Source organism: Primulina eburnea, chromosome 3, assembly GCF_022965805.1.
Source record: "Primulina eburnea isolate SZY01 chromosome 3, ASM2296580v1, whole genome shotgun sequence".
NCBI lineage: Eukaryota > Viridiplantae > Streptophyta > Magnoliopsida > Lamiales > Gesneriaceae > Primulina > Primulina eburnea.
This window is the reverse complement of record NC_133103.1, coordinates 47,681,750-47,753,838: the sequence shown is the minus strand read 5'-3', so window position 1 is coordinate 47,753,838 and position 72,089 is coordinate 47,681,750. Positions and strand designations below refer to the sequence as shown.

Sequence of the window (72,089 nt, the reverse complement as noted above, 5' to 3'; positions counted from 1 at the left end):
TCTAATTTTTTTTTTATAAATGTCATTAATAAAATATTTGTTCCATTGAATAAATATTCAAAAAAATAATCGTGAAGTAATAAAAATAAATTGAATAATAAATGATACGTAACCTTTGGTAGAATATTAATCTGATCGAGAATTTACCTCAAAGTAATTTCTTCAGCATCTTTAATTTGATGTGTCATCCATAATTCTTCTAGACTTCTTTCTTTGAAGTTGTTACCTAACCGGTAGTAGAATGATTAACATAAAGATATTTACAAACTTGAATAGTAAAAAGAAATAATATCAATATTATAGTTTTGTTAAAAAAAAAATCGAAAATAATAATACCATATATTTATTGTTTCTTTTTCTATGCAAGATGGATTTGTGAACATTGTTCTTGTTGTTGTTGTTGTTGTTGATTTGAACTGAAACTTTCCTATTATCAGTTATAAGGAGAAGTAGTGAGTAATGCTAATGAATAATTTTTGTAAATATTGATTGTAAAATTTTTAAAAAATTTACCTTCAAATATATGTCTTTTCAAGTTACAGAAAGCTATAACCGGTTTATCCATCTCTATCTCTTGTAAAAATAGTCCTTCATTAATAGCAAAATCATCCCATAAAGTAATTGTTATAGTATCTAGCCTTTAAGAAGAGGGAAAAATAGTTAAAATCATTAAAAATATATTTATCCAATCATATATCGTAAATTTTAATACTAAAATAAGGCTTTGAAAAATATTAGTTTGCTTTTTATTTTTTATAAAGACATAAAGATAGAATAAATACTGACGAAAGATTTATAAGTACTATCTCTATTCTATATCCGATGATGTTCATATCTTTTTTTGTGAAATTTATTAAGTTGCCGAACTTCCTTCAGAACACCAATTATATCTGCAAAATTTTTACAACATTTGATAATTTCATTACATAAATCTAGAAAGTTTTTATTGGTCGCATAAATCGATACCTATATCTTCATTAGTATGTGATTCTCTGCTTGTATCATTAAACATTGTAAGTTCAGAAGTCACATTGGAACAAGTGAATTGAGTTTGTAGTTCGTCAATTGTCGTCTTCGTTTGGATAATCAATTCTATCCGTTTGTTGATATTCGGATAGTTGTTGTTGACTTCTTGAATAATTGGATTGGAGATGATGTAAGTTTTGTTTATCTTCAACTGATCTTGAAAAAAATCTATTGTGTTCGAAAACATTATTTCATGTATTTTTGTTCCCTTCAATGAAAACGGAATATGTTTATTTAATTATTATAACAACAATTTAAATATAGATGAATATGGATAAGAAGAAAGTACCTCTTCGTCCACAAAGATCAGTTTTCTTATAGGCTTCGAATTTGATTTGGCGGGTATTTGGCTTCCCTGTCGTACTACTTTAACCTTTATGGAAGCATTTTTTTGACTTGGTTGCAACGAGATGATAGGACATATGTGCAAGGTGTGTCCATTCGAACTATATGATTTTGTACTCTCTAATTGACATGACACAAAAAATTTTGAGAATGAAATATATTAAACAACAATAATTTAAATAAATAATAAGTATATTGGAAATAATAGAAATTGATAGATATTGGTCTACCACATTGTGATTAAAATATAATATTTTGGCATGGTACACAAATCGAACGGGTTCTTAATTCAAAATGTTTGGAAAATGAAATAAATACAATTATTTAAAAGCAATGGAACCTTGGGTTACAAAAGTCGATGCTTTGATTTCTCCATGTTTTTAGTTCAATTCATCGAGTATATTCAACACAAATACGTTTAATAGAACGCACGAAGATTAAAGATCAATACCTGTCAATTTTTTATTTAAGAAGTTTCAACTTTGAATGAATATCCAGCCTACCTCCAAATCCCCAGCCTTCTCCGAATTTCGAAACGCGGTTATGCAAACTTGTAGAGAAAATTTCTGTGTATTTTTGTTGAATACATTTGAAAGTATTACACTATATATATAATTATTAATATAATGATAGAGTCTTAATAGAATCCTTCTTATCTTGTGTTAAATAAATCCTTCTTATCTAGAGTTCTTCTTATCTTGTGTTAAAAAGAATCCATCTTATTTAGAGTTCTACCGAAATAATAACTCAATTATTAAAGATAATATAATTTTATTTAAAATTACTTAATAAATTATTATAATCATGTTAAAATAAGTTTATGTTTTTCATAACCTTTCATACTTATTTTAAAATATAATTATAATTGGAGCATGTGAAATTTTATTATTATACAAATTACCTATGTTGTCCTACTTCAGTCGGTCATTTATTAAGTTTTAAGTAGATATATTATAGCTATGACGTATCAAATTTAATTTTTATTTTCAACAAATATGTTGATATTTGTGGGAAAAATTATTTTCATTTTATCTATGACCAAATAAAAAATATAATAATAATAATAATCAAAGTATTTTGGCATTTTTTTTAAAAAAAAATATGTTACCCTTGTTTTTTATTTTCAACAAATATGTAGATTTTCGTCGAAAAAAATATGCTCACTTTATCTATAATTAAATAAAAAATTTATAATAATAAAAATCAAAGTACTCATAGAAAAAAATATGTTCTCAAATTTGATGTTTATCCAACAAACACGTATTTTTACAATTTTGACCTTATCATAATAATTGATTTTACTAAAACATCCTTACTAAATTACTCAAGTGTGTACAAAACAAGGACAAAGTTGACAATACACAATGAAAAACTTTGACCCTGGTTCACACTTTTATAATATGTATAGATTAAAACATTATCAATCTAAACAAACTTAAAATTTAAATAATATTTAAATAGATTATCCATCTTTTTTTGAAATATTTGGGGTACATTAGCCAAACCCCTGAATAATACTTTCCAAATATAATGATCTTGCTATGTAGAGAAAGCTACAAATTTCTTATTTTCTTCTTCCATCTGAATCTGATAAAATCCGGACATGCAATCAAATCTAGAGAACATTTTTGTGTTACGTATACAACTAATTAAATGACATCTACTAGATATAAAATACTCATCAAACTCCAGAATTTTATTAGTTTGTTGATAATTAATTACTAACTCGGGTTTGTTCATTTTGATTTAACCATAAGTTCTTAATAGAAAACATGGAATGTTGTATGACGAGATCAAACCAAGGTCCAAATATTCGTTGATAATAACCTACATATCCTTTTGATGAATTATGTTTATCGAGATAGATTGCATATGATGTAAAGCTATCTTTAATTATTCTATTTCTTCTAGTTGGAGATTTTTCAAGCTCTCAATTATAGCATTGTTTCCTCAAGTCGTCTAGAATATTCTTTTTGGGTGTAGAAGTTTTTCCTTCATCACCACGTTTACTGCGAAATTGGATTGAAAACTTTCTGTAAAATTTCTCTCTTAGTCTCTGGACTATGACATTGTGATCACATGGTATTACGAACACTAATCGTATAGTACCGTTTCCTTGTATATATGATTTAAACATTTGTAGGAAATTATTTCCTAAAAATATATCTACTTATATGTCATGAATTAAATCGGCGATGTTTTTATCTTGTACTAAGATGTTTGTCATGCACCTCCGACTAAGATTTCTACTTTCTTAATCCATTTGCATGAAAATCTCGTCTGGCTATTTGAGGAAATTTGTAGAACCCGTAAATTGGATTGCGTATAAGCCATGCATAATTCTAGCATTTAAAGTAAAATGATTTTATGGTATGAGTATCTAAATTCTTTTCTTTAAATTTGTAGTAGCCCGAATTCCAAATTGGGTAATTAACGGAGTATTGTGATTAAGAAGGTTTAATGTGTAATTTTGACCGAGTCATGATCGGACGGACCGAAGATGGTTCGGAAGCACCGAAGAGTTCGTAAGGTCCGAAGTGAGTTCGGTGGATCCGATCATTAGGTGTCAAGAGTTGATCGACACGTGGGAGTTCGGAAGTTCCGAAGTGTAGGTTCGGTGGATCCGATCATGAGGTGTCAAGAGCAGCTGGACACGTGCATGTTCGGACGGTCCGAAGTGTATGATCGGAGGATCCGATCATGAGCTGTCAAGAGCCAATGGACACGTAGCGTTCGGACGTTCCGAAGTGGTGTTCGGAGGATCCGAACATGGCCTATAAATAGTGCTCGGATTTCTCATTTGTGACTTGCCATTCCTTGAGTTAAGTCTCCTCTTTGAGAGTTTTGGAAGGATTCTAGGGCTAGTTGTTGTTCGAGCGATAGCCAAGAGCTGCCGGGATTGGTAGCATAGCAGCGCCGGAGTTTCGAGGCAATCGACATCAAAGGGCTGTCGACGGACGAAGGTAAACCCTAAACCTTTGGTAGTACTAGGGAGTACTGGTTTTGCTAGCCGAGCATGGTAGTATTGTTCATTGGGTATGCTTTTGATGAATAGGCTTGGATTAGACCTGTTGTCTGGTTGTTCCAGTGGATTAGGATTGCTGTGATAGAGGTACGAAAGTACTATCCGAGATATCCTGGTTGAGTATACATTCATATATGTGTTGCATGATTATGTGGTGCATTGATATATGTCATATGATGCATGCTATTATGTCACGTTTATTACTGCACGTTGCATTTCATGTTGAGCCGTATCTCCTTCGAGATAGCCTTTGCTGTTGAGCTGTATCTCTTTCGAGATAAGCTATATCTTGGGGCCGCTCAGCCCTGTCTTGTGGACGCATGGACACCGAGAGTACACAGTGGCCGACGGGTCGGGAGGGCTTCGGTGGTCCGGGACATTTTAGGTCCACGTCTGTCTTGTAGTGGATGCAGTGACCCAGAGGTTGGACCGCGCGGCACTATCCACTTGGCGCCTCTAGACTGAGCATTGTTGAGATCCTTTTGTGACTCCTGTTTCTTGACTACCCCGGTATCATGATCATAGCATGTGCATTTCATATAGGTCTGTATACTCATACTTTTGTACTGGGCGTTCTTATCGCTCACGTCCTCGGTTTTGTTTATTCTTGGACACCCCATTCCCTCGGGGCAGGTCTCAGGTTGGATGGTTCCGGAGGAGCAGGAGGAGGACGTTGAGTAGCCGGTTGGTTTAGTTTCGGTATCATTTGATTCGATATGGTTGTACCAGATATTCTTTACCTTATTTTGAGTTGTTCTAGAGTTCGTTTGGGTTGTATAACTATAATTTGTTAGTTGTTTCCGCTGTTATCTCTGATTATTGTCTATTAGGTAATTGCATGCTTAGTTTTTGATTAGTAGGTGATTCTGGAACGGGTCACTACAAATTTATTTATTTTACGCAGTAGTTTAATTGTTATCTTTTCAGTAAAATAAGTGAGGCCGGACTGGAGATGGAGTATTGAAATAAGTTAATAAAGACTTATTTTATTTAAGAAGTGGTAATGTAGCATGTTAGTAAATATAATTTAAAAAGTTGGCATTCATGCAAATTATTAAATCTCTTTGGTATGTCATTAAATTATTTTAAAGCATAAAATGCATGTTTATTCCATCAATTGATGTTTAATTATTTTTATGTATTTTATGCATAATTCATGCATGGTAGAATTTAATTCATGAAATTTTAAAAGTTCACGCATTAGGATTTCTAGGTGCATTTCACGTTCGAACGAGGATCGGAGACCGGGGAATTTTCAGGAAAATTATTTTATTACACGATTTATTTTTATAAATTAAGCGAGAGCGTTTTTAAGTGTATTTTAAAAAAATGGGAATTTTTGGGTATTTTTACCTGCATGATTTTTATTTTTATCGGTACGCTAATTTTATCGAATCGGAAGACTTTTTAATGGTTCGGCTAATATTTTCAAAATATTTTCAACTCGAAATATTTTACGGGAGTGTGTTCGGGTTTAATGGACCTTTTTTTGAGCTTATTGGACTTAATTAGCTTTTTAAACTTTTAATTATCAGATTTAGGCCAATTATCTATTTAATTATTTAATTACTACCTAAACATTTATTAAACCTAAACCTAAGCTCCCTAAGCAGCCGACACCCCCTCCTCAAGTTCTTCTCTCGGTTTCAGCAGCTTAGCAGCTGGTTCCCTCGGCCGTAGCGTTTTCTTGAAAGAAATTTTGTCCCCGACGCTCGTTCTTCGATCTCATCGCGTTCATATCGTCAAAGGCACGTCATGTACTTTTACTTTTGCATCATTCACGCTATATGTATGCTGATATGTGTTTTAATTGCATGAGGTTTTCTCGATCCAGCATGAACCATGGAGAGTTTCGGTTTTTGTTCAAGATTCTTGCATTCTTTTCTTCCAACTCACGTTTTATTGATTGGTTTTGGTAAGGGGCTTTCAACTCACACTACCAGTGGGCTGTATACGACCATGTTGGAGGAATTTAGGTGCTAGAGCCACGGGTTAGTCACGTTGAATGGTTATAGGCTGAAGAGGGGTCTCGGCGGAGGCTTGTAGCGAGGGAGGTGGATTGTTTTTGGGTAATGCTCGTGTACGAGAATTTGGGGAGGCTAAGGGGCTGGTTTGGCAAGTCCAGGGGTGAGTCCTCGGGATGGTCACGGTCCAGTAGTGGGCTGGTGCAGGTTGGGTTCAGTCTAGAGAGGGCTAAGTCCGAGTTGGCTAGGTACGACACTAGAGTTTGAGGCGTTCGTCAAGAGCGGGTTTTGTACAGCAGCATCTCACGTTGGTCTAGCTTGGTTTAGAAGGTCCCTTAGAGCCTTAAGAATGATATTAAAATGTTAGACAGGTGGGGAGATTAGAGGGGACCGAAAGGTAAGGGAGTGGAGGTCATGTGTGGCAAGGTGAATATAGGATGGGAGGGGCCGAGAGTTTTGTTCTTTGTGGGATATTTCAGCCGAAGATCTTTGGGTGGTATTAGAGTATTAGGGGCTTTTTAGTGTTTTTAAGATATGAAAATAAGTTGGGAAAAATTTGGTTAAGTTTCGAGTCGGTTCGGGTTAAAACCGGGACTCCGGTCCAAGTTTTAAAACGAATCAATTAAGTTTGGTTTTTTGGGCACGAATTGATGTCTAGGAATACTTATATAAATGTTTTGAGACATTTTAAGTAGTTTGGTAAGCTTCGGATCAATTTTAGAAGTCCAGGGGTAAAACGGTAATTTTTGGGTTTCCATGGGAAAAATGGTCATTTTGCACCCGGGGTGAGAATTTGGTCCTAGCAGCGCCCTGAGCACAAATCTTGATATTTTTAAATGTTCATGCATCACATTTACGATTTTTTTTAAACTATTATAATAATTATCGTGCATGTTTGGTTTAAAGGAATTAAGGAAGAGCACTCCGTCTCCAGCGCGCCGCGTCAGTATTTCGTTTGTTTTCTGTCAAAACAAACCCATGCATGTTTATATCTCCTTTGACTCTTCAATCAAGTCATATAGATATTTTTAAATTATCGCAAGTAAATGATTTTAATGCAGGAGATTGAAAATTTTCAGATTTGATGATGCCATTTAATTATATTACGTGCATAGAAATTTAAAATTTTCATTTTTGAGATTTATGCGATATTGTTTGTGGCCGTAGCACTATCATGGGAGACTTTGTAAATCCGGTCGCCAGTTACCGGTCAGTTTCAGTTTGTACCACCCAGTATACTGTGGCATTTTGTCTGATCAGACGAGCATATTTAAATCCGATCGCCAGTTATCGGTCCGGTCGCCAGTCACCGGTCATTTTGCAGTTTATATTAGTGCAGTGGCCACTTGCAGATACCATAATCTCACCAGAAAATTATTACTTGATATTTATGACAGGGCTCGATGGAGCAACCATTTTTACTACGATGTTCAGTTTAGTTATGCACGTATTATAATTGTTTATGGCGAAGTATTTTCACTTTATGACTCATGATACGACATCTTATCCCATGCAAATTTTACTATATTATTTACTTGTTATTTACGATATATGCATGCTGAGTCTTTAGACTCACTAGACTTGATTGTTGTAGGTACTGATGATGTCAGGACCGAGGGCGGGGACCAGTGAGCCAGCTCGAGTCGGCAGTAGTCGAACCCGAGGATCAGCACTTACGATTTTTATGCTCAAACATTTTATCTCTTGTTGAATTATTTTAAATTGTTACTTTGCAAACATTAAATTCTTCCGCTGCTATTTTTAAACATTAAACATTATTTAACAGTTTATTTTATGAATTTGATTCTCCGTTTAGTTTAAAAGAAATTTTTTAATTTTTCCGCAAATTTTCAAGCACGAATTTTCGGACCTTTACAAAATTCTTCTTTCAATTATTTTGCAAAAGTTCTTTTTTTTTGCTGTACAGATTCCAGCTCTCGAATCGATATAAACAGACAAATATTTTGCTTTATATTTTTCATATTGTTAGGAGCCCATCGGGTGATGCCGTCTCTTTTTTATCTGGCTAGCCAACCTGCAAGTTTCAACAGGAAACAATAGAATATAATGTGTTAGGATAAAAAACGGGGCTCAGACAAACTGATTTTGGCCTCTCCAAGTACGCAGTAAACCAAGGCAAAGACCACAAAGGTTTCTCTTCTTGTAACGTGAACAAACGAGAGAGAAACACACAGAATAGCACAAAGCAAAGAGAACACTGAATACACTCAGTCACCAAAGGAAGAAACACACGAAGCAACCTTTTATTCTCTCAAGTCTCACGTTCTCTCCTCTCTCGTATCGGCAGCTCACAAATGTTGGGGAGAAAGAAAACGTTAGTCGGCTACTGCAAGAAAGAATGAAAGGAGGAGTTCAATTCTTTTAAGCCCTATAGCCCATATATAAATAAGGGTGGAAGGGGAAGGGCCATAGTAACGGGCCAGAGAAATATTGGGCCAAACCCAATATTTCTCCACCTTTTCGCCCAACACCAGTTCAACTGGCCAGGAGAGTCACCTACAGCCATTATCATTGCCCCACTTGCAGAAAACACAAAGTTAGTACAAGCACCAATACGTAGCAAACACTAAGTAAGCTACACTACAAAACAGAAACAGAACACATCAATCAAAAATATCAAAGTTTAAAATTTTTAGACAAGATATAAATTTTTCAGCTGATAAACATTTAGTTCCCATATCGGCAGGATTAAATTGAGAAGGGATTTTTTCAAGATATACTATGCCTTTTGCAACCACATCACGAATGTAGTGCAATCTAACATCAATATGTTTAGTTCTATCATGAAAATCAGGATTCTTACATAGTTGTATACCAGACTGACTATCAGAAAATACTACAACTTCACCTTCAAGAAAACCAATTCAGAAATAAGACCTTTCAACCAAATAGCTTCTTTTAAAGCTTCAGTGACAGCAACATACTCAGATTCAGTGGTTGAAAGAACAACAATGTGTTGTAATTGAGATTTCCAGCTAATACAAGCACCACACAATGTAAACATATAAGAAGTTGTTGATTTTCTATTGTCCCTATCATTTGCATAGTTAGAATCCACATATCCAACCAATTTAACACCAAAATCAGATTTTGAAAATTTTAAACCATGCTTCACAGAACCATTCAGATATCTCAAAAGCCATTTGACAACTTGCAAATGGTAAACACTAGGATTAGACATATACCGACTCAAACAACTCACATAATAAGAAATATCAGGCCTCGTGCTAACCATAAAATACATGATAGAACCTATAGCATTTGAAAATGGCACATTCTTCATGTTTTTAACGTCAAAATCAGTTTTAGGAGATTGCTCTTTACTTAGAACAAAATGACCAGCTAAGGGCACATTGACTGGTTTTGCATTCGACATGGAGAATTTACTCAAGACTTTCTTAACATATGTATCCTGATTCAACAAAACGACATAACGTTTTCTATCCCTATAAATGTTCATGCCAAGAATACGTTAAGCATCTCCTAGGAATTTCATATCAAATTTAGCACTCAAGCAATTTTTGATATGATCAATAGTTTTCATACAAGGACTAATCAATAGCATATCATCCACATTTATAAGCAAGAAAACGATAACTTTAGCATTGTGTTTGAAATACAAGCAATGATCATAATTACTTCTAGTAAAATCCATAGAGAGCATGCATTTATCAAACTTTTTGTTCCATTGCCTAGGAGATTGCTTCAATCCATACAAAGATTTCTTTAGCAAACAAACATGATCAGGATACTTAGAGTCAACAAAACCATCATGTTGCCTCATAAAAAAATTTTCATCAAGTTCACCATGTAAAAAAACATTTTTAACATCTAATTGTTTCAAATCCCAATCAAATTGAGCAACAAGTGGAAGCATAATTTGCACAGTAGTAAACTTTACAACATGAGCAAATATTTCAGTATAATATATCCCTTCCTTTTGAGTGAAGCCCTTAGCCACTAACATAGCTTTAAATCTAACAGATTCACATTCATTCTTGATCTAAATAACTATTTACAGTCCACAACAGAACAATTTTCAAGTTTAGGTACAAGAACCCAAGTGTTGTTAACATGCAGTGAATTAATTTCTTCATTCATCGCATTTATCTATTGCATAGAGTTTTAAGATTTTAAAGCTTCTTAATATGACTTTGGTTCAACATTATCAATTGACTCAAACACACTAAATGCATGAGAAGTCATATGAAAATTATCAAAATGTTGTGGCTGCCTAATATTTCTTTTAGATCTATCCATAGCCAATTGATAATCATTCAAATCCTTAAGATCAGTTTCAGGAATATTTTCAGCAATTTCTTCATGCACATCAGCATCAACTTGATTATCAAAAACAGATTCAGACATATTTTCAGGTAAAATATTCACATCAGGAACATTTTGCACATTTTCAGAATCATGACTTGGACCAAGTAAATACTCCACCTTGTTTGGAGCAGTGGCAGGTTCAAGAGTAGGTAAAGGAACAGATAAACAGGGAAATTCGGACTCATTGAAAACAACATCCCTACTGATTAACACTTTAAAACCAGGTTGGTCCCTTACCCATAATCTATAACCCTTAACCATATCAGAATAGCCAAGAAAAACACATTTCACAGACCTAGGTTCGAGTTTGTCATTTTTCTGATGCACAAAAGCAGAACAACCAAAAAATTTCAAGTTTGAAAAATTAATTTGCGTACCAGACCACACAGATTCTGGACACTTACCATTCAAAGGCACAGAAGGAGACCTATTTATCAAATAAGCAGCTTCACCCCAAAACTTTTTTGAAAGACCAGAACTTGCAAGCATACACCTCACATTTTCAAGTAAAGTTCTATTCATACGCTCAGCGACAACATTTTGTTGAGGCGTATAAGGCACTATCCTATGTCTTCGAATAGCAGATTCAACACACAAATTGTCAAAAAATCGATTACAAAATTCAAGACCATTATAAGTTCTTAGAATTTTAATTTTCGTACCTGTTTGATTTTCAATCAAGTTTTTCCGATTTTTAAACTTCTCAAACACATCAGATTTGTTTTTCATTAAAAACACCCAAAATTTTCTTGAAAAATCATCAATAACAGATAGAAAATACTGATTTCCACCATGCGTTGGCGCACCAGCAGGACCTCACACATCAGCATGCAAATACTCAAGTATTTCAGAAGTGACAGAGTGTGTGGGAATAGGGGAATTTGGAAACTTAACTCTGGACTGTTTACCAAGAACACAATAATCACAAAATGGCATACAAGACAATTTATCCCAACAAAATAACCATCTTTGTGCAAAATTTCAAGACCTTTAGAACTCATGTGACCTAATCTTTTGTGCCACAAATCAGTTTTGTCACTTAAGAGAACATTTACAGAATTTTGCACACAAGGTTCAGATTCAGCATGACAAAAATACAAGTTTATCTTTTTGGCAGCTTTGAAAACCACTAAAGACCCTTTCATAATTTTCATAACCACATTTCCCCATCTACCTTGTAAACCATCATCTTCCAATGCGGTACAGGAAATCAAATTATGACATAAATTGGGAACATGCCTCACATCTTTCAAAGCTAACACATAACCAGAATCAAATTTCAGTGATACATCTCCAAGACCAGCAACTTGACACAATTTTTCATTTGTCATAGAAACAGACCCATGCTTCACTTCTTTATAACTAGAAAACATCTTTTCTAAATGGGGACACGTGGAAAGTGCACGCATAATCAACTAGCCATTCATTCTCACACAAAGAACTTAAATGCACAGAATTCACCATAGACACATACCTCAGTCACCATAAAAATATCACCCATGATTTCACTACCAGAAGCCATATTTGCATGGTCATCATGCTGATTTTTAAATATTTGATTTTGCTTAGGCCTAGAACACTCTTTAATATAATGACCAGTTTCACCACAATTATAGCATTTCTATTCTTGGGCTTCGACTTAGACCTTGATTTACTCTTACCTCTATTTTTAACGAACGCTTGGTTATGGTTGTTTGAAGGTTTTAATTACATTCCTTCTTAATGATATGATTTGACTATCTGTGATTTCGAGGACGAAATCGTATCTTAGGGGGGGAGAAATGTAATGCCCGAGATTTTGATTCTATTAATATGCGATTATTGAATTTAAATAGATATAATTATAGACGGGCTATTACGAGACCAGATTGGCCAAAACTTATGAAGGGTGCAAGTTTTAGACATAACTGCTGGCGCCCGAGCGGTAGGAAATGACCGCCCGAGCGCCAGTGTTTAACAAGAAAAGTGCTCGGACAGAAAGTATGGCGCCCGAGCGGTAGAATATTACCGCCCGAGAGCCAGTGGATATCAAATGTAAGTCTCGGACAGAGGGTTCCGCGCTCGAGCGATGATGATCGACCGCCGCTTAAGAATTGTGAAAAGAAGCCACGTTTCTTGTACATGCAATGAGATATATATATATATATATATATATATAAATCGTTTCCTTCAGAATAAACAAGAAGGAATCGAGAAAAGCTTCAGAGAAACTTCGTGAAAAATCCTTACGCCTTTATATTTTGATCCGTCCGTCTGATTTGTAATCTGACTTCAGTACTGTGTTCTTATCAACGCAGGCTACAACTGGACGTAAGTTTTATGAAGTTTTGAAAATACGATGTTGTAGGAATTTGATAGGATTTATATATGATGTTCTTGACATGTTAGACATCATAGAATCGAAGTCAGACTGAAAAACAGATTGATTATGGAATTGTTATGAATTTTCACGGTATATTGATTTATACCGGACAGATTTGAATTGTGACTGGACTATAGATCATATTAAATATGGGTTATGGATTGTAACTGTTATCTGGTGATGTTGTATTGACGGGGATACTGAGATGGTACCATTATGCCGTTGATTTTGAATTAAATCCAGATTAATCATATTCAGTGTTGAAGTGAGAATGGAACATTGATATTATGATTATCAATATGTCATTTCAGATTTACAGAGACCGTCTTGAGTTCAGAACTGATATTGCTTCAGACCGGGACTACAAACGGAAGGTATAAGTCAATGTGGTATTGGGAGATCGACTTGAGTCGGTTTAGACTTGAGTTTTCCTAAATCACATACTTTACTTTATTGCATTGATATTTGCATTGATTTGATTGATGTACTTGTTCTCTTAATGTATAGATAGCAGGTATTAGACGAGTAATCTTGTGACAGAAGTACCTGATAGTGGCGGGATCGCCACGGGCACATTGCACGATGTCACAAGATAGTGTATTGGCGATAGTGCCAAAGTCTGTCACCGGATGATTGGCTATCGATGTGGATAGAAATGTAGATTCTTCTATTACTGGTGATCGGTACCGTATCGATGTGGATAGAATTGTAACTCTTCTATTACTGGTGATCGATATCATATCGATGTGGATAGAATTGGAGTTTCTTCTATTACTGGTGATCGATACTATACCGATGTGGATAGAACTGGAGTATTTTATATTACTGTTGGTCGATAAGGAATGGCCACATCTGGAAATCGGGATCCCTAGACTAGGATTGAGTCTAGTCTGAATGGTAAAGTTATGAGCATTGTCGACAATCTGTGATTGATTATGTTTCAGATTTTGATACATATTGTTGTTACATGTTATATGCTTTATTTTTGTTTATATGATTGCATGTTTCGTTGATTTATACTGGGATTATATTCTCACCGGAATTATCCGGCTGTTGTTTTGTCTGTATGTGTACATGACAACAGGTGGGACAGGTTCAGGGTCACGAAGATGAAGAGAGAGATCGTGATTAGAGTGAAGGCTCCGGACTTGGATTAAAGATAGGGTTGGACACTTGACATTAGATGTTAAACCTTAGTTAAATAAATGTATGTGGTACATGACTTGTACTTTTATATACTGAGATGTATATATATTTTTATGTCACTACGTTCCGCATTATTTAAAAAAAAAATAGATCATGTTTATTATAATTGATTAATTAGTCCCAATGATTATTAAGAATATGATTAGTGCCCGGATCCCCACACCTGATCTCTACCATACTTAATAGCAGATTTAACATCACTGTAAGAATCAGGTATGTCATTTAAAAGAACAATATGGGTGTAATCATCAATATTCTTATCTCCTGTTTGCTTAATATCTTGAACTGATTTGGTAAACACGTCAAGGTATTCATCAATGTCCTTGTTTAAATCAAGTTTGAACCGGAAAAATTTCTCAAACAATTTACTGGGCAACGAAGTTTCAGTATAAAGTTCTCCTAATTTTTCCCAAAGTTCTTTAGCCGATTTCAGTTTACCAACTTTTCTTAACACAGAGTTAGACAAGTTCAAAATTATAGACGAATAAGCAAACTCATCCATTTCAGCCCTTTTTTCAGGAGTTTCAACAGCAGAATATGACAAGTCTATCGCTTTGAAAACTCTTTGTTGTACCAAAATACCTTTCATTTTCTGCTGACATATTGAAAGATCTGTTTTTCCATTAAAAGGTTCGAGATGATATCCAGTCATAGACATTTTCAAAAAACATGACAGTTACAAAAAAAACAAAATTTCACACAGAAAAATTTAAATCACACAAGATCAAAACGAACACAGCGGAAGCAATTTTTTAGCCACAAAAATGAAAACACAACATTGAACAACAATCATATAAAACCTAGCGTTCTACCATCAGCAAATCTAGGGGTGTCAAAATGCGACACTACCCGTCAACCCGACACAACCCAACACGAAAAAAATCAGGTTCGGGTTGGGGTTTTTCGGGTTCGTGTTGGGTTCGGGTTGGGTGGATTCGGGTTAGTGCCATGTTAGGCGGGTTCGGGTTGGGTCGGGTTGGGTCACGGGTTGACCTGCGAACTTTTTGTTTTGTAAAATATTACCTATATTTTTATATATTGTATGTTTGAAAAAAATTTATTGTATATTTATATGATAAATTTTCATCATTTAATATTTATTTTGCATATTTTATTTTTTTAACAATTTTTTATTTTATTTAGTAAATATACTTTTAATTTTCTACGATTAAACTTTCAAATTTAAATCGAAAATTTTGTTATTATGTGTTTAAATTAAAATATTATTATTAGTTTTATTTTTTTGAATTTTTTTCATTAAATTTTTAAAAAAAATTAAAAAAAATCGGGTTAGACGTGTTGAGTCGGGTTATAGGGGTTCGTGTTCGGGTTGAGGGTTTTCGGGTTGGGTTCGGGTTGAAAAAAAAATAAAAAAATTTCGCGGGTTGACCCGAAACCCGACCCAACCCACCCGATTGACACCCCTAAGCAAATCCCAGCACATAAATCCGCGACAAGCGGTTACGCTACAAAAACAGTAAAAAGAGGTTCCAGCCAATATATCAGAGTGAAACCCTAAGTAAGAGTTTCAGATTCCGACGAACCGAAGGCGACGGCACGTCGGACAGCAAGGCGGGCAGTAACCAATGGCTCAGATACCACTGTTAGGAGCCCATCGGGTGATGCCGTCTCTTCTTTATCTAGCTAGCCAACCTGCAAGTTTCAACACAACAGGAAACAATAGAATATAATGTGTTAGGATAAAAAATGGGGCTCAGACAAACTGATTTTGGTCTGTCTAAGTACGTAATAAACCAAGGCGAAGACCACAAAAGTTTCCCTTCCTGTAACGTGAACAAACGAGAGAGAAACACACAGAATAGCACAAAGAAAAGAGAACACCGAAGACACTCAATCACCGAAGGAAGAAACACACGAAGCAACCTTTTATTTTCTCTCAAGTCTCACGTTCTCTCCTCTCTCGTATCGGCAGCTCACAAATGTTGGGGAGAAAGAAAACGTTAATCGACTACTGCAAGAAAGAATGAAAGGAGGAGTTCAATTCTTTTAAGCCCTATAGCCCATATATAAATAAGGTTGGAAGGGGAAGGGCCAGAGAAATATTGGGCCAAATCCAACACATAAAATTCATACTGAGATGTATATCGAGAATGGACTCATGGTCATTTAATTCTCCAAATCATTTATTCTGCCATGATTTTCATTCCATTGTCTAGAGGTTTTCAAGGTTTGCAATTCTCGAGAAATTCTAGTATAAGAACCAATTGATCTGGTTCTTTTTTTGGAATTTATTTGATATGAACTTCAGATTCACCAATGTTTATAATCTCTTGGTAAGTTACTATCAAAAGTTGTTTCAAATATTTTATGGTATTACAAAGAAATTGCTTTCTTTGTCTTGTAATATCAAATACTATTGCAATTTCATTCATCCTTCTCGACATCTAATATTTTCTATTGTTTAATTTTTTGTTATAGGTTGGATTTCCTGGACATGTGTTTTTCCACATCTATAACTTGTGATCCTATGACTTTGGAAAATTAGTTTTTTTTGTTTCTCGTCTAAGACTTGGATTCTTATTTAGAATTGGTTTGTCTTATATATTTGTTTCATGTATTAAAGAAAATTTGATTCTTTCTGAATAAATTTTCTGAGCAAATTTTTTGAATATTTATGGAACTTCTATAAACAAATTTTTAATAAACAAATATGAATGATGTATATTGTATAGAACATATGAAATTTAACAGGTAATAGAATATAATCTATTTCATTCTTTCATCAGTATTTTTCCTTGAAGTTTTGATGCAACATCAAGGCTCGATTGAAGTCTCGATCTGCCACGTTGTAGGCAATTCTTGGATAATTTACTCTTACAATTTTTCTTAAACATAGATTTCCTAAGGTGGTTTCCCAGTACTGGGTTTTTAAGATTACATATTCGTTTATTGCATATAGAAATATCATGGTTAAATATATTCATTCTTTAAATAGGTTAGCCATTTTTCCGACTATCTCGCTAAGAGATTCTCTGAGTATGACTGACTCTTTGGTTTCAGCCAAAGTCAGATCCCATGCGATTCTGACCGATCCAATCAAAATCATTTCTAATAGTTTAGTGAATCATTCTTTGTTGAGATCAAGTGTTCTTGCTGCGATTCTCATAGCCGATATCCAATTATATATGAGATCTCTATTTTTGAAGTCTAGTACATCAATGTTAAGCATAACCCTATAAAAATGCGCAAAAGAATTTGTTTTCTTCTTGACCTTGTTCTTGCTGGGTGTAATTCTTCACCAGTCTGAAAATCTGTTCTCTCATATTTTTTATTGCGGGATCCACACTTTTTTCCCTTGGTGGTTCATGAGGAGACACTCAGCCAATTAGAGGTTATTCATTTCCTACTATTGTTTTCATTTTTAGATTTTTATGACCAATGAAATCCGGATATCTCCACACTGGTATGATATTGTCCACTTTGGGTTTTAACCCTCATGGTTTTGTTTTTGGAACCACCCAAAAGGCCTAATACCAATGGAGATATCATTCCATCTTATAAACTCATGATCTTTCTCTAGATCTTCTAATGTGGGACTTTGGTTGCATCCCAACAATCCTCCCCTCAAACGAAGTTCCACTATTATTCTCATAGTTCGAGCCTCCCCTCAAGCCTTATTCGCCCTCCAATCGAGGTTACTCCACTTCACTGCGTTGTAGCGCACGCCTTACATGAATACCTCTGCACTTTCATAGCCATCTTGAATATTAGATGCCTCCCCTTGGTCCTTGGCTTTAACTCCTGGTCTGTGGAGATCAGGACAGTCCCTTCTGAAATGCCCTTGTTTATGGCAAAGAAAACACTTTAGTTTCCTTGGCTTTGACCTGGATCTGCTTCTCGTTCTCACCCTCAAGTCCCTCTTATCTGACCTGCCCCTTATGTGGAGGCTATCACCAATGTCTTTTGAGTCTTTCTCCAACATGTTATGGGATTCTTTTGCTTTCAGTGCCTTTTGAACCTCCTCGAAGACTAGTGATTCTTTGGCATACTTCATGGTATCCACGAATACTGAGAATGTTTTGGGTAATGAGTTCAGAACCAAGATAGCCTTGTCTTCATCCTCAACCTCTATTCCAATATTCTCCAAATCCAGGATGAGTTTGTTAAACTCATCCAGATTTTCTCCAATTGTCTTTGACTCGCTCATCTTGAAGCCAAATAACTCCCCTTTAAGGTATATGCGATCTTGAAGAGATTTGGTCATGTAGAGAGATTCCAACTTCGTCCAAATACCAGCAGCCGTTTTCTCCGATGAGACTTCTCGGAGGACTTTGTCACTCAAATGCAGCGTTAGAGTACTGAAGGCCAATTCCAATATTTCCATCTTCCTCTCTTCCGATAGTGATTCAGAGAGTTTTGAATTGCCCTCCAGGGCCTTGGCAACCTTCTGTTGTACTAAGATGGCATGCATTCTCCTGCGCCATAGTGCAAAATCCCCTTTGCCATCGAAACGATCCAATTCTACTTTACCAGCCATCGTCGTTTGATTTCTCTTCTAAGAACCTGGCTCTGATACCACTTGTTTGGACCAATGGAATCCGGATATCTCCACACTGGTATGATATTGTCCACTTTGGGTTTTAACCCTCATGGTTTTGTTTTTGGAACCACCCAAAAGGCCTCATACCAATGGAGATATCATTCCATCTTATAAACCCATGATCTTTCTCTAGATCTTCCAATGTGGGACTTTGGTTGCATCCCAACATAGATGTACGTCCCCGAGGTTTGCAAAACTCGGCAAGGTCGTAAAGATCTTATATACCAATCTTTTCTATGATTGTCATCAGACTATTCTCTTTTATTAGATAATTTTGATAAGATTGATAATTTTTTCTTCATCGATTAAATGTTTCTCTACTACTTTGGCATTTTCCCTTTGATGTAATAAGGCCACGACACCAAATGATGGTAATAATTTTTGTTTTTGAGATCTTTTTACTAGAACTTGGTTGTTATTACAGAATTTGGATTTTTGTTTGAATATCTTTTAAAGTTTCAGAATTTCTTCTTGTTTCTCAACGATTTCTTCAATTTTTCGTGGTACATAGTATAATTGACTGACATAGTTTTGTATCGTCTTTTGAATTTCTCTGAGATTCCAGAAAATTTAGAAGAATTTTGAACTACTTCTAGGAATCTAGTATTTTGAATCATACGTGAGTTCTTTGACTCTTTCTTACTTTTTCATGATACCTAAACTGAGTTAGATTTTCTTGCTTTAAATATTCCAAACTATTGGAATAAAAACTGATAATTGTGTATCTCGAACGTATGTTCAAATTCATAAGTTGATAAAAATATCCTCATCAAACATTTAATCACACAATAATAATAATAATCTTATATGTTTGAACTAATTTACTTTGACTCTAATACCATTTCTGATCGAGAATAAAATCAAAGATGTTTTTTTATTTATTTATCAATTTTGTCAAGCAAACTAATTTTTTATGTCTTAAAGAATGAATCCCAACTTGAAATTTTGATGCAAGATTTTTCTCCAATTTAACCTTTGATTTAACAAACAAAAAATAAAAAGAGAAACCACACCTCCTAATTTATTTATTTATTTTAATATTTATCTGAAAAACCCAAGATAAATATATTGAATAATATTTTCTGTTCTTACCGGTAGTGCTAGGCTAGGCTCCAAAACCATGGTTGGAAAGCATTTCCACCATCTGGATTCCTTCTCCTATTGCATAGCCTTCACCTTCCTGGAATCCGTTAATGGCGAACTCTGTTCTTCTCACCCACCCTTCCTCTGTTCCTCTTCGTCCTCCCCAGTACACCAAGATTCTCCAGTTTCAGCATCCCTTTTCTCTGTCTCGACTCAAACCCAACGTTTTCCAAACCTCGTCACCCAAGTCCCTTAATTTTTACACCAAGAAATCTTTCGTACGAGTCCTGGAACAGGAAGGAACCGATGCTTCTTCCCCTGCCCCTGATTTGTTAGGGGAAGATTCTGCTGAATTCCTGTGGTCCAAACAGAAAATTTCGTCTTGGCTTTATTTCTCTGGGGTTTTGGGTGTCGTTCTTTATGTTCTTAACTTTGCTTGGATTGACAATTCCACCGGCTTTGGTAAGCCCTTCGTTGATGCTGTTTCCGGCATTTCCGACAGCCCCGAGGTTTGCCCTGTATTGTTTTTTCTTTATTTTTTATTTTTGTCCATTACTGCCAAAAATTCGTTTACTTTGTCCCAAACAAAAATAAGAAAACGAAGTTGTTGGATAGTAAACATATGAGGATGTAAAATCAGGGGATAGTTGCTTTTAAGCCTTGTCCACTAAGATCATCTTGACAACCAGTACGACCTCGAAATCCCATGTCAACAAGGAGCTGAAGGAATCCAAAACATTTTAAGAATCTTTGAACTTTGACCTCTTACTATGGTTTTCTATTTGATTATCTTTGTCGACAATTGCCTTTTTTAATATTAAAATTAATGTTTGAAGTTACGAGGCTGATTGGTTCATGGTAAGTTGCAGTCCATTTAAAGCGTTTTCTACACTTTGTCATTGCTAATAGTTATAATACAGGTTTACCCTTTTCTCCTTCAATTTTCTAGAAATTCTACATCAGGATATAGTTGCTTATGATTGAGGAGCTTACTGTTTTTTCCTTTTGTTTTTCTTTCAGGTTGTCATGTTAGCTCTTACTTTCATTTTTGCCATTGTCCATAGTGGCTTAGCCAGTGTTAGAGATACAGGTGAGAAACTCATAGGAGAACGAGCATTCCGTGTATTATTTGCTGGTTTATCTCTTCCATTAGCAGTTAGTACCGTGGTGAGTTCTGATCGTTTGTTTGGAAGTTTATCTCGAATATTGATAAATATATTTGTGGCATGTCTATTGAACACGGGATGAAATGCTGATTTTACGATATTTATTAATTATGTGGTTTGGATAGGTATATTTCATCAATCACAGATATGATGGCGTGCAGTTATGGCAAGTGCAGGATGCTCCTGGACTACATGAAATTCTTTGGTTGTCAAATTTTATTTCTTTCTTTTTCCTTTATCCATCGACGTTCAATTTGTTAGAGGTTGCAGCAGTTGATAAGCCCAAAATGCATCTTTGGGAAACTGGAATCATGAGAATTACAAGGCACCCACAGGTCCGCATTTCATGTTTATACTTACTAGTATAACCTTATTTTTATTGTCAACATTCTCTAGTTCAAAAAAATGATTTTTTCCATTAATTTATCTTCTCAATCACCCTCAAACTACTTTATTTTACTGTTTATACATTCATCTTTAAATGTGATAAAGTTATATATTATATATTTGGTGTTGTTGATGCAAATTAACAGTGTTATCAGCGGAAGTATGGAAACAAGTATTATGTTGATGATCCTAAACACAGCTATGTTGTTGTATAAGCTCTCTCTCAGAATCGTCATTAATATGAAGGCACATGTTAATGTTATTATTAGGATAATGTATTTTATCCTGATATAGGATTTTGAGAAAATCTGTTGTCCAGTTTCATACTGCTGATGTGTTTTCCTATGAATTAGAAAGCTCGTGATTTGATTATTAATACTTGTATGGGTGCTGCTGTACATGTAGGGCCACAATTCAGCTTACTAGCTTTCCGAGCTATCTTTGATTATTTATTTGAAATTGTAGAAAATTCAAGTTTGGCTCGAATATGCGAGCCAAGTTTGAGTTGATATATTTTATTAGATATATTGCGAGCTTTAATATTTTATTATTTTTTTAAATATTGGGCATTTGTGTGATAGAGTTTGATAATTAAGTTTAAAATAAAAGCTTCGAGTTTGAATGCAAACTTTAAGAAGTGCGAAATTCAAACCTATATTAATTCATTATACGAGCTTCGAGCAAACTAAAAAAAAATCGAGATTCGCTCGAGTAAAAAAGTGGTTAAAATTCTACTCGGTTTCCATCCCTATTTTTTTTTATACTGTAATTGTCTTAATCATTTATTTCATGGAGTTTTTAACAACTATGAGTGTCAATAGCATCTTAGTTCAACATATTAAACTGCTAGTATTTTGTTTCAAGTGAATTCTCAAGCATCAATCAAAGTTGGTGTTGCCATCGAAACATCATGGTACCTTGTGTTCTGTTCATTTGTTAATCTACCTTTACTGGTTTGAAAGAACCAAATCTGGAAAAAGAAGAAGATGAGCATTTCAAATTCCAGCTTGATCCTGGTCAAGTCTCGTGCAATTTTTTCATATAATATCTGTGCCTTATTCATCTTTATTATATGATAATTTTTAATCCAAAACGAAAATAATCCTAAGTTACAGTTAATGTACTCAATTTTTTTCCCCAGATGGTTGGACAGGTGATTTGGTGCATAGCTCACACAATCTGGATTGGCAATTCAGTTGCATTAGCAGCCTCTGTAGGTCTGATCGCGCACCACTTATTCGGCGTTTGGAATGGTGACCGAAGATTGGCCATTCGGTATGGTGAAGCTTTCGAAGTTTTAAAAAGCAGAACTAGTATTACTCCATTTGCTGCTATTCTTGAAGGTCGACAAAAGCTTCCCAAGGACTACTATAAGGAGTTTCTACGGTTGCCATATCTTTCGATCACGGTTTTGACCTTGGGGGCATATTTTGCTCACCCACTCATGCAGGCTGCCAGTTTTCGACTTCACTGGTAACTTCATACTGTTCCTCTGACATTTGCTACATCTAAGTGTTTATAATCGAGAATCTGTGGTATGTTAATGAAGCAAGAACTGGTGGAAGAGATGGGTATAGGAGGAATCCGTTTATACTTTTGTGAAAGCTTTAATTTTTTATGCCTTTGGACTATAGGTGGTATTCATATTATACACAATATTCTAAATATTGAACTAGTATGGTCTAGAGAACTATTAATGTTTGTGATTTTGAGAACTTGAGAATTTATCAATTTACTCTTAAATTTTATGTGCTATTATATTTGTTATAATTAAAATTATTATAGAACAATTTTTCGTAATCTCGTGTTAAACTAACTTAAATTCGTAAAACTTGAAACATGTTCGTCACGATGTTTTTGTAGAATTTTTTTAGTACGTATCATCTTTACAATTGAATGGCTGATATAAAATTCTAGAGTTTTTATATAATATTAGCAATTCTTGATTTTTTTCTGAGTTCCTTTTAAAAAAGTTTTAATTTAGACTTAATGATTTAATTTGGGCAAAAAAATTGAAAGAGTGGATTTCAAAAATATACATGAACTAAAGGTGAAAATTGGGTTGCTCCCTCAGCATAACTTGGATAAAGTTGAGCCAAAAGATCGCGATTCAAGATAAATTCGTGTAAAAACGCTATCTCTTTAAGATCTACTCCGGCGTTTAAAAATTGGTTAATAGATAATGATACATGTACTTTGAAATTTATTGTTACGTGTATGAATAAAAAATTTACTTCACAATTTCAATTCCAAAGATTTCAAAATCTTCTAAGCATATTGAAATAATGCATAGTTTTTAAAACCAGATGAGACGGTCACTCTAATCTTAGTCGTTTAATTAATCAAATTGTTATTAACCCATAAAATATAAAAAAATTATTAAAAATTCACCGGGTTATTTGACTATTTCCTATTTAAAAACTTGGTGAAATATTAATAAATATAGTAATATTATAAATAATTACTTTTTTTATATATATTTTAATTACGATAAAAAAAAAAACTCCATAGAAAACACAAAAATCAACGTTGGTATAATATATCATGCAAATTAATTTAAAAAACTATAATAGTAGTAATAGTTATATAATATTAATAATAATAATATATATATAATTGTAATAAATGAATATTATTAATATTAATATGGCTAATAATGATAATTTATTATATTAATCATCATAACAAAATAATAATAAAGTATAAGAATTATTATAAATATAGTTGGCTGAGTCACCATGATTTACCTCCTCTCATAATCCTGTCGGGCCGGTGGTGAGGGGTGCTTAAGGTGAGCGATTTCACCTTTTGGAGCAATAGGTGATTGAACCAGTTTAAGTTCACGTATTTGTTTAATGAGTAAGTCTCTTGTGAGACGGTATCAAGAATCTTTATTTGTGAGATGAGTCAACTTTACCGATATTCAATGTAAAAAGTAATAATGTTAGTATAAAAAGTAATACTTTTTCATGGAGGACTCAAATAAAGATCTGTCACACAAAATACGACCTGTGAGACCGTCTCCCACAAGTTTTTGTCTTGTTTAATTTAATTTCAATGTCTTATAAATTAATATTTATAATTATTATCAGCTATTAATTAAGTAAAAAAATATAATTATACTAATTATATAATATTATTATAATAAAATAATGATTATTACATTTTTATCAATATTTAATAATTATAATTATATATTTAAAATCAATAATTGTTGTAATGATAATAATCTATGAAAAATAATTATATTATTATTTTTATAGTGTTATATTTTAATACTGATACCCCAATAAGGGCTCGGGTCCTGGAGGACCCGGGAAATGTCATTGAGTAGCCCCTATAGAAACCGGGAGGGCGATTGTTACCCACGCGACTGGGCGCTTCATGCATGACCGGGTATTTACTTACCTCCCGAGCAACTAGGGACCGGGCTTTCATGCTGAAGCCGAGGGCTCAATACTCGAGTAACTTACTTAGAGGATCTTACAGATTGTAAGGCAGAAAGCGACTGGGCGAGAAGTCAACGTCTTCCGCCTGAACGTATCCCCGAAAATATGGAGAAGAAAGGGACTGGACATGCAGTCAACGTCCCTTATTCTTGGAGTACCCACGAAGCTATCGGGTAGAAAGGGACCCGACAGGCCGTCAACGTCCGAGGGTACAGGTAGTAGGTGAGCACGCGCATCAAGGTAACCCTAGCTTCTCTTCAAATAGCAGGTATCGTTGACATTCCACAGGGCTGAAATTTCTTCACTCTCAAGCATCCATACATATTGCTTTAAGTTCCCTCTCGACAACCCTGCTGACTTAAGCATCGGAGTGGTCACGCCGGACACCCTTCCGGCGCCCATTCACGAGTTCCTTCCATTGTTTGCAGGTCACGATCGAAGCCATCTACCTTGCTCATTTTCCTAAACAACACTATAAATTCTTGATTTGACCCGGTGGAGCACCCGACCCTGCTCATCCATTTTACCCGGATCACATCATTGGCGCCGTCTGTGAGAAATTGAGACTAAGGCGTTGATATGGCTCACACGAGGAAAACTAACCAGAACACTTCCCCGGTCCAGGGAGTTGACGCGAATCATTCAAGACAAGAGGACGCCCCTCCCGATCTTATCACTATGACTCCAGCGGAGTTTGATAGACGCATTAACGAAGCCATAGAGAGAGCTATGGCCAGGCGGGAAGCTTCCCACCATGATATACCACTCGAGAAAGAACCAGAAAAAGAGCAGGAGCAGCAGCAAGAATTGAGGGAGGAGGAGAAGAGGGGAGAAGTGGAGGAATCCTCTGCTGGTTCTAAGTCACCAACGATGGTCGAGGAAATGCTGGAGTTAAAACAGAAAATGAAAGTCCTGGAAGGACAGCTGGAAAATCGTGGTTCTTCTCGGACGTCTGTCAAAGGACGCCCGTTTGCTGAGGCTATCATCCGGGAACCTCTTCCTGGAAACTTTAAATCTGCTAAAGTAAGGGCGTATGATGGAAACGAGGACCCGGAAGAACACCTGGCCAGGTTCGAGAATATGGCTATGCTGCACTGTTACACTGATAGGATCAAGTGTAAAGTGTTTTTAACCACGCTGGTGGACTCAGCTCAGAGATGGTTTGACGGATTGGCTCCATTGAGTATTAAATCATTTGAGGATTTTCAGAAAGCCTTCTTACACCATTTCAGCAGCAGTAAGAAATATAAGAAAACTGCTTTCAGTTTGTTCGAAGTGAGACAGGGACCGGAGGAAAGTTTGAGGATGTATATCAAGAGATTTAACAAAGTGGCCTTGGATGTGCCAACTTGTGCTGCAGAGACAAAAACTACTGCCTTCACTCAAGGCCTAAAAGAGAGTGAGTTCTTCAAGTCATTAACGAAAAAAGTGCCTGAAGATTTTGAGGATTTGCTGTCTAGGGCAGAGAAGTATATCAATATGGAAGAAGCCCAGAAACAAAAGAGGGAAGCCATCAGGAAGGAAAGAGGGGACCGGACACCTAAGCCCGAGGAGAAGGGACCACGGCGGGGTAATCCAGGGCACTTTTCCCCGCATGTGCCTTTGAAAATTATCCGAGAAAGAGAAGTGCAGGAATGCAGTAGGGATCCGATTCCCAGTCATCAGCTGTCCCAACCCGGGAAAAGTGGATTTTGCACCAGGCATGGTGTGTGTCAGCATAGCACCGAGAATTGTAAGGCTTTGAAAAGAAGTTATGTCCCACCCACCAACCAGGGGCATGACCAGTACACCAAAAGGTCGAGAGGTCCACCTTGGACCCCCCGGCCGCCAGTATCTCATGCTCGAGTAGACTCAAGAAACAACCCGGGAAACCATATGGGTAGGAGGAGGGAGCCGGAACCTGAGAAGAGGAGCCCTTCGTCCCCTGATGATATCGGGAGGATCCACCGATGGAGATTCAAATCGGGCCAGGAAATCAAGAAGTAGGCGGGAGTGTCTGGAGGTGGAGGGATCTAGGAGGAACGAGGCCGTGATCAGTTTTGGCCCAGAGGACCTGAAGGGAATAAACATGCCCCACAATGACGCTTTGGTTATCCAAGCCCGGGTGGCCAATTACGACATCCTGAGAGTCTTCGTGGATTCCGGCAGTTCAGTCAATGTGATTTTCAAAGATGCCTTAGTGCAGATGGATTTGCAAGGGTTTAAGTTGGAAGCTGTGGAGACTGCCCTTTTTGGTTTTGCGGGACATGCAGTTTATCCGGAGGGAGAAATTGTTCTGCCACTCACTCTAGGCTCCCGGGACATCAAGAAAACGGTCATGACCACCTTCACAGTGGTGGACTCCCCATCATCTTACAATATCATTCTGGGGAGGCCGGCCATGAATGAGTTGAGGGCAGTAGCATCTACTTATCATCAAAAGATCAAATTTCCAGTGGGGAACCAGGTGGGAGAAGTTCGTGGAGATCAACCCTCTTCCCGAAAATGTTATGTGGAAGGTATCCGGACAGATCAGGGCAAATCAAAAAAGGAGGGGAAGAAACCCAGGGTGGAGGAAGTTTGGAAGGGTGGAGTGGAGAAAGGAGAAGTCCACTTTGTGGCAGAGGAAGAACAGGAAGCTGTGGAGATAGGACCAGGCCGACAGATCCGGGTGGCCCGAGACCTCGATATATCCACCCGGGTCAGTTTACTTAACTGTTTAAAGACTAATATTCATGTGTTTGCCTGGTCCCAGCAGGAACTAACAGGGATTTCACCCCTGATATCTGAGCATCAATTAAACATTCTCCCAGGAGCTCACCCGATCAAACAGAAGAAGAGACACTTTGGTCCCGAGAAAGACAAAGTTATTGAGGAGCAGGTGAAAGAGTTGCTGCAAGCCGGCCACATCCGGGAGGTACAATTTCCTACATGGATCTCGAATGTGGTGCTGGTACCCAAAGCTGCCGGGAAATGGAGGATGTGTGTTGATTTTCGGGACCTCAATAAGGCTTGTCCCAAGGATCATTACCCATTGCCCCGGATTGACCAGTTGGTGGATTCCACCTCGGGCTTCGAGCTGCTCAGTTTCATGGACGCCTATCAGGGATATCATCAAATTCCCTTAGCAAAAAATGATCAAGATAAGGCCAGTTTCATCACCTCGGGAGGTACATTTTGTTATGTTGTGATGCATTTCGGGTTGAAAAATGCAGGGGCCACATATCAGCGTTTAATGGATAAAGTCTTTGAGAAGCAGCTGGGAAGGAATCTGGAGGTTTATGTGGACGATATTTTGGGAAAGTCAAAAGAGGTGATGAATTTTATCGATGATTTGGAAGAAACCTTTACCACTCTGACATCTTATGGGATCAAGCTCAATCCTGCTAAATGTATTTTCGGAGTCAAGAGTGGTAAGTTCTTGGGCTTTATAGTGACAGAGCGGGGGATCGAGGTCAACCAAGAAAAAGTGAAGTCCGTCTTATGTATGCCTTCTCCCCAATCTGTCAAAGAAGTGCAGAAGCTGACCGGGAGGATTGCCTCCCTATCTCGGTTTATATCTCGGTCAGCCCACAGAAGTTATCCTTTCTTTCAGGTTCTCAGAAAAGCCCAAAAATTCGGATGGGATGACAAGCGCGAGCAGGCTTTCCAAGATCTTAAAAAGCATCTAGCTGAGCTTCCAGTTCTGGTAAAGCCTGAGCCCGGGGATAAATTGTTTGTCTATTTATCCACTACTGAATATGCTGTCAGCTCTGTCCTAATAAAGGAAGAAGGCTCGGATCAAAAGCCTGTCTATTATGTCAGTCACGCCCTAAGAGGTCCCGAGCTGCGGTATAGTGAAGTGGAGAAGATGGCCTTGGCTTTAGTTGTGACTGCCCGGAAATTGCGGCCTTATTTTCTATCGCATCCTATTATCGTTCTTACTAACAGCCCGCTTGGAAGAATTATGACACATTCTGAAGTATCCGGGCGGATGATCAAATGGAATGTGGAATTGGGGGAATACGATATTGAGTATAAGCCCCGGTTGGCCATAAAAGCGCAGGCTTTATCCGATTTCCTATCTGAGATGATTCAACCTGCTGAGGAAGAAAGATGGAGGGTGTTTGTAGACGGGGCTTCTTGCCTGGTTGGATGTGGAGTAGGAGTCGTGATAATCTCCCCATCGGGAGAGAAGATTAAATTGGCAGTCAAAATTGGTTCCAGGGTAACAAATAATGAAGCAGAATATGAGGCTGTTCTAGCCGGCATCCGGGCTGCCCGAGAAATTGGAGCGGCTAGGATTATATTGTATTCCGATTCACAGTTGATTACTCAGCAGATCAAGGGCACGTATGAGGTCAAGGACGACAAAATGCTCAAATATTTGCATCTCATCAAAGCCCAGGCAGTAGTGTTTGTGGATTGGAGCATCGAACAGATACCCCGAGAAGAAAATGGAGAGGCTGATGCCCTAGCAAAAATGGCTGCTTCTTTGTCGGAAGACAGCACCCGGGAGGTTTTATTTGTTTCCCGAGCAGTTTTTACTATTGAAGAAGAAGAAATGTTGACAATACCCGAGGATTCTTGGATGACCCCTCTGATCAAATTCATTCGGGACAATGAATTGCCCGAGGAGAGAGCTCGAGCACAGAAAATAAAAAGACAAGCCCCCAGGTTTGTTCTCTTAAATAATATCTTATACAGGAGATCATTCCAGGGACCACTGTTGAAGTGTTTGAGCGGGAAGGAAGAGATTTATGTTCTTCAAGAGATTCATGAAGGATGCTGTGGTGAGCATTTGGGGGGACATCTTTAGCTCGGAAAGCGATGCTAGCCGGGTTCTGGTGGCCGACTCTTCACCATGATTCAGCTCGAGTAGTCCGGACTTGTGAAAGCTGTCAACATCATTCCAACTTTCAGCACAGCCCAGCCACTCCTATGAAGCCTATTTGGGCGTCTTGTCCTTTTGATCAGTGGGGTATGGATATAGTCGGCCCATTGCCAGTTGCTCGGGCCCAGAAAAAATTCCTGTTGGTGGCTGTGGATTACTTCTCCAAGTGGGTGGAAGCCGAGCCCTTGGCTAAAATCACCGAGCAAGAGGTTTTGAAATTCTTATGGAAGAATATAGTATGTCGCTTCGGCATACCCCGGCGATTGATCTCGGATAATGGGAGACAGTTTCAAGGAAAAGAAATAACATCTTGGTGCCAGGAAATGAAGATCACCCAGTCCTTCACTTCTGTTGCGTACCCTCAGGCCAATGGGCAGACAGAAGTTGTAAACAGAATCATTGTGCAGGCTTTAAAGACCAGACTGCAAAGCAAAGGGAAGGACTGGGTAGAAGAATTACCCAGTGTACTATGGGCATACAGGACTACTCCTCGGGCACCTACCCAAGAAACTCCATTCAGCTTGGTGTATGGATCTGAGGCCATCCTTCCTGTTGAGATCGGTCAAACATCTGTCCGGGTAGAATCTTACCCGAGCAACAATGAGGGTAGCCGTGCATTGGAACTGGATCTATTAGAAGAAAAGAGGGACCAAGCCATGATCCGGATGGAGGCATATCGAAACCGGGTCATGAAATCCTACAACAAAAAGGTCCGAGTTCGAGACTTGCAGATAGGGGACTTGGTGATGAAGAAGGTTAATCCAGCTGGGGACGTGGGCAAGCTCGAAGCTCGATGGGAGGGGCCTTACAAAATCATTAAGAGAGTCAGTTCAGGATCCTTTTACCTAGAAGATGCTCAGGGTAAACTTCTTAAGAGACCTTGGAATGTACTTCATTTGAAGAAATATTACGCTTAGCCAATGTACAGCTGTAATTTTCACTTTGAAGAAATAATAAAGGATCGTTTTCCTCATTCTTTTGCCTACTATAAGTGATATTGTGTAAAACTGAGGAGACATAAGCCCAGGGTTCTACTCCCTGGCTCGGGGCTCCGTACCTCGACCATTCCAAAGTCCCGGGACCTGTTCCCCGGCCTAAGGTTCTGTACCTTAGTTCTACATAAGCCCAGGGTTCTACTCCCTGGCTCGGGGCTCCGTACCTCGACCATTCCAAAGTCCCGGGACCTGTTCCCCGGCCTAAGGTTCCGTACCTTAGTTCTACATAAGCCCAGGGTTCTACTCCCTGGCTCGGGGCTCCGTTCCTCGACCATTCCAAAGTCCCGGGACCTGTTCCCCGGCCTAAGGTTCCGTACCTTAGTTCTACATAAGCCCAGGGTTCTACTCCCTGGCTCGGGGCTCCGTACCTCGACCATTCCAAAATCCCGGGACCTGTTCCCTGGCCTAAGGTTCCGTACCTTAGTTCTACATAAGCCCAGGGTTCTACTCCCTGGCTCGGGGCTCCGTACCTCGACCATTCCAAAATCCCGGGACCTGTTCCCCGGCCTAAGGTTCCGTACCTTAGTTCTACATAAGCCCAGGGTTCTACTCCCTGGCTCGGGGCTCCGTACCTCGACCATTCCAAAATTCCGGGACCTGTTCCCCGGTCTAAGGTTCCGTACCTTAGTTCTACATAAGCCCAGGGTTCTACTCCCTGGCTCGGGGCTCCGTACCTCGACCATTCCAAAGGCCCGGGACCTGTTCCCCGGCTTAAAGTTCCGCACCTTGGCTCCTCATAAACCCAGAGCACTACATCCTGTTAAGTGTCCGTTCGTTCCTGGCATTCACATCACAGATATCCATTTAAAGTGCGGAAAGCTAATACCCGTTCACATGATTTGGTATCTTAGTTAGTTCTCAACACTTGGAAAATTGTTAGATTTGTTAGAACGAGAATGTCCTGATCATATAAGGAACGAGTACTGAATTTTTGTAAATATTGCGAAGAAGGATAAAAGGAAAGAAAATATTCCATTACTACAAAGCCCGAAGGCAGGGAGTGAACTTAAAAATGAAAAGAGGACAAGCCTATTCTATATCAGCAGAGGGATGTTTTCTGGCTCTTTCGCCTCCTCTGTCGGCTTCTCTATTTGCCCTGCTTCTCCCTCTCCAGGTTTTTCTTCTTCCTCCCCCTCTACGGACTCCTCCTGTTTCTTCTCCTCTACCGGTTCCTCTCCGTCCTCCTCTTCGGATGTACCCTCGTTGCCTCCCACCCCGGCTCCTGCAAGAGATGCAATGGCTAGCCCGAAGTCTGGAAAGTTGGTTCTATCCTTGGGGATAAGCTCGGCTTCCTGGAATTGTTGAAGGCATCTTTTGAAGCCAGTCTTAAAGAAAGGATAAGCTCGATTCTCAACGGCCGCCTTGAATTCTGAGGATTCCAGGAAGAAAGTCCGCAGTTGCTCTTTTTGGCGCTCAGACTCGGCTAGAGCCTTCTCGGCTCTTTCAGCCCGGGACATTTGTTCTTCTATGGCATCTATCAGGGAGGCGTTCTTGCGATCAAGAATCGACTGATGCCTTTGAAGAGTTTCCTCCCTGATGTGACTTTCATTTAATTCCTCCCGGGCTTTGGCCAGCTCCGCCTGAGCAGACTCCACAGAGCCTTGAAGGGTTGCCACTGTCTCCGAATGGAATCCCTTCAATTGAGCAAGCTCCGCTTGAATAAGCTCGTTCGTCTCTTGGAAGACCCGGAGTTGGGGAGCCTGGTGGTTGGCTAAGGAGGACACCTCTTCATAGGCTGACATTAACATATGTGCACCCTATTTTTCAGAGAGAAGGCAGGGTTGGCAAGGTCATATAAAAAAAAAAAAAAAAAAGGGAGAGAAGATAGGGGAAGAAAGAAGCTCACAGCCAGAAGTTTGTTCAAGCCACCCAGGCATCGAGGGGTTGGCGGCATGCTCTTCAGGAAGACCTGGTCAGTAGGAAGGAGCATTCGCTTGAGGAAGTCTGCCCCAACCCGGGAGGCTCCCTCGGTGGAGAAGACAGACCCGCTGGGCTGCAAAGGGAGGAAGGGCCCCTGGAAAAATTCTGGGAGAGGCCCCTGGAAGGATTCTGGGAGAGGCCCTTGGAGAGGTTCCTGTGAAGGTTCTTGGAGGGGTGCCTGGTCATCGCGCATAAGGGGAGGCGTGTCTGACTGAATCGCTTGAAAGGAAGCCTGGCCTCCCGCTTGATCATCCTCGCTGAGAGTCACCACCGGGATGGTCGTAACTCTTCTTGGCCTTTGGCTAAGGGGGAGGAGGTCCTCATCATCTTCCCTGGATTCAGGCGCCGTTCTCTTAAGTTCAAATTGCACCCGGGCCGTCTCCTTCGCCCGGGCAGCCACATCCTCCGCTCTCTTTTCAGCAGCGGCCTTTCGGGCTGCCCTTTTCTTCTCCTTGCTGCCCATCTTTTGGCAAAAGCCTCTTCCATTAAATCTGCATAAGGAGCAGGCAAGGGTAAAATCCAAATGCAAATACAAAGTCAGGGAGCAATCGCACAACATGTAAAGGAAAGTTACCAGGTTGATGGCCCGAGCCAGCAACTTCATCAATCACTCGGTCAATCGGGTCCTCAACCCGGGCACTTAAATGATAAGCAACCAGTTGTTCTTGGGCAATAAGGACGGAGGAAGAAAACTTTCTACCCTCTACCAGGGCGAGGCTTCGGATGTAAAATTCTTCAGACTTGTACGCCTGAGGAAGTTCTGGCTGTTGAGGAAGAGAAGGGAGGAACTCGGTTGAACAATCAAGAGAACCCGGGAGACGAATGAAAAAATATCTTCCTTTCCACCCCTTTTGAGAGGAAGGGATGTCATCAAGAAAGCGGGCATTAAGCCGAGCAGAAAGGGAAAAGGCATTATCTCCTAATCTACAAATAAAGAAATAATGCAGAACTTTGGAATTTATTACCAGATCATGCGTACGGAAGAGAACAAAAACCGAAGCCATGATCCGGAAGGATTTGGGATGAAATTGATTGATAGGTACACCAAAAAATTTGGCAACCTCGATGTAGAACGGAGCAATGAGAAATCGAAGACCGTTGCGGAGTTGGTCTCGAAAAAAGGTAATATAACCCGAGAGGGGTTGATCCGCCCGGTCAGAAGGTCCGGGTATAAGTATAGGATAAGAAGAAGGAATGACCCCTAGGGTTCGAAGTTCTTTTTCTGCTCCGGGTCGCAGGGAGCTTTTCAGAGAAGAGAACCATGGAATCTCGAGGGCCTCGGTTAAAGGGTGGTCGGAAGCCCGGGCTTTACCCTTATCCTTATCCTTTTTTGGGATCCGGGATATGCCCGAAGAAGAAGGTTTAGAAGGTCTCGAGGAAGATTGGGGTTTTAAGATTATAGGTTTTTGGACAGTGTGGGTAGAAGGACGACGAGAAGTAGGAGAAGGAGACGAATCAGAACGAAGGGCGGCGGATTCATACCCTGACGAACCTCGAGCATTGGCCCCGGAAGTAGAAGAAGTAGAATTAGACATAAGGAAAAGAAAAAACTTACAAATGCGGTGGAAGATCGTCGGAGCAAGGAAACTTTGAATGCCGGAACTGCGAGAAGAGAATTTGCAAGGGCTTCGCCGAGAATGCTGATTTGAAAGTGATTTTTGGGAAAACCTAGGGTCGCTATATATAGGAGATGGGGAATGATCGGAACCGTCGATTGAGTGAACGCGTGTGCGGTTTCGATGCGCCTCAAAAGTTGCGACGGGCAGAACGAAAAGACAGTTACACAGATCGAGATGTCATGATGTTTTATCTCCTCGGAATACGAAACATTACTAGCCGTCGGGATAGATGAACACGTGTCGTTGTAGTAACGTGTGGATAGGCCGGGAGGTTTAGGAGAACTCGGCAAGTTCGTTTCATAGCTCGGGAACCTAGAGACCCAGGACGGAGATTTCTAAGTCCGAATAATCCGAGACCCCGGCATCTTGTTATAGTCAAAAGATTCGATAGCCCGGGATTATATTTTAAGTTCGGGGGGATCAGGTTATTACAAATAACTGTAAGTCTATTGATTCGGTCCGCATAAATTCGCACAAGATTTATTTGCAGAAGAGTAAAGCGATAGAAGTCGTTAAAATTTCCATTACATAAATTAGCGGCGAAAAGTTATGGGATCCATTATGTTAGATACAGAATCCTGCCACTCCGTTATCCAATTAGTTAATTCGTGAATGCGGAGGTCAATGAAGAATTCATTCTTCATTATCTTGTCCAGGGCATGCCACTCTTTCCACAGCATCATGTGCAGCAGAACTTCATCGTCAACTAGATCGGTCACCCGATCTACTACGAATTCTCGGATATACTTCCTCGCTCTGGCTCTTTGCGCTCGAGTAGTGGCCAAGCGATTGCGATAGGTATAATCCAAGTCATGAACCTTGTCCCGCACGGCCATGACCTTTGCCCATATATGTTCCTCGATTTCCCTCTTCAGTTCCTCCACATGAGGACGCATCTCCGGGGTCACCAGGACATGTGTACTGCTGCAGGCACTGGAACCGCTTGAATTCGACATTTTGAATTGAGAGTCACTTTACATCTATCCTCCCTTATTTATAGGTGAACGTTTTTAAATGTGGAGGAAATACAAGGGTCCCAGCCAGCGGAATTGTCCCCTCTATGAGTCAAAGGAAAAAGTTAATCAAAGCCATCGAATCTAAACACGTGGATGGTCAGGATATTCCTTGAAAATTGTGCTAAGAAGGTGAAGGGGCATTGACGGTTACCAAGGCGCCCGACTGATACATCTGGGAATACGGAACGTTCTCATTCGGTGAGAGTTTTAATGATGAGCTGTATATCATCCGGATACCACGTGAATAGTCCGGGAGGTTTGAGGCCCCGGCATATTATTCTAAGTCCGGGAGGTTTGAGGCCCCGGCATATCATTCTAAGTCCGGGAGGTTTGAGGCCCCGGTATATCATTCTAAGTCCGGGAGGTTTGAGGCCCCGGCATATCATTCTAAGTCCGGGAGGTTTGAGGCCCCGGCATATTATTCTAAGTTCGGGAGGTTTGAGACCCCGGCACGTTATTTTCGGTCCGGGAAATTCGAGGCCCCGACATTTTCTTCCAAACAAAGCTCTAGTGCTTTGTTTAAAGTAGGTGAGATTTTTGTTCTGGGAGATTCAATCGCGCATTTATGAATTACACCCGGTTTATCATTAATTAACGTGCAAAGAAGATAATGAAACAAGTAAGCAGATTTTATTCATAAAGGAATCGCTCATGCCTAGCACCAATTATTAGTACACCTACGACATGTTGCCACTCATGGATCCAGTGGGTTAGTTCAGGAGACTAGGCGAGGTTAAAGGACTCAGAGGAGGAAATCTTTCCCAGTTGACGCCCTTCCTTCAGCAGCATCGCATGAAGCAGGACTTCATCAGTAGCGAGCTCGGCAACATGGTTGACTTCGAGCTCCCTTTTGTACCTCCTCGCCACCGCTCTTTGTGCCCGAGTAAAGGCCAAACCCTCTCGGAGCGTGGCATTAAGATCTTGAATCTTATGCCAAGTGGACATCACCTTCGACAAGACCAACTCCTCAATGGTCCTCTTCAGATCCTCCAGGTGAGGAGGTAGGGTATTGGGCGCTGGAACGTAGATGCCACTGCAGACCGTAGATTCGCTCGAACTTGCCATGCCGAAGGTATTATCTCTTACCTCCCATTGCCTTCCTGTATTTATAGGCACGTAGCATTTATTATCGAGGTAGGCGAAGGGACTGTTACGAATATCAAGGTACTAAAGTATTAATCGGCAGAAGAGGAAAGGACGCACGTGGTTATCGAGGCGTTAGACTTATTTCTTTCCCGAAATACGAAGCGTCTCCAGGAAGGAGTTAAGGCTTACACCTGTTATCGCAACAATCGGGATATCCGGGTAAGCGTGGTAATATTTGTATTGAGTCCGGGAGGTTTAAGGCCCCGGCATTTTCTCTTGAGTCCGGGAGGTTTAAGGCCTCGACATTTTATCTTAAGACCGGGAGATTCGAGGTCCCAGCATATTGTTGTAAACCCGAGAAATGCGGAGCTCGGGCGCCCTTTTAGTTTTATTAGTACGAAATCCTCACGTCTCCGTTCGTTACTTATTAGTAGTTAATCTTGTCAGTCGAGTCAGACAGTCCGTGGGATATGCATCAGATAAAATGGTAAAAGACAGTAAACTCGGATAATAATTTTATTTAACGAAATTACTTCGAATTACATCGAAATATGCCTCCTCTACGAAGGCTTTCCACAGGAACATCCAACGTCTCACTTCTCGTGTAGCCCTTCCTTCATAGCCCTTGGCGTCAGTGATATCGTTGAGAGTGTTCCTCTCTTTTCGAAGCATCAGTTCGTACATGCGGTCCTCTTCAAAAGGATCCCCCAACTCGGAAATATTTAGATACTCCCGATACTTCTCCAATTTCGCCAGAAGCCGAGGAGTATTAGCCTCACCGCAGTAGTAGAGAAGCTGTAACTCTTGCAGTGCCTCCCAGAAGGCGAGAATTTTGTGAAAGACCTCCTCCTCTATTTCCGTCTTATGCCTCTCTGAGGATGCATTCATGAACTCTTCCGCCAGATCAGGGACGCTGGGATTGCTAGCACCTGCCATTGTATCTTCCTAACAACACTTTGCTGGTATGATGACGGATTGGTAAGGCCCTATTTATAATAAGAACAAATTAATAATGACCGTTGATCTTCAAGATGCCTGAACAGTTGAGATAAGTTTTGGAAATTGTGCCGGGAGGGGGAAAGACGTGCACAGTTGTCGAGGTGTCAGACTTATCCATTTCTCGAGATGTGGAGCGTTTTCTAGTAGGAATTAATTGTGGGTGCATCTCATTATAACGAATGCAACATCCAGAGGGGCTGGATAACAATTCATTAGGGTCCGGGAGACAAATCATCCAGGCGTGACATCTCTTCTACGGGATATTTAAAGGCTCCGATGCTATTATACATCGTGAATTATTTCACACCAATCGGGACAGCGAGTGAGACTCTAGCCCGACTATTTTAGGGATGGGTGGTGATACCCCTATAAGGGCTCGGGTCCTGGAGGACCCGGGAAATGTCATTGAGTAGCCCCTATAGAAACCGGGAGGGCGATTGTTACCCACGCGACTGGGCGCTTCATGCATGACCGGGTATTTACTTACCTCCCGAGCAACTAGGGACCGGGCTTTCATGCTGAAGCCGAGGGCTCAATACTCGAGTAACTTACTTAGAGGATCTTACAGATTGTAAGGCAGAAAGCGACTGGGCGGGAAGTCAACGTCTTCCGCCTGAACGTATCCCCGAAAATATGGAGAAGAAAGGGACTGGACATGCAGTCAACGTCCCTTATTCTTGGAGTACCCACGAAGCTATCGGGTAGAAAGGGACCCGACAGGCCGTCAACGTCCGAGGGTACAGGTAGTAGGTGAGCACGCGCATCAAGGTAACCCTAGCTTCTCTTCAAATAGCAGGTATCGTTGACATTCCACAGGGCTGAAATTTCTTCACTCTCAAGCATCCATACATATTGCTTTAAGTTCTCTCTCGACAACCCTGCTGACTTAAGCATCGGAGTGGTCACGCCGGACACCCTTCCGGCGCCCATTCACGAGTTCCTTCCATTGTTTGCAGGTCATGATCGAAGCCATCTACCTTGCTCATTTTCCTAAACAACACTATAAATTCTTGATTTGACCCGGTGGAGCACCCGACCCTGCTCATCCATTTTACCCGGATCACATCAAATACATTCCACACGAATGTTCCAATGTTTCCACCAAAAATTTGAAATTGCTAGCAATCCCAAGCGTACGAATGGATTACGGTCTGGCAGCACTGAAGCTACTCTGCGTACACCTGAGACGCGCCGCCGCAACGACTTCACAGAATGCCTTCACTCTCGGCGGAATTCTCTTCCAACGTGCTTGGCTACAGGTATGTCTACAGACACTGTGTGTAGTTGTGTGTAATTCCATGATTTATCCTTCAATGCCTCCTTTTTCTCAATTCTTCTATATTCGTCTCGACATTGCAGGGTGTTCTCATCTCGACAGCTTAATCTGACGAAGGCGGAGGCGGTCGATACCTCCTAAGTTACAGTAATGTACTCAATTTTTTTCATAAAACTACTCATTCTCTACAAAATATTTTGTAGAAATTAATCTTTCCTGTATAACATTTAAATCTGCACCACTATCAATCATAGCAATAAAATTTTTCTTATAAGAATTATCAATTAATAAGATAATATTAGTATACCATTTTTAGGATATTATCATATTTAAAACAGATTATTATTTTTTATTAATATCAGGAAATGAAATATCTTGAATATTTTCAAAACTTTCAGAAATTGAATTATTATTATTTTCAATAATTGAAATACGATAATTTAAACTATTATTATTGTGTTGTAAAATTTTTACTTGTTCTTTAAGATTATCTATCTCTTTAACTAAATCATGTATAGTAACTGGATTTTGTTGTTTATACTTATTCTGTAAATGATTTTTAACTTCTTTCATAGAATATCCTTGTTCTTGTTGAACAAGAATGTTATTATTGCTTGTTGAAGCAGTATTTCCATTTGATCAATAATCGTAGATTTTAATATTGGATCCTTAATCATTTTAGGAAATTCTAAAATATTATTTTTTGTTAAAACATTTATGTTTAAATCTTGAAATTGAGACATAAGTTTATAAAAATCATCATTTTGATCATCTATATGATTTATACAAGATTTTCCTTGTATACAGTTATTATATTCTTCTAAATCTGAAATATCATATTCATTTTCTAAAATATCTTCGGAATTATATGATTTCGAAAAATTCTCAGTTTCACTATCATAATTATTATTTGAATCCATTATTATTTTAAATAACGTTTCTTTTAGATTTTCATCTATATCTAAATTATTAATTTTGTTTTTAGCCCAACATTGATTAGCATAATGTCCTGGCTTTTTACATTTTCTACAAATTATTAATTTATTTTTGTTTTTATATTTTTCTGCTTTCCGTAAATCACGGCTTTCTTTTTCTTTTTTTTCCTCTTTTTATCTTTCAGACAAATGTCTTCTCTTTTTATAAAGTTTTTCTTCTTTATATTGAATTTTCTTCTTACCTTTATTAGGTAAGTCCATATCAAATTGATCACAAAATTTACCTAACTGTTTTTTCTCAAGTAAATTCTGTCTTTTTATTTGATTATTTAATTTTAATTCGTTACAGAGAGCTAAACCCTCTTGAATACAAGTACTTATTAATTTTTCATAAGTATAATTCTCATATGGAATATAAATATCATCTTTTCTTAGGATTTTCCTAATTCTTTCAGTAAATAGAAAAGGTAAGCCATTGATGTCATCTGAGACTTGGAATCAAAGTGAATCTGATACGTGACATTGTTTTTACCAAATTTTTCCTTTGTGGCTTTCGCACACATGGAGGTTATTGGTTTCCAGCCTATATATCATCTTCAACTTGAACTGAGCTAAGAAAAAGAGAAATTTGAACTCCAGAATAATAATGAATATAAGTTTCTTATTTGGAATTTTTACGAAACATAAAGGATTTACGAAAGATATATCAAAAAAATTAAACAACAAAAGATTTTACCGAGAGCCCAAATAATCATAAATTCATAAAAATCACCTGTAAACGCTTAAACGCCTTAAACGTCATTTCTCAGCTAAGCAGGCTGAAAGGCTACAACATGAATTTATTTTTCCCGGATGAACTCGAACCTTGTGTTTACCATTTCTTGGTTCATCTTTTTACCTTATGTTCTAATCAAAGACTCTTATATTACATTAAATTCCAAAAATTTAAATAAATCTTTTATTATCTCAATTTAATTCCAAGTTACAAATAAATATAGATCATGTCATAGTTAGTTAATAATTTAGCACGAATACTTTATACTGTCATTCAGGCTAATATCTGAAATATAAAATTTTTAAAACAGTAAATAAAAAGAGAAAATAAAAAAGTATAAACTTACAAAGTTGTGTTCAGAACTTGAGACTTTTATTGATAAAGTTCAGAAGGATTGTTTACAAGAAGATAATAGAAGGGAGCAAACTCGACCGTTTCCTCCTAAGAACACAGAATGAACCTATAAATAGATAAAAGAGCCGGACATGAAACTCCGGACTCCATCTAAAAATAAAAATAGTACAATGCTTTATTAAAGCAAATAGTAACATGGTTACAAAATTCAAAAGGTTTACAGTGATATGCCACCCACTTTTGTCATGAGATGCCATGATGTGATATTTCACAAACTCTGAGATTCTTCCTCCAACGATGAAGAATTTATTCATCTTTAATATTGTCTTTTATAGAATTTTTCAAATTTTCAAATATATCATTGACTTGAGGGAATTGAGGAATATCATCCTCTGGATTTTGTGCATCTTGCATCTGCATTAAACGAATGAATTGATTCTCACTGGATTCAGACGCCATAGATTTATCTGATTTTGAATCGGAACATCTAATATTCTGAAAAAGATCCTTCTTCATTTCTTCAATATAAACCTCAATCATTTTTTCTTTTGAATAGATCTCAGAATATTTCTGAGTGAGAATCTTAAATGGACAAAATAGACGCTTTTTTCTTTTCTTGTTGATTATGAATTTCTTTTTGGTATAACAAACTTTTTCCTCCATTTGATGAAGAGTGTCATGACCATAAGGTTTTCCAGTTTCTGGATCATGTCGCAATAATTTGTCCCAAAAATTAGTAGACCTGACTCGCCATATGCAAGGGATACCTTCATCAATGTACCCAAATTCTGGTTGTCATTTCCAGATCCATGGGATTCCGAATTCTATGAAGAATAGACATAAAGTCTTGCCATCGATTCAATGTTCAGAAAATGATTTTTTGATACCTGGAGAAATATTTAACCAAGTATTCATGGGTTTTATAAAAACCTCTGGCAAAATTTTTGCGGATGGACCAAATATATTCCATCAAATTAAAAACCATTTTGGAACAGGATAATGAAAAACATTTTCACAAATCTTTAGAAACCATGTATGTTTCCTCTTTTCATTTTCATAAAATTGAGTTTTATTAAAACTTTCAATATAATCCCAAAAACTGAATTTAAAACTCATTTTATGACTTTCCGAATAAAATTATTTTTCAACCAATTGAGATATATTCCATTCTTCAATAGATATAATTTTTTTGACAAAAAACTTGGAGAAGTTATAACTTCCTTTTTGCAGAGTATTACTGAAAAAAAAGTGAGTTATATCTACACTTTTTTATAGATAAAAGAAGATTTTCATAAAATTCTCTCTTTGTAAGAAATATATACATATGATGTATTGGTTCAAAATCTTTCCATGATAGTTCATGGAGTTTTTTCCCATTGGGTATCTTTTTCTTATATAAGAAGAATTAATTCTCGATGCTTTGTCTCTGTATATAGAGCTGAATCATTATCATCTTCTTGATAATATTATCATATGATGCTGAAGCTTGAGAATTTTTATTATTTCTCTGCTTTTGTTTCAGGATTTCTTGAAATTAATTGTATAATTCATTTTGCTCAGTATTACTGGCTGATGAACTTGATAAGTTATGGGCTATGAGCCTCTGTTTTCCATGTTGTACAATAATATTAGGGGTTTTCCCCTTCTTTCTCGTCCTCTATAAGAGGACTGTCCTCTTCCTCGAGAATTCATATCTGTAAATAAAAACATTAGGATAAATATCTTCGAGTTAAGAAATCTGTAAGTGATTATCTTCACATTTCTTATAAATGATTTCAAAATCAAAGAGAGCTAAATGACCTGCCATCTCACAAACATTGTGGGGACCCGGACGCTAATCAAGTTCTTAATCATCATTGGGACTAATTAATCAATTATAAAACATGGTCTAAAATTTTTTTTCTTTTAAAATGCGGAACGTAGTGACATAAAACATACATATATACTTCTCAGTATATAAAAGTACAAATCATGTACCACATACATTTATTCAACTAAGGTTTAAACAGCTAATGTCAAGTGTCCAACCCTATCTCTAATCCAAGTCCGGAGCCTCCACTCTAATCACGATCTTTCCTCATCTCCTGGACCCTGATCCTGTCCCACCTGTTGTCATGTACACATACAGACAAGACAACAGCCGGATAACTCCGGTGAGAATAAATCCCAGTATAAATCAACGAACATGCAATCATATAAACAAATATAAAGCATGTAATCAGGTAACAGTAATATGTATCAAAATCTGAAACATAGTCAATCATAAAACTGTCTAACATATACGTGACTCCACGTCTCAGACTAGACTCAATCCTAGTCTAGGGATCCCGGTTTCCAAATGTGGTGTTCCTATATCGAATTCCGTAATAGAAGGAACCCTGATCCTATTACTTGATATAACCAAATATGGTGTTCCTATATCGAATTCCGTAATAGAAGAATTCCAATCCTATTTACTCGATATACCCAACATCCGGTGTCCTGACCTAACCGTCATGGACTGTAGCTCTATCGCTAATATCCTGATCTTGAGACATCGTGCAATGTGCCCGTGGCGATCCCGCCACTATCAGGCACTTCCGTCCCAAGATTTCTATATTATCTTGTGACATCGTGCAATGTTCCCGTGGCGATCCCACCACTATCAGGAACTTCTGTCACAAGATTACTTATCTACTACCTGTTATCTATAATTCAAGAGAACAAGTACATCAATCAAATCAATGCAAATATCAATGCAATAAAGTAAAGTATGTGATTTAGGGAAACTCAAGTCTAAACCGACTCAAGTCGATCTCCCAATACCACATTGACTTATACCTTCCGTTTGTAGTCTCGGTCTGTAGCAATATCAGTTCTGAACTCAAGAATGTCTCTGTAAATCTGAAACGACATATCGAGAATCATAATATCAATATTCCATTCTCAATTCAATATTGAATCTGATCAATCTGGATTCAATTCAATTCACGGCATAACGGAACAATTTCAGTATCCCCGTCACTACCATATCAACAGATAACAGTTACAATCCATAACCCATATCAAATATGATCTATAGTCCAGTCATAATTCAAATCTGTCCGGTATAAATCAATATACCCTGAAAATTCATAACAATTCCATAATCAATCTGTTTCTTAATCTGACTTCGATTCTATGATGTCTAACATGTCAAGAACATCATATATGAATCCTATTCAATTCTGACAATAGCATAATTTCAAAGCATGTCAAAACGTCGCAAAAATTACGTCAAGTTGTAGCCTACGTTGATAGGATTACAGTATTGAAGTCGGATTCAAATTCTGACGGACGGATTCCTCACAAAAGGCGTAAGGATTTTTAGCTCTTTCACAGAAACCTTTCTCTACGATTCTTACCTTTTGTTTATGATTAATTGTAAAGATAATCGTATATATATATATATATATATCTCCAATGCATGCAATGTATACGTGTCATTCTTTCTCCCAATTTTCAGGCGGCGCTCGAGCGGTCGAGAATTACCGCTCGGGCGCTTGCTCGACGCTCGAGCGGTTAAAACTTACCGCCCGGGCGCGAGGTGTTCTGCCTCCCGATTAAGCCTTGGCGCTCGGGCGGTCAAAAACTACCGCCCGGGCGCCACATCCTCTGCCCAAAGCCTACCTTGCTGAACATTGGCGCTCGGGCGGTCATTTTCTACCGCTCGGGCGCCAATAGTTCTGTTAAAAACTTGCACAATTCATATGTAATCTTATTTCGTGTCTCGATTAATCCTTTTCGTAATCATATCAAATTATAAATCAATAATTACAGATTACTAGGATTAAATTTCCGGGCATTACAAACATTTACTTAGAGACAGTTTGTTTAAAATCTTTATTGATTTGCAATCAGATTTTATAATAAACTTTTGATTATATAAATCATCTTGAAATTTTAAAATACATCTCACAATAGCCAAAATATCTTTTGATACTATAGAGTAATTTTTCTGGGCATTATTCCATTTCACAGAATAAAATCTGATAAGATATTCTTGTTTTGATTGAGGATCTATCTGCTTTAAGATTCTTCCAAAACTTATGTCTGAAGCATCAGTTTCAGCAATTTTATCCCATTGAGGATTTGCAAGCATGAGACAAGGGAGATTTTTAACCTTTTCTTTAATATTTTTTACAGCTTCTGTATGTCTTTCAGACCAAGGTAAACGATTTTTCTTTAATCTATTTTATAAGATAGCAGAATCATTTGTTAAATTTTTTATATATGGAGAAATATAATTTAAACTTCCTAAAATATTTGTAACTGAGTTTTATCAGTTATTATATCAAGAAATTTTGATCTAAATTCAATACTTCTTTGAATAGGAATAATTTTTCCTTTTTCAATCATATGACCAAGAAATCGGATATTAGTTTGAAACAAAATCATTTAAGATTTTGATATAACAAGACCATTTTGAATAACAATATTTTACAACATATATAAATGTTTAAAATGTGTTTCAATATCATTTGAAAATACTAGAATATCATCTATGTAAACAATTATAAAATTGCTATATGAATAAAAAATATCATTCATAATTTGTTGAAATTCTGAAGTGGCATTTTTAAGGCCAAATGACATTACTGTCCATTCATAATGTCCTATTGGAACATTAAAAGCAGTTTTATACCTATCTGATTCTTTTATTTGAATATGCCAAAATCCTGATTTTAAATCAAATTTTGAATATATGATTGCATGAACTAATCTATCTAATAAATATTTTTTTATTAGGAATAGGATGTCTAATCCATTTTAAAACCTTATTAAGGGGTTTATAGTTAATTACTAATCTAGGAACACCTCTTTCCTGTTCAGAATGTTTATTAACATAAAAACTAGTACATGACCAAGGAGATTGAGAAGGTTTTATCAAACCTTTTTCTAGTAAAGAATGAATTTCATTCTTACATAATTCTAAATATTCAGAATTCATCTGACAAGGATGAGCCTTGGTAGGAATATCCTTTTCATCAAAATTCTCTTCATATAGAAGAGAGATAATATGCTTCTTACAATTCCAAAAAGCATATGGGAGATCATTACATATTTCTAATTAAAATTTATTATAAATTATTTTATTTTTTCCTGTAATTTAGGATTTTGTAATTTATCATCTATGATTGAAAATTTTACTTCTTCTTTTAAAGAATTTATTTGAAAGATTTTTCTTTCAATCTGTTCTTGTACTTTATTTAAAATTCTATGAACATGTTTAGTTATGAACTGAAAAGAAATAGGATTACCTTGAAAAGTTCCTATTATACTTGTTTCATCAACATATGTTAAAGGATAAATTTGATAAATAAAAGAAAGACCAAGTATAAGTTGGCTATAAATATATCTTTCGCTGTTAAAAAACTAGTTTGAATACAGTTTTTATCTTTGCAAATATATGCTTTTTGGTAATTTATAATTTATTTCTAATGATTCTCCTCCTGCATGAGAAAGAGAATGAGTAGTTTTATGAAAATATTTTATAGAATTAATCCTTCCTGTATAACATTTAAATCTGCACCACTATCAATCATAGCAATAAAATTTTTCTTATAAGAATTATCAATTAATAAGGTAATATTAGTATACCATTTTTGAGATATTATCATACTTAAAACAGATAAATGTTTTTGATTAATATCAGGAAATGAAATATCTTGAATATTTTCAAAACTTTCAGAAATTTAATTATTATTATTTTCAAAATTTGAAATACGATAATTTAAACTATTATTGTGTTGTAAAATTTTTACTTGTTCTTTAAGATTATCTATCTCTTTAAATAAATCATGTATCGTAACTGGATTTTGTTGTTTATACTTATTATGTAAAAGATTTTTAACTTCTATGATAGAATATGCTTGTTCTTGTTTAACAAGAATGTTATTATTGCTTGTAGAAGCAGTATTTTCGATTTGACCAATAATTGTAGATTTTAATATTGGATCCTTAATCATTTTAAGGAATTCTAAAATATTATTGTTTGTTAAAACATTTATGTTTAAATCTTGAAATTGAGATATAAGTTTATAAAAATAATCATTTTTATCATCTATATGATTTATACAAGATTTTCCTTGTATACAGTTATTACATTCTTCTAAATCTGAAATATCAGATTCATTTTCTAAAATATCTTTGGAATTATTTCTAAATCTTTTCTAAAATATCTTTGGATTATTTCTAAAATATTTTCTAAATCTTAAGAGAATTTATTTCTTCTCCTATTATCGTAAGATATAAATTTGTATAATTTGTTTTTCAATTATCTGATTAATATGTTTAACAGTTATTTGTAACATATCATTGTCAAATAATTTTGAAAAAGCAGTAAAATTTAAAATTTTATTATTCTTTTCTATAATAAAACATTGTTGAGGAGGATTAAACATATTTTTGAATCTGTCATGAAGAAAGTTTATAATTTCTTTCAAGAATAGAAATATATTCTATAATAAATATTTTACAAAACCAAGGAACAAAATGTATTAATTTATTTTGGTTTTCACAGTATTTATAAAATTCTGAAACAATAAATTTAAATTCTTCTTCAGAGACACCTTTAAAATACTAATCTCTGAAAGATTCCGTTTGGGTAAATAAAATTCTGCATTAAACTTGGCCCTAGCTATAGAACCTTTAGTAAAATCAATTTTAATTTTACTATAATACTAAAATCATATCTGAAACTGTATAAGTTTTTGTAACTTTTTGAAAGCTACTTTTATGAACAATATTATTTTGATTTATAATTAAATCACCTACTTGTATCAGTAGATTCTAAATCTTCTTTTACATGAGAAGTAGATGATCTAGAAGTTTATGTTATATCTACCATATAATCTAGAAGAGAAATAAAAGAATGATTAGATCTTGATCTAGCATAAACAGAAGAGGGTAATAATCTTCTTTGTTCATTATTAAACTGTATTTGAACAGATCTTTCATTATTTTGTATAACATGTTGTAAATCTCTATTTCTAGGAACAACTTGTTCAATTATCCAGTTTTCGAGGGCGGTACACTTTTCCCGTTATCAAAAGATTTCATTTCGAAAGGTAGAGGGCAGCTGTTAACATTGTAGCTAGTGAAGTTCCACCGGGGGAGTTGATCATAGATCTATTAAAATTAGTTTCATTTAATTTTTTATCTATTCTTTTACACACAGGATTCAGTGTAAATAATGGTTTATAATAAATACGATAACAAATATATATTACTTATGTTCCAGAAGTATAATTATAACCATGAGTTTTAACATTTAATGTTATAGAGTCTAATATATTGATATCAAACAAAGATAATATAAATTTTGATAAACATCAAAATATACTGGACCATGTGCCAGACTAGATTGAATTATTCCTATAAGGGATTGTTTCTAATTTAAATTTCTACCATCTCTTAAAGTTGTTATAAAGTTTTCTGGTAAACCTTTCTAAAGTTAAAGGTCTAAAAGCAATTTGTATTAAACCTATATGAATAAATCCGTAATTTTTCCTATAAGGTAAAATATCTTTATTGCTTAATAATCTAATAACCATATCTTCATTATGAAGAGCTACCGAAATTCTGTAGTTTTAACTACCTGTTTGAAACCAATTTGTTCAAAGGTTCCTATCTAAATTTTCAGGTAAATCATATTTTTCATTTAAACTGTTTTGAACAGTTTCTTTCATACTGAAATTATTCATTTGAATAAATGTGCTAAATTATTAACCAGATTATTTCATGGCTCTTATAACAACAATATGCTATATTATTGTTGTTCTTGTAATAATATTAATAATAACAAAAAATGTTAGTAACACTCCACCTCATCTAATTTCAATAGTTGATTGAACCAGTTTAAATTCACATTTTGTTTAATTTAATTTCAATATCTTATAAATTAATATTTATAATTATTTATAATAAATATTATTATTTTTTGGTTAGTCAACCCTTTTGTTTATCATTATTTTGAAATTTAAATGTTTCATTTTTTCAATCTAATTTGTTTTGAAAATATATATCGGTTGAAAACCTTGTATAGCCGTTTGTCTTTGAGCTATATGCTTTTAAGAATATGTTCGATAGATATAATAATCTGATTTAATTATATGTTATTTGACGATAAATAAGATTAATTATTTTAAAATGAGGAATTTAAAATAATTAAACCAAATAATTAAATAGTGTGCTTAAAATATATATAGAAAATATCGGTTTATAAACGATATTAAAATAATATTTAAATTTTATTAAAATAAAATAGATTGGAACAAATTTGAAACCACTATAAAATAAAAGATAAACACACATATAATAATAATATATATATATATTATTATTATTATAATTATACTCTCACACACACTACACCTCTAAACACACACCGATTTCCTCCTTCCACCGTAACTTCTCTTCAAACCGCGCTTCCCTTCGCCAGTCGATTTTGGCCGCAGCGGTGATAAAAAAATTGAAATAACCACATATTTAGAAAGCCCATGATGAGATATATCCATTGATACCACTGTTGCAAGGGAAAGTCGTGATTTTCGAAAACCCGGCGAAAAACGCCGTCTTTTCACCGCTGAAATCACCGTCTTCCGCCGCTCAAAAGTAAAAATTGATTGAGGGGTTTTGTTCCTTATGTCATAAGCTTTCTTTTGGTACTACTTTTGTAAATTTTCGAGAACGACCCGTCGGCTCCGTTTTTCTGCGTGATTCCGGTCATCTTCTCCGGCGAGTTTGCTGCCTGTTGGCGGTTAGCTTCGGGTTAGGCTCGATTTCAGCCACTGTTGTTCGGATTAGAAGCTGCCTTCGGTGCGAATTGTTGCCTATTTGAATTTAATCTCAAATAATATATCATTATTGATTAATTATTGGGTTATTGTTGTAGGTTTCGGAATTAGTGCAAGTTGGAGGTATAATTGGTGAATCTAGAATTAATCGCAAGTCGCATAAATATTAGTTTAGCGTCTTTTAAAGCTAAAAAGAATAATTGCGACGATAAAATAGAAATGATTGATTTTAGGCATTTTAGTCGAATATTGGAATTTTAGAAATTTAAAATGCCTACATTGTTGAAATTGGATTCTTAGTGAATTTAAATGGTTCTGGAATTTTTATATGATAATAAGACCATTTAAATTAATATTCGGGTGAATTGTCTGAGTTGGCATTTACAGAACTTTCTTGAAGATTTAAGTTACTGGTAAATTAGTTGAGGTACGTAGAGATCAAATATTTTCACGATGTCTGACACTGTATGATTTATTTGCTATTTGCTGATTTATGTGATATTATATGCTGACTCGCATATTATCAGTTGGTAATTGATGTGCAAAATAAAATAAAATATATCTTTGGTTCACGCACATTTTATTTTAGTTAGACACATCAATACCTCTGAACATATCATATTGAGCCTATCTGTTATTGAGATCCAGTTATATTTCGGTTGAGATCCGTTATATATGTATGATATGATATAGTGTTCTGGAGATGTTTGGCTATCTTGATTCGGTCCGGCTTAGGTAGTTGCTGGCTTCGAGGCTGGGCCATATCCCAGGCACGGTCCGCTGAGTCGTGGACCAGCTCGAGCATATATGTATGATTGTTGATATCGATCATTTGACTCCTGATATCTTGCATCTAATCATGCATGGCATCATTGCATTCATGCATGGCATCATTGCATTTCTATGTCATATATCGTGGTTTCTTGATGTCTCGTACTGGGGTTGCTGACCCTCGAGAGGGGGCTGTCGTGTCTTTTGTGTGTGGACATGACAGGTGGTACATGTGGTTCGACCTCAGGCGCTCTAGAGGAAGCCTCAGGAAGTACCAGAGCTCCTTGAGAGTAGGCTCAGTTGTATTTAGGTATTGCGTGCGTTGCTGTTTCCCAGATATTATATGTATATATTTGGAGGATTGTATTATGGTATTATCGAGCTTTGTCGGCTCTATGATATTTTGGTTTGGATATGTCATGATCGTGTCTGGCTGACATATGTTTATGTTGTTGTGTTTATTGACGGCATATGTTGTTTATTTTGAGTATTTGTTTTTCTGGTATGTCCTATTTATGGGAAGGTCATGCCGTAATTTTTATAGGCTCAAACGCAAATTTTTAACTCACTTTTCCGCTGTTTACTAATTAATCAAGATTGCATGTTAATAAATCGTGATTAGGATACGGGTCCTCACAATAGGTCTAACGATGTCATGTATCATATTCAATTTATTTCCTGGTATCAATAGAATTTATATTTTAATACGTTCCACACGAATGTTCCAATGATTCCACCAAAAATTTGAAATTACTAGCAATCCCAAGCGTGCGAATGGATTACGGTCTGGCAGCACTGAAGCTACTCTGTGTACACCTGAGACGCGCCGCCGCAACGACGTCACAAAATGCCTTCACTCTCGGCGGAATTCTCTTCCAGCGTGCTTGGCTACAGGTATGTCTACAGATACTGTGTGTGTAGTTGTGTGTAATTCCATGATTTATCCTTCAATGCCTCCTTTTTCTCAATTTCTTCTATATTCATCTCGACATTGCAGGGTGTTCTCGTCTCGACTGCTGAATCTGAGGAAGGCGGAGGCGGTCGATACCTCCTCGACGATGGAACGGGCGTCATTGAGCTCTTCCTCTCTGGCGACTTTCGCAGTCGCCGTTTGGAAAAAGGTCAGTTAATCATTTGTTTATTAGGTTATTTTACATTAATTTTATTATGTATTCGTACAAATTTTTCGAAGTAATTAAAGATTTGTGAGTGTAGGAATGTACATAATGGTGGTTGGAGGCTATTCTCTCTGTGCGGGTGATCTTCCAATGATTAAGGTATTGATATAGGATTGCTACTTTACCCCGTACACATATTTTTCAACCATTTCATTTCTTGGTGTGTATACTTAATATACTTATTGTTCATTCTTGAAGTTTGACTACAATGTTTTGTGAGTTGTGAAGTGAAAGCTGTTTTCACTCTTGATAATGATAAATATGGATACTCTTGCTGCCAAGTTTCCAGTGAGGGGATGATGTGATAAAGAAAGAATCAAATTCAAGAACAAACAAATTTCTACTTGAATCAAGTAATCTTCGTTATCTCATAAAAAATAAGATCTACAAACACGAAGATATATAAATATGCTGAAATTACTAAATAACTCTCTTCTGGAAGAGCTAGCTCCCAGACCCCAACCTTATGTTTCGGTACTCAATAAACTCCATAATTTTCGCATGCCAAACTGATGAACTCAATAATTTTCAGTGTTAATGATCAGGCCTTCCATGTTCATTATATCTTTCATCCAAATTAAATGCTCTCAGTCTGTGGATTGCGTGTAGAGTTTCTCAAATGTGTGACTAGCATTATTAATTACTTTGAATTTGTTTCAAGCGACATGCAGAAGTGGGCTTTCTTGCTCTGTTTTAGTGCAGAAAAATCTTATCTAATTCATTTGTTGTCAGCTTTAGAATATGAATGATAATCATATTTCTTCAATTTAAACCAACATTAGTTTTGATTCTGCTAAAGTGTTTCAAACTTCAAAATTGTGCTTCTCAACTCATCATATGGAATTGGACTACAGTTTCTTTGTTCTTCATCAAGTAAATTGTTGTTGAACGATCAGACTCAATGACTACCTGTTGTATCTCCTATATACTCTATATTTATCAGACTAGTGCAAAAGATGTATTCTCAGGACTTTCCAATGTATTAAAAGCTGATAATAACTAAGACAGTAAGACGTGTTTCCAACCTTTTGATTTGTAAAAAACACATCTCATTCACTCCAGCTTGATTCATGCATGCACCATTGCTGCATCTTCCATCAGGAACTAGTCACATCACCTTTATTAAGCCATCTGCTATATCCTACACACCCCACCCACATAAACCCTTGGCATTATCTTGATTTCCAGTTGGGTACAGCTGATGTTGTGTAACTCACAGGTTCACAAACTTGTTGATCTTTCTGCGTTTCCGGATAGGGAATCGATGTGGTATCTTGAAGTCATGGAGGCTTTCAAGCTCTTTTACCAACCTATGTTCCAACACTGATGTAGTAGTAGACAGGTAAGTATATAGGTACAGAGGAACTATTCTTCTGAGCCTTGGATCCCCCTAAACAACTGGGAGGCACCACATTAATCCACGAGGGACCTAGTGGATCTTTTTAAAAATTGCTATGATGCATATTTTTTGAATGGCTTTACAGCCTGAGTCAGCATTGGAAGCTTCAAAATTTTAGATAATTTTGATTCATTTTCATAATATTTGTAGTTCTCTATAAATTTGTTTTATAATATGTACTATACTTAATTAGATGTAATCATGGCCTAACAATCGAAAAATATGTATAAATTGAAGGGATTAATGGGTAACACAAATGTTGCATTTGAATTGGTTCATTTGAAATACAGTGGTTTCAAATTTATTTTCATTGTTAAATAAGTTAAATATAATAAACTATAACGATCATAGGTCGTAGGCTGACTCAACATGAGTTTCAACTCATATTTATGCACTACTATTTGTCATAGGCCGTAGTTGGTTCAGCATGAGACGTAGTCTATACTCATACACCGTCACTCATTAAATATCTCACCTTTGGAAAATGATCTTTTTCGTCATTCCCAACACTCGAACTCAGATATGGGTTGAGGCTTATGTCGGGTGAGAAACTCGAATCAATTGTTACTTATTTACACTATTACACATATCATAATCGATTTCAAATGATTTTAATATTGTAACGATTTGAAATTGATCGTTATTAATATAATTATAGTGCAAGTAAAATCTTAGATGTATCAGAATTTATGTTGTGTAAATTATTATTTAATAAAGAAATTATATTTAAATAAATGGGTTGAAATTTTCTCATCCAAACACATTCAAAAACTATCGGCGGGAGAAGAAGGAGAGGGTGGTGGTCATGGTCAGAGGTAAAGACAACGGCATAAGCAGGGAAATAAATTTTGGGAAATTTTTCTCTTTATGAAAGATTATTTTGAATGTGAGCAATGAAGGAAGAAAAAAAAAGAAAAGGGATGAAATATTGGACATGAACGTAAAAAATCAATTATGATTTTAGCATTGATCATATTTCTTTAATCAAACAAATTTCTTTAGTTTTGTTAATGTTAGAAAATGTTGTACAGATTTTGAATGAAGTTTATAAGCAAGTTTGTAGTTCGGTTGGGTTTTTCTCGAACTCACATCAAACCTACATCGAAAAATTTAAAGTTTTCCAATTATCACCTCCGAAGATTATCGATTGACTTTATTATGAATAGAATTTTAGCTAAAATCATATTATTAATGATTTGTGAACACCATGATCATGTTTTGCAAAATATTATTTTAAAAAATATTATCCAGAATAAAAAAATTATTTAACATAGGTATATATAGAATTTATAAGTTAATTTTTTTAATACAAAGTGTATGACAATTATTTATTAAAATTTGATTTTTAAATAAATATGACAAAGGGTAATACTCTTAGCATAAAAAGTAATAATTTTTCATAAATAACCCAAATAAGATATGCGTCTCATAAATACGACCCGTGAGATCGTCTCACACAAGTTTTTGTCATGATATAAAAATACAACAAAAATATGACTATAATAAAACTATTCCAAAAATATAATATATAGTTTCTATTCGCTAGAGTCAACTCGCAATATTTAATGTCATGATAGTAATATTCGTTGCCATAAGATCCATAACATTATTATTATACTAATGGAACCCAAAAAAAAGTATTAAGCGCAATTAGATCCATAACATTATTAAATATAACTAATCTGATGAATCTTGGAGGTCAAAGCCCTTGGTTCTTGGAGAGAAGAGCAGAAACAAAAGCATCCATTGCTTTAACAGAGGAGCCTTCATGGATTCCGTCTTCCCTCACGGCGGATCTAATCAACTCTCCTATTTCTTCCGCCTTTTTCTTCATATCCACCGCTTTAATGCCTTCTCCCATTACAGTATCTATAGCTTTTATTACATCCTCCTTGCTCAAACTGCTCTTGGTTCCTCTAGTTAACTCCACGCAGACTTCCATTTCCTCCACCAACATCTTCACGTTGTAGGCCTGTTCCGCCGCCAGTGGCCACCCGATGATCGGTACTCCTTGGCTTAAGCTCTCCATGGTTGAATTCCATCCACAATGGCTTATAAAAGCCGCTGTTGATCGGTGGCAAAGAATTTCCAACTGGGGTGCCCATCCATGCACCATTAGTCCTTGGTTGCTGTTCTTTATTCGTTCGTCGAACCCGTTGGGCAGCCATTTCGAGTCGAACTCGCATTCTAAGCTGAATCCAATAGGCGGCCTGATGACCCAAATGAATGGTGTTCTACTTTCCTCTAAACCAGTGGCTAATGCCATCATTTGTGTCGTGCTGATGGTGTTTTGAGAGCCGAAAGATATGTACAGAACAGAGCTTTCGGGCTTTGAGTCCAGCCATTCCATGCATTTCTCCGGGGAAAGTCCCGGTTTTCTTCCGGTTTGTTGTCCAATCACACGCGTTGGTTTTCGAGTCAGCATTGCTGGTGGAAGGAGTGGCCCGATGCACCAGACTGGCAGTTTTGAGTACTTCTTGAAGAGATCTACTCCGAACTGTTCGATTTCTTCGGCGGAGTTGCACAGCCATCCGAAAGAATTTAGAGCGAGCCTAATCTGAGGTTGGAAGAATCTTGACCAGGAATCTGTTCCATCTGCAGCTCTTGAGAAGGGATGCAACTGGCTGAGATGAAAAAGGCAAGAATCTGGGAAACCCGGAAGATTGAACTCATCGCTTTGGGTTAATCTGTGGGGAAGATTTTCCCACAACGACACATAAGCGGCGGTCCCATAAGCGCCACAAGTGGTGAAAGTTACATTCACCGTGCCGCAAGAGCTAGCAACTTCAGTAGCCCAGCCCATGAAAACATCGGAGATTATGCAAAGCGGAGGGCCGCCATATTTGATCGATATATCGGAAATCAAGCTGCGAAAGGGGGTTTCGAGGGAGGTCGAGGCATGACAGAGGTCGATGATTTGGTTAAGGGGCAATGATTCTGTGTTCTCGATGTTCGGTGGGAGACCATGTTGGCTGCCATCGAAAGGGAGTTCAAAGAGATGGATATTGGACTGTCTCGTTTGTTGGACTTCCGAGTTTTTGGCTATGGCGGATTTGAGGTACTGAACATTGAGTTGAGTAGTGGCAATGGTGATTTCGAAGCCAAATCTTTGCTGGATTCTGTTAGAAAGAGCTAAGAAAGGGATCAAATGGCCTTGCGCCATGAAAGGCAGCATAACAATGTGCTGCTGCTGCTGCTCTCCATTGATTTTCATGATTTCTTGTTCAATCTGTTTTCTTCCACCCCCACTCTGCTTTTTCTAATAAACATAGTTTTTATCTTCAAGATTTTAGGTCGGAAATAAAGGCCGAATGACAAATGGTATAGGCAGAATGACAAATGGTGTAGGCAGAATGACAAATGGTATTGGAATACGTTAAGAGATTATAACTTGGATTTAACTGAACTGAGAAATGGTATATGCAATTTTTTTCATATAATATCTGCTTTGTTCATCTTTATTATATAACAATTTTTAATCCGAAACAAAAATAATCCTAAGTTACAGTTAATGTACTCAATTTTTTTCCCCAGATGGTTGGACAGGTGATTTGGTGCATAGCTCACACAATCTGGATTGGGAATTCAGTTGCATTAGCAGCCTCTGTAGGTCTGATCACGCACCACTCATTCGGCGTTTGGAATGGTGACCGAAGATCGGCCATTCGGTATGGTGAAGCTTTCGAAGTTTTAAAAAGCAGAACTAGTATTACTCCATTTGCTGCTATTCTTGAAGGTCGACAAAAGCTTCCCAAGGACTACTATAAGGAGTTTCTGCGGTTGCCATATCTTTCGATCACGGTTTTGACCTTGGGGGCATATTTTGCTCACCCACTCATGCAAGCTGCCAGTTTTCGACTTCACTGGTAACTTCATACTGTTCCTCTGACATTTGCTACATCTAAGTGTTTATAATCGAGAATCTGTGGTATGTTAATGAAGCAACAACTGGTGGAAGATGGGTATAGGAGGAATCCATTTATACTTTTGTGAAAGCTTTAAATTTTGATGCCTTTGGACTATAGGTGGTATCAGTAATACGGCCGACAGGGTTGCCGTTCGATCATCTTGAGGCCTCGTCCTTCGCCAACAACGATTGCTTATGTGGTTCTCCCTTGCGTACTTGTTAAATTTCCGATTCGTAATTTCAAAATATATTTGATTTTAAATCTGTGGTTGTAAACATACATATAGTATGAGTTGTGTTTTTATCTAAAAATGTGATCTTGATTATTCTCAAGTAAAGGAATTGTACAAGCTTTCACATGAAAATGTGTCATTGCTTTCGACGAGAGATCATATATACAAAGCACGCATTTTCATACCCGATTTTTGGCATCGGTATGATCACCTCTGATCATTACACGACGCGGGCTTGTTTTCTTGAAAAAAAAGGCTAAATCTCAGTATGCACGTCTAGTAAAATGAAATAATCCATTAGATCCTTACTTTGTGATTACAAATATTTGATGCCACAATTTAATACTTGAAAAAAAAAATAAAACAACTTACTTTTTCTTAAAATCTCGATACAACTGCAATAGTAATTTTATTTCTCACTTAATCCAGCAATTGTAGTGTTTTTTTTCTTCCATACGCATGCAGATTCATTAAACAAACAAATGTTGGAAGGGGAACAAAAGCATCGAATAATGGCAGAATTTATTTAGGAGGAGTTTCTTTATACGACTTCACTGGTAGCTCACAATTCCACCGGACGGGCTTCTGATTCTTCTCCGGGTAAGGCCCTTTATATCGTGCTAACCATTCATCATAGCCGATTATGATTGTTGTTTTACTCAGCTGGAAAAGATCTTTGCGGATCACTGTGTTAGCACAAATGGCCGTGTGAGTTGCCTGCCTCTTCTTCTACCTTTTTGCTGTTTGTTTTAATTCAGACTCATGTGACTTGATTGATCATCAACAGAGTTGCTTCTGCTCCGGGAAAGGTTTTGATGACTGGGGGCTACCTTATTTTGGAGAGGCCAAACGCTGGAATTGTACTGAGTACAAATGCTCGATTTTATGCAATTGTAAAGCCACTTTACGACGATATTAAACCTAACGCTTGGGCATGGGTATGCCTAAATGAATGACCTTTGCAAGTCTAGATATCTGGAGAGGAGAATGTGCTTGTTTTTCCATTTATTTTCTTAAAGATTCTACATTTCTTTTGCAGTCATGGACAGATGTGAAACTGGCTTCTCCTCAGATGGCTAGGGAAACTATGTACAAATTGTCGCTTGAGAATTTGGTGCTTCAGTGTGTTAATTCAAGGTGAATATCATACCATCTTTATGTAGAGATTGTAAAAGGTAGTATGTGATATTGTGGGTGCTTTTTGCACTCAAATACCTATTGGTTAACGTGCATACCCGATTCTCTTGGCTAATTTCAGTGATTCAAGGAATCCATTTGTGGAGTATGCACTGCAATATGCAATAGCAGCAGCACACGTGAGATTTGACCAAATTAAGATGGATAAATTACACAAACTTCTTTTATTAGGTAATATCGAATTATTCTACACAAACTTCTTTTATTATGTTAATGTAACTAAGACGTGTTTCCAACCTTTTGATTTGTAAAAAAACACATCTCATTTTCACTCCAGCTTGATTCATGCATGCACCATTACTGCATCTTCCATTAGAAACTAGTCACATCACCTTTATCAAGTCATCTACTAAATTCTACCCACATAGACCCTTGGCATTATCTTGATTTCCAGTTGGCTAAAGCCTAAAGCTGATGTTGTGTAACTCACAGGTTCACAAACTTGTTGATCTTTCTGCGTTTCCGGATAGGGAATCGATGTGGTATCTTGAAGTCATGGAGGCTTTCGAGCTCTTTTACCAACCTATGTTCCAACACTGATGTAGTAGTAGACAGGTAAGTATATAGGTACAGAGGAACTATTCTTCTGAGCCTTTGGATCCCCCTAAACAACTGGGAGGCTCCACATTAATCCACGAGGGACCTAGTGGATCTTTTTGAAAATTGCTATGATGCATATTTTTTGAATGGCTTTACAGCCTGAGTCTGCATTGGAAGCTTCAAAATTTTATAATTTTGATTCATTTTCATAATATTTGTAGTTCTCTAGAAATTTGTTTTATAATGTCTTATAGTTAATTAGATGTAATCATGGCCTAACAATCAAAATATGTATAAATTGAAGGGATTAATGGGTAACACAAATGTTGCATTTGAATTGAGTAAGTTGAAATTCAGTGGTTTCAAATTTATTTTCATTGTTAATTAAGTTAAATAGAATAAACTGTAACGATCATAGATCGTAGTCTGATCCAACATGAGTTTCAACTCATATTAATCCACTACTATTAGTCATAAGTCGTAGTTGGTTCAGCATGAAACATAGTCTAAACTTATGCACCGTCACTCATTAAATATCTCACCTTTGGCAAGTGATTTTTTTTGCATCTCCTAACACTCGAACCTAGGTATGGGTTGAGGCTCATGTCGGGTAAGAAACTCAAGTCAATTGTTAATCATTTACAATATTACACATGTCATAATCGATTCAAATGACTTTAATATTCTAATGATTTGAAATTCATCATTATTATTATAATTATAGTGTAAGTAAAATCTTATATGTATTAGAATTTTTGTTGTGTAAGTTATTTAATAAAGAAATTATATTTAAATAAATGAATTTGTAATTTTCTCATCCAAACACATTCAAAAACTATTGATGGGAGAACAAGGAGAGGGTGGTGGTCATGGTCAGAGGTAAAGACAAAGGCATAAGCAGGGAAATATATTTTGGGAATTTTTCTCTTTGCGAAAGATTATCGTGAGTGTGAGCAATGAAAGAAAAAGAAAAGAAAAGAAAAAGGATGAAATATTGGACATGAACATAAAAAATCCATTATTATTTTAGCATATATTTAAATTGATCATTGATACCCCCGAGACATCCCAGGTCATGAGTAGGGCCCAGGATGTCCCGGCTCTTGGAGCCGGGTCATAGATAGTGCCCGAGTCAGGAGAGGGGGGTCATTCAAGGGATATAGATAAGCCGGAGTAATGGAAGAGGTCGGCAAGGAAGCCCGTGCCCTGGAGGGCTCGGGACGATGTAGGGGTGAGCTTAACAGAGACATTCCAAAGGGTTCAGGAAAACCCGAGCCATTGAGATAGCCGAGACATAACCTTCTCGGGTCATTAAATGCCCGAGCTCTTATAAAATTACCCAAGAGACATTCTATCCAGGACACTTCGATATGAGCGCTGCATTTAATTACGCCGGTATGATAGGGTGTGCACGACCGACCTATCTCTGACAGTAATAAATGGTTGTCAGAATCAGGTAGGCTGGATGTGACTAGTGTGCGATTTGACATGTCAGAATAGTAGGATATAATCAGCCCCTCTACCATAATTAATGATCAGCACAAGGAACGAGGTCATCATTACACTCTCTACTATAAATACCAGATTCTTTCTTTGCATTTATTCTCTATTCACACATTAAATGCTCTCATTTATTGTTCATTACTCATCTTCGACACCAATCATCACTTGGTTACATTGGTTTTCTCCCTTAGGTTCCTCACTGACTTAAGCATCGGAGTGGTCACGCCGGACACTTTTCCGACGCCCATTCACGTGGTTATTCCTGGTTGCAGGTCTTCACTTCTATTCTGGGAAGCAAGCTCTCGATCCAGACGTCCTGCTCTTATTTTTCCTAACATCTTGATAGTAGATTCGGTGGAGCACCCGACCCGACTCATTCTTTTCACCCGGATCACATCAATCATATTTCTTTAATCAAACAAATTTCTTTAGTTTTGTTAATGTTAGAAAATGTTGTATAGATTTTGAATGAAGTTTATAAGCAATTTTGTAGTTCGGTTGGGTTTTTCTCGAACTCACATCGAACCTGCAGCGAAAAATTTAAAGTTTTCCAATTATCAGATTATCGATTGACTTTATTATGAATAGAATTTAGCTAAAATCATATTTCTAATGATTTGTTAACATGATACTCATGTTATGCAAAATATTATTTAAAAAAATATTATCTACAATAAAACAAAATTATTTAACATAAGTATATATGTAATTTATTAGTTAATTTTTTTAATACAAAGAGTATGACAATTTTATTAAGGTTTGATTTTTAAATAAATATATCAAATCTTGAAAATAAAATATGCACTTAATTAAATTTAATGAGAATAAGTAGACTTAAAAGCAATTTAAGCTAAGAATAAAATTAACTTTTAATTAGATAATGTATCAATTAAACAATTAACAATAGTTCTTTGTCAATTTTCCTACCAATTTTTTTACTCCTAAATATAGGTATAGATAATAATAATGACAATAATATTACATAATAATACAACAAAAATATTATTAGAATCAAATTAATTCAAAAATATATTATATAGTTACTATTCGTAATTGTAAGAGTTATTTTATTCGACAGATACTAGTAAATAATAACACTATCACTAATGATTATCACTAAAATCAATTTCCTCAAGAAGTTGAGAAAATAAATGTTTTCTAAAAACAAATAACCAGAATAAAAACTTAATCAAGAAAGCTAAAAATGTGAGCCAAAACACTGGAGTAACAGAAACGATCTTCAGCCAACTTCGTTACGGATGTTGTTTGCAGATGTTCTCAACATTCAAGGCAACACCCGGTATCTACACTATTCAAAGCAGCACGTCCCTCGAAGGATTATTTCTCTGACTTTTTCATGGCGTGCACAAGTGCGTGTAAGTATGTATAATTGAGAGAGGAGAGCACCACGAACATCTCCCACGAAAAACTCTCACGAACATCGCCTCCACGAAAAAGTATCTCCACGAAAAACTCCTTTCACGAAAATCTCTTCTACGAAAAATCCTACACGTGAACTCTCTGAATTTTTCTCTTCTCTATTCTCTCTTTGTAATGCCCGAGAAATTAATTATCGTAATCTGAGATGATTATTGATTATGAAATGGATAAAATTATAGACGGGCTATTACGAGACCAGATTGGCCAAATCATATGAAGGGTGCAATTTTGGACAAGAACCATTGGCGTCCGAGCGGTAGAAAATGACCGCCCGAGCGCCAATGTTCAATAGGAACATGTTTCGGGCAGAGGAGGTGGCGCCCGGGCGGTAGTTTGTGACCGCCCGAGCGCCAATGGGTAATCCGAAGGAACTCGGACAGAGGATGCCGTGCTCGAGCGGTAGTTTATCACCGCCCGAGTGCCGACCCAAGTTCAAGAAAAATAAGCCACGTCGCTTTACATGCAAACTTGATATATATATATATACGTATATCTTTGCATTATCTTTTAGAAAAGACTCGAGGAAGCGAGAAAAGGGTTTCTGTGAAAGAGCGAAAAATCCTTACGCATTTTGTGAAAAATCCGTCCGTCTGATTTGTAATCCGACGTCAGTACTGTAATCCTATCGACGTAGGCTACAACTTGACGTAAGTTTTGCTACGTTTTGACATACTTTGAAATTATGCTATTGTCAGAAGTGAATATGATTCACATATTATGTTCTTGACATGTTAGACATCAATTGAAAAACGGACTGATTATGGAATTGTTATGAATTTTTAGGGTATATTGAGTTATACCGGATAGATTTGAATTGTGACTGGATTATAGATCATATTGGATATGGGTTATGGATTGTAACTGTTATCTGGCGATGTTGTATTGACGGGGATATTGAAATTGTACCGTTATACCGTTGATTTGAATTAAATCTAAATTGATCAGAATATTATTGATTCGAACGGTATATTGACATGAGATTATTGACATTGTCATTACCAGACAGACTGTGAACTCGGGACTTCGACTGAGCCAGAAACCGACGAAAGAAAGGTATAAGTCAATGTGTTATTAGGAGATCGACTTGAGTCGGTTTAGACTTGAGTTTCCCTAAATCACATACTTTATTTTATTGCATTGATATTTACTTTGATTTGACTAATGTACTTGTTCTCTTGAATTATAGATAGCAGGTACTATACGAGTAATCTTGTGACAGAAGTGCCTGACAGTGGTGGTATCGCCACGGACACATTGCACGATGTCTCAAGATAGGATATTAGTGATAGAGCTACAGTCCATGACGGTTAGGTCAGGACACCGGATGTTTGGTTATATCGCGTAAATAGAATTGAAATTTCTTCTATTACGGAATTCGATATAGGAACACCATATTTGGTTATATCGAGTAATAGTATCAGAGTTCCTTTTATTACGGAATTCGATATAGGAACACCACATTTGGAAATCGGGATCCCTAGACTAGGATTGAGTCTAGTCTGAATGATAGAGTTATGAGCATTGTCGCCAGTCTATGATTGTTTATGTTTCAGATTTTGATACATATATCTGTTACCTGATTACATGCTTTATATTGTGTATATGATTGCATGTTTCGTTGATTTATACTGGGATTATATTCTCACCGGAATTATCCGGCTGTTGTCTTGTCTGTATGTGTACATGACAACAGGTGGGACAGGATCAGGGTCCAGGAGATGAGGAGAGATCGGGATTAGAGTGGAGGCTTCGGACTTGGATTAGAGATAGGGTTGGACACTTGACATTAGCTGTTTAAACCTTAGTTGAATAAATGTATGTAGTACATGACATGTACTTTTATATACTGAGATGTATGTATGTATGTTTTATGTCACTACGTTCCGCATTTTAAAAAAAAATTTTAGACCCTGTTTTATAATTGATTAATTAGTCCCAACGATGATTAAGAACTTGATTAGCGTCCGGGTCCCCACACTCTTCCTTTTTTCTTTTGAATCTACATCTCCTATTTATAAATGCCTCATCTTCTATGATTTATCTTGACGGAGATCTATAAGATATGTTATACAAGAATTCTATTAGAAATAAATCAATAATATCATATCATGTAAACATTATCATAAATATTATATCTAGAAGATCTTTATCATAAAGATAATATCTAGAAAGGTAAAACTCAATATTCCATATAATCTTAACAATAAGAAATTAAATTTAAGGAAGATAATTATATCACAATAAAGTTTAACATAATTATCTAGAAAGACAAAACCATAATTAAATATTATACTCAATCAAATCAACAAGGAAAAGATAATATTAGGGAAATCAATTTACTATGGAATTATATTTCCCTTCAATGTCTTCCTTTTTGCCATTCTGGACAAAATCAAATCAAACTCATTTTCTCAGTTACACTCCAGTCAACTCTCTCTTAATATGAGAATTTTTCTCCCCTGAATAAAATCAAGTTAGTACGGGTGTTGTTCGTTGTGTTGTCAACACCTGAGACAACACCTGCAAAAATCATTAACAGTTCATTAAAACAGAAACATATCAGAGAAGCAGAACCTTAACAGAGCAGAACATTAAAAAAGAGATCAAGCGAAGGTATCAGATAGATGATATTATTTGATCCTTTCAATATACAGTCCCTTAAGTTTGAGTTGCATCTTCTCCCCCTTTTTGTCCAGAATGGACATCTACCTCCATAGCCAGATGATAGTCAGAAACTAAGTTCTCATAGGAGACAAGATCAGCTTTAGCCCGTAATCACTATCCAAAATTACTGAGATAATTGTGTCAAAAATCATTTCAAAAAAAAATTTCCAAAATTGAAACTCACATCGATTTAACACCACTGAACCATAAAAAATCACACATATTCAATTTTTTCGTAAAATCTAGATTTTCAACGAATTTTCTCTGTTGAAATACTTATACCTCATGACACAACAATATTCACAATGTTATGTTTATGCATGACCTATTTATGCCTAATAACAGAATGTAACAGAAATAAAACATGAAAACAAATATGAGATATGTTCGCAAATGAAGTGTTTTCGCAAATGTTGGCAACATCTTCTGACAACACGCACAATTCCAGAAAAACAATTTTGATTTTTCTTCACACTTGATGACCTAACATCTTTCTGATCGTAGAAGTGGTAACTCTCACATTAGAAGAACAGTCTTCTTTAGGACTCCTCTAGGTAGCTTTTTCCAATTTCTTCTATTTTCCTTTCTGTATTAAACTCAGAAAAGGTAGCTCCCACACTAAAAGGACAGTCTTCATTGGACTCTTTTAGGTAGCTTTTTCCAATCTTTTCTTTTGATACAGAGCATATTCATAATTGATTTTTTTTGTCTTTTTATTTAATCTTTTCAAGTCACCTTTCGTATGGGTCAATGTCATGGAGTACATGATCATCCCTCAACTACTTTGTGATTTAATCAGATTATTAATCATATCCAAGTGTGTTAAGTTTAAATAGAACAAGAAATTGTAAGTGCACCAGAAGATTATGTATCATTGTGATAACACATCATATAAAAGTATGCATGCAGATGCAGTATGTCTAAGTCCTAGAAACGCACATACATGTTAGGTGTTGTCCGAGATCTTGTAACATCTGAGACAACATCTATGAATGATCAGGCAGAACACATGCTGAGAGATTTCTAAGGTTGAAAAACCTCTCAAAGTCTAATGCTTTTGTAAATATGTCAGCCAGTTGGTTATTTGTACTAATAAATTCAATTCGAATCAATCTTTTTTCTATTAAATCTCAAATAAAGTGGTGTCTAATGTCAATGTGTTTAGTTCGAGAGTGTTGTACTGGATTTTTTGAAATATTAATTGCACTAGAATTATCATAATAAACAACTAAAGTTTCACTCTTAAGTCCATAATCTTCTATCATTTGGTTCATCCACAAAAGTTGGGAACAACAACTTCCAGCTACCACATATTCAGATTCAGTAGTTGAAAGTGACACACAATTTTGTTTTCTACTATGCCATGAGATCAAATTATTGCCAAAATAAAAGCAACCTCCAGATGTACTTTTTCTATCATCTAAATCACCAGCCCAATCTGCATCAGAGAAACCTACTAAATTCGAGTTGGTTTCTTGAGTATACCATAATCCTAATTTAATTGTTCCTGCAATGTAGCGAAGAATGCGCTTCACAGCTTTTAAATGAGAAACCTTAGGATTAGATTGATATCTAGCACATAAGCATATACTAAACATGATGTCAGGACGACTGGCTGTCAAGTAAAGGAGGCTACTGTTGTGTGTTTTCTTAATTGCTCGCAAGCGCACAACGTCAAGTTATAGTAAAATTGTATTTTTGAACACAAGTATCGATCCCACGAGGTGTGTGTAATAAAATATATTTCAGTTCTTGTAATTAAAATAGTCAAGACTTTATCTAGAAAAATCAATAACCGGATTGGTTTGTTTGAACGAACTAATTGATGATAAATAAGTAATCTAATCACCGAGCTGAATAATAACAATGAGAGAAAATATCTAGAGAAATGATTTCACCAAGTTTCAACGATAATTATTCCTAGTTAAATTTACATTCATGAATTCCAATTATTTAATGACCAAAAACACTTAATTATTTTATTCTCCCTTTCCCAAGTGATGAATAAACTGTACCAATCAAACTTCGATTCTAACATCCCTAATTAAAATCTAAGTTTCATCGATAAATGCAACCAATGTTCTTACCTAAGCCTCGCTAAAGTTATACGCCTTCCGAATGCTATAAACATTCAACGATGTGTCTCTAATGATTTTAATTCTAGTCCCTCTCCCGAGTTGTAGAATAAATCAGACAACATACAATTTATGGCCAGTAAGTTGAAGTGAAATAAACACAGAGAAACACAATTAAACATGAAATGGAACTCGATCATATAAAATAACCACGTCAAATCATTGTGTCCACAAAGCTACATCATTCTCTAGAATGAGAGATTAGTTCATCACGAAAGCCAAGCGAAAACAGTACATGTTCAACATTTTAGACAACGAAAATGTAAAAGCGAAGGAAAGATAACAAATCCGAAGTGTCGTCTCCGTCCCCAGATCCGTCGTTCTTCGTATTTGTGATTGTTCTCCGCACGCTGAGTTTTCGTCGCGTGTATGCACTCCGTTTCTCGCGTCTTTTCCTTCCCAAGATGGTATTTATTCGTCTCTTTTCTCTCCACGGCGGCTATCCTTTTTCTGACCTAAGAATCGCGTTTTTATAACTTTTCTGAATGCGACGCGCGCGGTGGCGCGCCCACTTCTGTAAATCTGCGTGTATGCTCGCACGCGGCTGCGCGTGAAGTAGCGCGGGCGCGCGCTACTCTCGGGTCTCTCGCCTATGTACCTGTGCGCACGCTTGCGCGTGAAGTGGCGCGACTGCGCGCTAGCTTTTGTCGATCAGCTTGGTTTCAGGCGCGCGCGGTAGCGCGAGATGCCACCGCGCGCTTCTCTGGTCGGTGACTTGAGTGTATGTGCGCGGGACTGCGCGTGAAGTGGCGTGGTCGCGCGCGCACCACTGTCCGTGGGTGTGCTCTCGGTTGCACAGTCCGTTGTTTTCTTAGTCAACTTGGTTTCGTGTCCACTATTTTCTCCACTCCTGGAATGACAACAAGAACAAACAAAAAACGCATAATTTTGTTCGAAACAAGCATAATTCAAAATGGATTCCAATTTAAATTAAGTGCAAATGTTGCACTTATCAAACCCCCAAACTTGAAATTTTGCTAGTCCCGAGTAAAATAAAATAAAAGCAGGAAGTCAATTAACAAGTAGTGAAACTCTTAACAGTCATGGATACGCAAAAAGTGATATTGGCCTCAGACTTATCTATTTTAATGTAATTCATGATTTCCCAAGAGTCACGTGTGTGTGTGATATGTCAATGTTCGTTTACCCCATCGAGTGCTCAAATAGAGTCATAATGCCCATTCGCCTTACAGAATCAAGAAATCATCAATTTAGTTCAACTCACACTTCATAAAAATATAAATTCGCATTCACAGATCACATAGGACTTTATCGGTGATTATTCAGCTCGAAAGATGGTCAACACAAGTGCCAATGATGAAATCACACAATGAGATGCTTGCAAGCAAGTGACTAACGTCTATACTTGATGACTATGTTTTTCAGGTATCCATAGGCTTGACTTGAACAACTTTTCTCCACTAGTATATTGGATAAATGTGACAAGTTTAATAGGTCTTGTAGGCTTGTAACGTTAGGCCACGGCTCACGGCTACAATAAAGAGTATGGACATCAAAATTTGAGAGAAATAATCAAATCTTCATCATTTTCGCTATCATCTCATTCACCATCACTTTATTGCTTTCTTCTCATTCATATCCTTCATCTCCCATATATTTTCTTTTTCACCACTTTTGATTCAAATTTTTTTTTCAACTCCTTTTAGCGCATTTAACTTTTTCTTTTCTTTTCAAGGAGCATTTGAATCATTACAACACCCATAAACTTATTTCTCTCAAAATTAGGTAGGATAATAAATGTATAAGCTTCATTAGGTAGTTGTTGTGGGCTTGTAGAATAGATACAAGTGGGGGTTAATTGTATGTCATTGACATACACCACTTGATTTTTAGTAGGCTCAAAGTGGGACACTAGGGATATTTCATTTTCGTTTGGTAGGATCGAAGGCTCAAAACGGCTCCAAAGATCGCCTAAATCATTCCTATGTCACATATTATCCGTATTTCGCCTCGAAAAGTGTTCAAACAAGTTCTAGACTTCCGTCAATCCATTAATCAACTCATACAACCCAGTCACATGCAATTTTCAATCAAAATGATATATGAAATAGGTGCACGAAGAAAAAGTAAGCATCTCAATTAACTTGAAGCTCAAAGGGCTACAATTGACAGTAAACAAAGAACACATGCCCAATGATAATGTGAAAAATTGCCTAGCTCATTTCTATGATTGAAAAAGTGTCAATCAATGTCATGCAAGAATTACCAAGAATCAGATCTCCGTCGTCTATTTAGCATCACATGCATGCAACTTATCTCTAAGCAACGATAATATGAACAAACATGACAGTGCAGAATAATTGTGACTCCTAAGTTAACATGAACACATATATATACTTCAGGATCGCAATTCAAATTTCATCATCGGTCACACATTTTACTTATCCATGACTCTTCCTAACAAATCTAGCATGCAATAATAAATAAAATTCAAATTAACTACTGAGCAATAAAAGAAATGCAGAAAAAAATTCTAACAGGCAATTTTACCTCCCCCCCAAATTTAAAGTATGCATTGTCCTCAATGTATAGAAATAAATAATATGACAACATATACCTCGCTCCCGAGTGTCAGAACTCGGGGCTCGAATCATCATTTCCAGTATCTTCAGCATCATCGTCCATGTGCTGCGGCAGTGATAGATCTGGTGGTGGGTACTGTGGTGGCCATGCTGGATGTGGTGGAAAGGGAACATCCCCGGGTCCATTAGGTGGAAAACGCTGGGCGATCACCAATGTAAAGTCCATCATAAAAGACATGAAGGTATTTGTGGTGTGTCGGTGTTCGGCCAGCTCTCTGCGCTGCGCCCGCATATCATGTTCCATTTGGAACATCCGATCTCGCAAACTGGATCGAGGTATCGATGGTGGCGGCGGCGGCTGGCGTTCTCTGGCCCTCTGATTATAAGCTGCCCTAGCCTCTTGCCTTTCCAATTCGCTTTCAAAGCGCAGGCAGTGTGGAGTACATACCGTGATTGGGCCCTTTGCTTTCAAAACATGTTCATCTGCGCCCCATTGCACACCGGCATGAAGACATAGGACAGTGATAGTATGTGGCTATGTGCACAAGGGAGGCTGACGGTCATGAGTCCTGTACCAGCACGCATGATAAAACTGTGAATGAGCCTCCCAAGATCCACGGTCTTCCCAGTCATTATGGCGTAAATCAACGCCACTTTGTCTTTTGTAATTTCTGTCTGATGTGAGGAGGGCATGATCCGTGAGAGAATAAAAGATGCCCAAATGCGTGGGTCACGTCGTGAGTCAGATTTATTCAAAGTGGCTGGGGAGCCTTGATTCAAGCGCCACTCTCTACCCTCGATGCATAAACTCTTGATAATCTCATCGTAATCAACATTTCCATTAATCAACGCAGTATATTCGTCATTTTCAAAACTCGGCAGATTGTAAATATCATTAATGGTTGCCGAATCGAAATAGACCAATTGCCCTCGTACCAGAACTCCGTATTCCTCGTGCTTGATTATCAAATTAGCATAGAATTCTCGGACTACGGGTATAACTGCATCTGGCGGTGACTGTACTATATCTACCCACCCCCTTCGCTCAACTTCTTCAATTATTTCACATTACGGGTATGTCAGATCTAGCCCTCTTTCTGGAATAATCGACCTAGACATGGTGCTCTCGTAAATTTGGAATGCTTCCTCGTTCCAAAATTTATGAGCATCGTAGGAAAGAGAAGAGGAAGCCTCATCCTTTGATCTTTTTCTAGGCGGCATAATTTTCAACAATACTCACACTTACAATCAAGAAATATAGACCCAATGCACCAACAATTGCTTTAAATCTGAAAAATATCCCCAAATGATGACACATAAAATAACGGTACCCTTGAGTGTAGAAATTAACCGGAGATGACGCTCGACGGTAGCAAGTGGCGGCGGCGAGGAGCAACTACGGCGACGGCTGCTGTCGGCGGCGTCGGATCTGGTGGAGATGATGGGGGAGCTTTTGTAATGAGGGAGAGTTTTGAGAGGATGAGTGTTTAAGGAGATGGTGGTGTGGAGTAATAGAAGGATGATTTGAGTGGTGATAAGGATTTTGTGGAGGAGAGGAGAATGGAGGCGGTGGCTTTGTGAGAAAGATGAGTTTATGAGTCAAATTTCGTGAGTTAGGGTTTAAAAAAAAGTGGGGCTGGTTCGCGGCGCGCGCAGTCGCACGAGATGTGTCGCGGTCGCACGCGCCTGTCGGGTTTCGCTGCAATAATGGAGCGCGCGCGGTTGCGCGTGATGTGGCGCGGTCGCGCGCGCGCTTCTGGATGTCTTCAATATTGAGGGCGCACGGTCGCGCGAGTTGTGGTGCGATGGCGCGCGACGTTATGGTCTCCCCACTGGTTGTAAGCGCGCTGCTGCGCGGTGGCGCGCTTGCGTCTGTAATTTATATATATATATATATATATATATATATATATATATATATATATATATATATATATATATATATAAAATATCACCTGCAAAAATTAAAGCAATTCAAATTACTACGAAAAAATAAATAATTAAAATCAACAAAAAAAAACTTAAAATGAAATAGAATGAAACAAAAAGAATGCGAAAAATAATCGTGGGTTGCCTCCCACGCAGCGCTTGGTTTAACGTCGTCAGCTCGACTACCAATTCTGTTCAATTAGGTTCACCCAGACTAAGATTGTCAATATTCCTCATTTCAGTTCCATAGTACTCCTTAACCAGCTGTCCATTGACCTTGAAAGTTCGTCCATCACTGTATCTCAGCTCGATAGCCCCATGAGGATATACTGTTTCTACTACAAATGGCCCTGACCAACGCGATTTCAGCTTACCAGGAAATAACTTCAAACGAGAATTGAATATCAGTACTTGTTGTCCGGGTTTGAGCTCCCTTCGTATAATAAATTTGTAATGCCATTTCTTGGTATGTTCTTTATAGATCTTAGCATTCTCGTATGCATCATTGCGGAATTCCTCCATCTCATTTAATTGCAGTTTTCTACCGTCGCCAGAAGCTTTCAAATCAAAATTTAATTTCTTCACAGCCCAAAATGGTCTATGCTCCAACTCTAACGGCAGATGACATGCTTTCCCAAATACTAGCCTATAGGGAGACATCCTAATAGGCATCTTGAATGCAGTCCGATAAGCCCATAACGCATCATCCAACTTCATAGCCCAATCCCTCCGGTTGGTGTTGACAGTCTTTTCCAGTATTTGCTTAATTTCCCGATTGGATACTTCAGCTTGTCCATTCGAGTGAGGATGATATGCTAGTGCCACTTTGTTTTTCACATTGTATTTAGCCAAAAATGAGTTGAAAATTCTATTGCAAAAATGCGTACCTTCGTCACTTATGATGGCTCTCGGTGTTCCAAACCTAGTGAAGATGTTCTTATGCACAAATTTCACTACAACATGATAGTCATTAGTATTGGTGGCGATTGCTTCCACCCATTTCGACACATAATCAACAGCTAATAAAATGTAAGAATTACCAAAAGGAGGAAAAGGTCTCATGAAGTCTATACCCCAAACGTC

The 72,089-nt window shown here is 37.0% G+C and overlaps 4 protein-coding genes and 1 long non-coding RNA gene across 16 annotated transcripts; 3 read left to right on the top strand and 2 right to left on the bottom strand.

The window, feature by feature from the left end:
* Nucleotides 1-19,914: 19,914 nt before the first annotated feature.
* On the top strand, nucleotides 19,915-59,030 carry LOC140827730 (15-cis-zeta-carotene isomerase, chloroplastic). Of its 9 annotated transcripts, XR_012117024.1 has the most exons (11): nucleotides 19,915-20,431; nucleotides 20,943-21,089; nucleotides 21,214-21,423; nucleotides 56,450-56,583; nucleotides 56,652-56,781; nucleotides 57,521-57,655; nucleotides 57,719-57,763; nucleotides 57,843-57,993; nucleotides 58,095-58,192; nucleotides 58,314-58,423; nucleotides 58,685-59,030. XR_012117024.1 is itself a non-coding variant. In XM_073190520.1 (5 exons), exons 1-5 carry the CDS (start codon nucleotides 20,033-20,035, stop codon nucleotides 56,951-56,953), a joined length of 1,101 nt encoding a protein of 366 aa, XP_073046621.1. In that variant the 5' UTR covers nucleotides 19,915-20,032; the 3' UTR covers nucleotides 56,954-57,512. The 9 variants fall into 9 exon arrangements, 4 of the variants coding, with proteins under 4 accessions (XP_073046621.1, XP_073046622.1, XP_073046626.1 ...); XR_012117021.1 differs by having other exon boundaries at nucleotides 56,450-56,781; nucleotides 58,685-59,025; XR_012117022.1 differs by lacking the exons at nucleotides 56,450-56,583; nucleotides 56,652-56,781 and adding an exon at nucleotides 22,617-22,948 and having other exon boundaries at nucleotides 19,916-20,431; nucleotides 58,685-59,010.
* Nucleotides 38,492-53,037, top strand: LOC140827731 (uncharacterized). Of its 4 annotated transcripts, XM_073190528.1 has the most exons (6): nucleotides 49,135-49,994; nucleotides 50,562-50,648; nucleotides 51,096-51,232; nucleotides 51,336-51,459; nucleotides 51,554-51,615; nucleotides 52,736-53,037. In XM_073190528.1, the coding sequence occupies exons 3-6, from the start codon at nucleotides 51,113-51,115 to the stop codon at nucleotides 52,841-52,843; spliced, it is 414 nt and encodes a 137-aa protein (XP_073046629.1). In that variant the 5' UTR covers nucleotides 49,135-49,994; nucleotides 50,562-50,648; nucleotides 51,096-51,112; the 3' UTR covers nucleotides 52,844-53,037. The 4 variants fall into 4 exon arrangements, with proteins under 4 accessions (XP_073046630.1, XP_073046629.1, XP_073046628.1 ...); XM_073190527.1 differs by having other exon boundaries at nucleotides 49,135-50,648; XM_073190529.1 differs by lacking the exons at nucleotides 49,135-49,994; nucleotides 50,562-50,648; nucleotides 51,096-51,232 and adding an exon at nucleotides 38,492-38,670.
* On the bottom strand, nucleotides 52,734-53,343 carry LOC140827732 (uncharacterized). Its single transcript, XR_012117026.1, has 2 exons — nucleotides 52,946-53,343; nucleotides 52,734-52,914 (listed from the first exon to the last, which is right to left on the bottom strand). It is a non-coding gene; the product is annotated as an uncharacterized lncRNA (long non-coding RNA).
* On the bottom strand, nucleotides 54,591-56,439 carry LOC140827729 (UDP-glycosyltransferase 92A1-like). Its single transcript, XM_073190519.1, has one exon. It carries the CDS (start codon nucleotides 56,127-56,129, stop codon nucleotides 54,615-54,617), a length of 1,515 nt encoding a protein of 504 aa, XP_073046620.1. The 5' UTR covers nucleotides 56,130-56,439; the 3' UTR covers nucleotides 54,591-54,614.
* Nucleotides 57,756-58,792, top strand: LOC140827413 (phosphomevalonate kinase, peroxisomal-like). The gene is made up of 5 exons (XM_073190076.1): nucleotides 57,756-57,763; nucleotides 57,843-57,993; nucleotides 58,095-58,192; nucleotides 58,314-58,371; nucleotides 58,685-58,792. The coding sequence occupies exons 1-5, from the start codon at nucleotides 57,756-57,758 to the stop codon at nucleotides 58,790-58,792; spliced, it is 423 nt and encodes a 140-aa protein (XP_073046177.1).
* Nucleotides 59,031-72,089: the final 13,059 nt, after the last annotated feature.

What these genes read in the sequence shown, in the direction of transcription:
- LOC140827731 (XM_073190529.1), top strand. Translation starts at nt 38,551, where the DNA reads ATGGATTACGGTCTGGCAGCACTGAAGCTACTCTGCGTACACCTGAGA. An exon ending in TCCAACGTGCTTGGCTACAG is followed by an intron (nt 38,671 to 51,335) that starts GTATGTCTACAG and finishes TCGACATTGCAG; the next exon opens with GGTGTTCTCGTCTCGACTGC. An exon ending in GTGATCTTCCAATGATTAAG is followed by an intron (nt 51,616 to 52,735) that starts GTATTGATATAG and finishes TGTAACTCACAG; the next exon opens with GTTCACAAACTTGTTGATCT.
- LOC140827730 (XM_073190520.1), top strand. Translation starts at nt 20,033, where the DNA reads ATGGCGAACTCTGTTCTTCTCACCCACCCTTCCTCTGTTCCTCTTCGT. An exon ending in GCATTTCCGACAGCCCCGAG is followed by an intron (nt 20,432 to 20,942) that starts GTTTGCCCTGTA and finishes TTTTTCTTTCAG; the next exon opens with GTTGTCATGTTAGCTCTTAC. An exon ending in GAATTACAAGGCACCCACAG is followed by an intron (nt 21,424 to 56,449) that starts GTCCGCATTTCA and finishes TTTTTTCCCCAG; the next exon opens with ATGGTTGGACAGGTGATTTG.
- LOC140827413 (XM_073190076.1), top strand. An exon ending in AACCTAACGCTTGGGCATGG is followed by an intron (nt 57,994 to 58,094) that starts GTATGCCTAAAT and finishes TTTCTTTTGCAG; the next exon opens with TCATGGACAGATGTGAAACT. An exon ending in CTTCAGTGTGTTAATTCAAG is followed by an intron (nt 58,193 to 58,313) that starts GTGAATATCATA and finishes GGCTAATTTCAG; the next exon opens with TGATTCAAGGAATCCATTTG.
- LOC140827729 (XM_073190519.1), bottom strand. Translation starts at nt 56,129, where the DNA reads ATGAAAATCAATGGAGAGCAGCAGCAGCAGCACATTGTTATGCTGCCT.